This window comes from Mercenaria mercenaria, chromosome 19 (assembly GCF_021730395.1).
Source record: "Mercenaria mercenaria strain notata chromosome 19, MADL_Memer_1, whole genome shotgun sequence".
In the NCBI taxonomy this organism is placed as follows: Eukaryota; Metazoa; Mollusca; class Bivalvia; order Venerida; family Veneridae; genus Mercenaria; species Mercenaria mercenaria.
The window spans coordinates 39758909-39830997 of NC_069379.1; the positions used below are offsets into that span (position 1 = coordinate 39758909).

General features: G+C 34.2%; 2 protein-coding genes and 1 long non-coding RNA gene across 3 annotated transcripts; 2 read left to right on the forward strand and 1 right to left on the reverse strand.

Moving 5' to 3' along the window:
* Positions 1-32916: 32916 nt before the first annotated feature.
* Positions 32917-55191, forward strand: LOC123542429 (neurogenic locus notch homolog protein 1-like). The gene is made up of 14 exons (XM_053532000.1): positions 32917-33049; positions 33210-33254; positions 33914-33993; positions 35096-35164; positions 35970-36099; positions 37206-37328; positions 37498-37668; positions 39808-39978; positions 40742-40906; positions 44932-45042; positions 46861-46994; positions 48069-48165; positions 52509-52670; positions 54843-55191. The coding sequence occupies exons 1-14, from the start codon at positions 33046-33048 to the stop codon at positions 55094-55096; spliced, it is 1716 nt and encodes a 571-aa protein (XP_053387975.1). The 5' UTR covers positions 32917-33045; the 3' UTR covers positions 55097-55191.
* Positions 55192-57909: 2718 nt separating this feature from the next.
* On the reverse strand, positions 57910-60865 carry LOC128551252 (uncharacterized). The gene is made up of 3 exons (XR_008368739.1): positions 59630-60865; positions 59212-59331; positions 57910-58109 (listed from the first exon to the last, which is right to left on the reverse strand). It is a non-coding gene; the product is annotated as an uncharacterized LOC128551252 (long non-coding RNA).
* A 570-nt stretch (positions 60866-61435) lies between these two features.
* Positions 61436-70207, forward strand: LOC123542748 (inositol 2-dehydrogenase-like). Its single transcript, XM_045328734.2, has 9 exons — positions 61436-64180; positions 64734-64905; positions 65497-65656; positions 66161-66231; positions 66608-66716; positions 67463-67590; positions 68292-68515; positions 69260-69425; positions 70058-70207. The coding sequence occupies exons 2-9, from the start codon at positions 64860-64862 to the stop codon at positions 70165-70167; spliced, it is 1014 nt and encodes a 337-aa protein (XP_045184669.2). The 5' UTR covers positions 61436-64180; positions 64734-64859; the 3' UTR covers positions 70168-70207.
* Positions 70208-72089: the final 1882 nt, after the last annotated feature.

Here is a 72089-nt window from a genome sequence, read left to right on the forward strand (position 1 = left end):
ACATTGCTCCTTTTCTGTTCAGTCTGTATCTTAATATAAGCTCATGTGTCATATGAACCCGATTAAAAACAAAGTTGGTGTATTTTCTTCAGAATTATTTCCATTTAATATGATGATATTTTTTACATTTTTATTTCTCATATATCTAGTTCATATTTATTGTCCGATGTGCACATCTTCTGAATCCGACATTGCATAATTTTCTTTTTCCGGTAAGACTCAATAAACACCTACAGACTTTGACTGAAAAGCTTTACCTTTATTTTTTCTATCATTGTAATGCTCGGCACAAGGCAGATAGGCAATCAATTACCATTATTTAACAAGCTGATGTCTTAAAACGTCTCTCATTAGTATCAAGACTCGCCTCTGACAGGACTCTAAGATGCCACCTCGCAATTTCAGGACAAGCGCATTATACTTTATGTCACTGTAGATCGGTGTCGGATATTCTATTACCACTCGTGGGCAGACTCAATCAAACACAGTCTGCAGTCATATTGCTTAGATACGTTTCATCTTGCAAAAGGATTAAACTCGCTTTTACCCTGAGCCATAATAATTTCTTCTTAGTCTAGTGAAAAGATATAAAACTTAAAGATCCACCACAACCTAGTGATCTACTTTTTTTTTTCTCAAACATGAACTTCGTGAAAATTTTCCATTTTCTTACCAAATAAATTTCTCTAAAATTTACTTATGCACTTTGTGTGTTACATAAATTCTTTATCGCACTCTGTCCCTCTGGTCAGATCACCCTGTGTCTGTACTAGCAGAGGATGAATTTCGCGCCCTGTGTACCACAAGAGGTCAAGGAAGTAAAAGCACTTCAGTTTTATTCTGCGGCATGTTCTTTTGTACATTAAACTCTAGTCTCATTGATAGCCAAAATTTCAAAACATAGTTAAACCAAACTGGTAAAAAAATATAGAAAATAGATTTGAAGATTAATTCCCCAACAAGCTTACTAAGGTCAAACAATGTTATTGCCATATCTATGGTAGGCAAGGGATGACACAATAATAAACAAGACCTTTACCTTTACCTTTAAAGTGAGAGTGTGAGGGAAATGGTTGTAATGGAATTCGTCGTATTTCATGAAGATATGCTTATCTATATCCAAATTTAGATGCACACATGTTACACCAACAAGTTCATATGTTGCGATTTGGCTATTAACAATGCTTGTTTGTGTAAAGCTGCAGAAAGTTTATTAAAGTCATATCTTACTATTATACTTAAAGAAATTCAAAACTGCTAATGCTAATTCATGTTGCCTCCTACAACATTATCCAATTTTATGACACTGTCATATTTTTCCTTTGTAGTAGGCTTCTTCTTGTATTAGATTTCGGAAAAGCTGTACTCTTACATGTAAAGAGTGTTCTAGTTACAATGATGATATTTAAATGAAAAGAAAATCAGATAACAACTCTAATTTCATCACCATTATCCATATTTGTGGTTTCTTACACTATAATAGACTATTCATTGCAGCAGGAACTTTTTTTCTACATCCTGTAAATCAAGATTTATAAGTACAATGTCTTTAAAAAATTTATACTGTGTTTAAAATGTCTTAAGAATGAATTTGAATAAATAATATTTCTTTTAAAGAATGAACACATTTTACCATTTAAAAATTAGGTGTATAAAAAAGACAATTTTCTACCTATAATTTTATTTGAAAATTATGTTTTTTCATGTATATAAAATAGTTGATTAAAACTTTAAAGAAACCTTATAAATACAATCATGTACTATTTAGAAATATAAATTTCTATTTAAACAGGTTTATTTTAAGGCTAGATTGAATATATAAGGGCATACTAACTGAAATATAGCCGCCATTTTGAAATTCAAGATGGCTGCCACAATGATGGCCGAAAAAAAATGTTACCAATGTAATTCTTAAAAAAGTATCAAATAAGCTTTCGCAAAAACATAACTTATATAGGAAAAAAATTAACAGGGTTACAATTTGCCACAGACTAATCAAGGAAACACGAAATAAAGCACGTCTTTAAAACTGTCAAAGGGAAAGTATCGCGATGATTTTATTCCGGAAAGATAACTACAATATTTCCCACCCTTGACCTGCATCCTTTTACAAACTGTTTCCTGATATAATTAAGTAGTATTAATAATCTTAAACATATTTGAATATAATGAACTCTATAATGTTTACAGGGGGTGTTCAAAAATACTCGGAAAATTACTTTAATGTCTTTATTTCAGGTTCTGTTTTGATAAAATTTGAAAATATGATTGATAAGAACACCTCAAATATAAATATTTAGAAAAAAGACAGATTTCAGGACATTGGCACTATTATTTTTACGGTCTTAACACTACCATTACAGCGGTTTAACATCATTATGACCTGCCATGTCTTACATAACTCGATCATCAGTGATCAGTACCAGGCCTAGCTGCGCATATCGCCCGCATGTCCCGCTTCATTGCACAAAATGGCTGCCAGAGCTAAAAAAAAGAGAAAAACTCTTTTCCAGCTTTCACAGATTAAATTGCAGGCTGGATTTTGACGAAGCTTCACAGGAGTGATCAGTACCAAACCTAGCTGTGCATATCGCAGACACATTTCGCTTCGCTGCATAAAATGGCTACTAGAGCCAAAACTAGTAAAAATTTATCCAGCTTTCAAAGGTCAAACTGCTGGCCAGATTTTGACGAAACTTCACATAACTCGATCAGAAGTGGTCAGTACCAAGCCTAGTTGTGCATATCGCCGGTATGTTTTGCTTCGCTGCACAAAATGGCCGCTAGAGCTAAAATAGTCTTATCCAGCTTTCACAGGTCAAACTGCGGGCTTAATTTCGACGAAACTTCAAAGGGGTGATCAGTCTGTTTACAGTCTGCGTCCGTTGAAACATAGTACGTTCGAAAATATTAGTTTCTAAAATTATCTAAAAAAAAACAACAACAACAAAAAACAACAGATTACCGATTATAAGTTATGTAGAACATATTTCCTTAATTCTAATTGCAGTAAAATGACAATGGCATTAGTTTTAATGCTACTTTCATATTTGCCCTTATGAACATAAAACATGCAAATGTTCTGATATTCCCTATAACCGTTAAGTGTTATTTCCTACGATTGTTACAGGCCTGAATAGACATAGACGAAGTATTAGTAAATCCATTCTTTTTACCGCTCTTGCTTGCTAAACAGTATTAGAACATAACCAACATTGGTAGTAATGTTTTTTTTTTCCAACAAAATAAATATTCATATTCACAACTTATTTGTTCTTATCATGAATGAAAAGCTTTATAGAATTTTAAGCTTTAGTCCATGTAGAGATTCAGGCTGATAGCTTGCCTAGTGCATATAGACGCGGTGATTAATAAGTGATATTGGTCGATTTATAACTGTGTTGAAAGCAAAACAGTTGCCTTTCGATTCAGTAAAATCCGGAAACTTTATGAAGACCGTTCATCGTTCTTAAGTGTGTTACTAAATGTGAGATTGAGATAATCGTTACTGACACATATGGAACGCCTGAGCAGTCTTACATTAGTTGAATACGAGATATCCTCTTAACTTAGAGTAGTATATTCTCAAGATCCTGTTATGTCATGTTAATCACCGTGTTATCATGTTGACTTGCAATGATATCATCTCTAACGTATTTACTATTTGTTAGGGTGTCGTTTTTTTTTAATGGCCATCCTTTTATCTTAAAGCAATGTGCTATCATGTCTAGAGACCATACTATCTTATCAGAGTAACGGACTATTTTCTTAAACGACAATCATTTTTCTTCGAAGGAACCTGCTATGTTAAGTGTGTATATTATATTGTCAGGCTGACGCACAAGTTGTCTTAAGTATCTTAGTGGTATACCTACTTATGATTTTCCCTCTACTGATGGAGATCTATATTTCATATAAATCTATCATAATGAAGATACATTCTTTATAGATATGAAACTGAAACCGGAAACAATATGCTGGAAGTGAGATATATGTAAAGGTACGAGCGGGTGTGGAGCGAAAGAGGCATTAGAGAAAAACATATATATATAAACACACATTTGGTATAGTGTATGTAATTCTAGTTTATTTCTGACATCCTCTGTATCAAGGTGTAATCATGATTTATTACAACAGAATGTTTATTGCTGGGGATATATTTTGCTCCATTATTCATTAAAATTATTTAATTTCCCAGGAAATTTTTGAAATGTGTCAGTCAGAAATGCTAGAATATATTTTGATATCTCAACTTCTAATGCTTTTTTATGATTCATTTTGTAATAATATGTTTTCTTTCTGATAAAAATGCAAAGTGGAATCACTAACCCATTTGCTATATAAGATTCCCGCTTCCGGACACCGAGCTGTTTCCTTTTTTCCTTGTCATTGCACAAATGGAACATCTTTGAGATTGTAGGTGGTCTAGGTTGTATCCATTTATACAAGACTGCATACATCTCAGAACTTCTGTACAGCCATTTATTGCTTGGAGAAGATCTGTGTGAGGATGCAAATTTTGCACCAATGAAAAACCCCTGTCCACCGTTAAATATAAATCAACCTAATTAGTATGGTTTTATGTTTTATGAGCAAAATGTCTTTTAAAAGGGCGACTAAAAGGTAACAATTATGAAGAAGTAATATGAGCCGTGCCATGGGAAAACCAACATAGTGGGTATGCGACCAGCATGAATCCAGACCAGCCTGCGCATCCGCGCAGTCTGGTCAGGTTCCATGCTGTTCGCTAATAGTTTCTCCAATTCGAATAGGCTTTAAAAGCGAACAGCATGGAGCCTGACCAGACTGCGCGGATGCGCAGGCTGGTCTGGATCCATGCTGGTCGCATACCCACTATGTTGGTTTTCCCATGGCACGGCTCATATCATTTTTATGTCCCTTCAAATACTTTATTTCTAAATGTTAAACATATATTTTACTTCCTGTATTCTGAAAAAAAACAACACCAGCTTATTTGTATTGCTGTTAATTAAAGAAAATCTTACCATATTCATTTGAATTTAAATAATATCTTATTTTAATCATTTAGATTCAAATAAAGACACATTAAATTATGTTTTAAACCCGATCATAATTGCAAATACAAGGTTAACAGATAAAGAGTTTTATAATATGAAAGTAACTGTATTCATATGTTTTGTTCCTGATTTAAAACATGTCCTTTCCTACCCCTATAAGTTTTCTGGTTGGATTTATGGTATGCTTTATTGCATGCTAACGTTATTTAAATGTCAAACGGTCATTTGAAGGGAGGTATACTTTTACCACTTTTCAGTGACCTGAAGTAAGGAATAAATTTAATCAACATTTATTGACTTTTTACCCGAGATTTGTTTTGCAATGAATGTTTACTTTATACTAGTTTTTATGTTTATATTCATTTTATCCTTACACTTACCCGGACCTTCAAATTTGTTTCTTTGTTGGACCTCTGGGCTCTGTGGCGCACTCTTAGTTGCCTATTATCATCAGAATACTACGTAAATATATAAGATATCGTGTACTCAATTGGTAAAGCATAGTGTTACTGTTTAAAATAAAATCCATAAAAGTGTCATTCGTTACAATTGAAAAATGAATGACCTAATTCTGGTATCTGCTTGATGAAAACTATACTTCTGGATATAGAAAAATAATGCCAACTTAATTAATTATAAGTAGAAAATACACGTGAAAATACGAGTAAAGTCAACAGGATCATTTTTTTGTGATTAAATGACAAAGAAACCAAAATATTGTCTAACGCACGTGCATATGCAAACGGATACAATCACAACTAAATAGCACATTCTCTAAAATGCCTTATATTTATATATCACGGTCCATACAAAATTCCATAATCTCTTTATCTATATTTTGTTACTAACTAACACACAAACAGACGACGGAAGAATACACATACAAATGGCCAACAGAAAATTATGTACACATTTTACGATATTTTGTTAAGTCTATGAACAAAGTTTCATGAAATTAAAGTCTTCTGATAAAAATATGGTATAATCCGTCATTTGTGACTGACAGCCAGACATACGAGTTCGTATTGAACCTTCAATGAAAACAAAGAGTGCAATTCCATGAATCTTTTTTGAAGTCAATAAAAATTATGTTCTTTTTTTTATTTAGACAATTCGTTTAAAGTTTGCATAGAGTAAACTGTCAAGCTGTATGTGAGTAAAAATATTTTGGGTAGAAACTTTGGAAATGGGTTTCCTGTTCATAAAACATAAGAATCATGGAAGCATTCAGCATAGCAACGGAAATCATTGTAAAATAGATTGAAAAGGGAATTAAAGTGGAAAAGGGTAACCTCAAGAACATGCAACACACAAACAACAAACATAAAGTGTTGCCGACAAAGAAGAAGAGCACTGCGTTTGGAACGGGCAATAGACAAACTGGCGTTTATATGAGTTTGTGACATGCCAACATCACACTTATCCTTCGGTCAGCTTGCTCGACGGAGGTTTCAGTAACTGTGCAGGTGTTAAGCCTGTACTGAAAGCGTTTCAAGCCAAAGTATTTGTATAAAATAGCACTTTATATTTCTAAACGAAGGCATCTTTATACGCATATATAAGGCATTCTCTAACAGCACATTTAAAAGTCAGGCCCTGATTCTATTTCTAGAATTACAAGAAAGCAGCCAAGGCCAAGATAATTGATTTGGCCAAATCAATTATCTTGGCCTTGGCTGCTTTCTTGTCTTCCAAGACAAAATGAAGGGAATGAAATTTTTAAAATTTGCGTTATGTATGTACATAAAACAAAAATAAATGAGAAAAACAGCATCAATTATTTTATGTACATAAAACAAAAATAAATGAGAAAAATAGCATCCATTATTTTATATAATTGTATCAATATTTGTATTAATTGTATTAACAATAGTGACGATCTCTGACCTGGACAATGGTCTTGTTGACGATCTTTCGACCTGGCCAATAATCTAGGCGACAATCTCTGACATAGGCAATGATCTTGTTGGCGATCTCTGACCTTAGAAATAAATTGGTGACGATCTCTTTACACAAAGTAGATGTACCTTTAACAAGTACCGCTGTCGAATATGAAAGCGGTTTATTAAAAAAAATGGTTTCAGTAGAGAATTAAAGAGTTTCACATAATGCAGATATGTGAGTTATTGCTTAAAGAGATAGATTAACTCAAGCCTTTTTGCTTCAGAAACAACATTCTATAAACAAAGGGGATAAACTTGTAATAATTACGGAGAAATGACATCATTGTTATCTCCCTTTAAGCACATTCTTATTCATTATGCACGAAACTATAATTTAAATCTCGACATGTAAATTGTTTTTGTTTTTTATTTCAAAATATATGAAAAATAAACAGACGCATATATTTTAAATCTATATCTTAAAATAACTTTACTCATATGTTTTCCTGATTTTAAACATCTACTTTTACTTCTGTGCCTAAATATATTCCGGATTTATTTATTTGAAGCTTTATTGTATACTGTTGTTGTTTTTGTCCAACATAATGTTAATGACATGCGTAGGATTAAAAGAGGTAATGCTTATACCTCTTTGTGGTAATTTAATAAAACGTAGAATAATGTGACAAATGCTATCTCTCTTTTTATTTATTTTTAACAAAAGAATAAGTCGTGAATTCAAACAAAGATGTTAAAGTTTTTTATTTCTTTTTCTATTTTAATTTCCAAATAAAGAAGTTGCGAAATGACCAAGACGGTCGTGTCAAAATAAAAAAAAAGATAATGATAATAACAATAATAATAATACAGGTAATAATAAAATATCGCAAAAATTCCAGAGTTTCACAAAACTTTCAAAATATCGTTATGACGCGTTTGCGCAGGTGTCAGGATATACAACCAAATGCGCTTAAAAATCCACGACATAAGCGTGTGTCCTAAATCAGCCACACTAGTTATCTGATTGTAATGGATATATTTACGATTGTTATCGTTCTATTTGAGAGATTATCAAATATTATGTCCATTTGCCACTGTAATAAGTCAATATATGACCGATATGCAAATGTTTCACAAAACAAAATTGTTTTATTAGGATAGTTGTGAAGTTTAAACTAGTAAGTCTTTGTTTTAGGACACACTTTAAACCGCCTTTCATTTTATTGGTTATATCATTACACGGGGGAGGAAGTGTCACACGAAGGATGGAGTTCTTCTGATAACCTGTCATGTTTTCTTCTGTTAACTGTTACGGAGTTCCTGGAAAACGTTACAGAGTTCGTCTGATTTCTGAATGACGTGCCAAGGAATCGTAGGAAAAACTGGTAATTATTTATCTTTAAATAGAGAGAATGGGGTGTAAAACTAAAGTTTGATGATCAAGGTTGCCTGATGTCTTGTGCAATGCGTCAGAAAAAACTGTTTAGTCTAATAATCAGCGCCACTACTTTGAAAAGAAGACATTTTGAGTAAAATATCGAAATCGTTTGCTCATTCATACATATTATTCTCCTTATTCACGTTCTTCATCCGCAGCACTTGCAATAGAATAATTTTAGTGCAAAGTTGCAAACATATACCACTTTCTAACAATTTTATGTCCGATTTTTCAAATGTTACGGAATTCCGGTGATAACTCTGAAGATGTCACAGAGTTCTTATGATAACTTTTATTACTGCCAGGGTGTTTCTTGAGCTATGTTAAGATACATTTTAGCTAATTTTATTATTTAAAAAGGGTATTAACGATGTTCTAACATAATATATATTTATCCAAGGCACAGTATTGTGGTTATGTAATGTACGGTATGTGTGTTTTTGAGTTCCAATGATAAGTTTTTAGTGTTATATTTGTTATTCTGACTAGATGTTACTTTTAAAGGGACTGTGTACGCTAATAATGATGATCTGGCTAACTATGGTTAATTTTTTAAATACAAATTGCACATAAATGATGTACAGTGTTAAACAGTTACAGAAATATGCTCTTATTTTCATTTAATTGGCTTGGAAATTACATTGTGGATTCTATTGTAAGAAAATGCAGAATCCTCTTACTTTATAATATTTCCAGCTAAACTCTAAAATGCCATTCTATTCATCTTATAGCATTTAGATAGCACTTTAAAATTCACATTATTTACTCATTATGATATTCTATATGACAAATAGCATATGCACCTATGAGGATGACAACCCCCTATTTGGTACGCAGTATTCAGCGCATCGAAAATTATATGCATTCTGTAAGATGTAATGACAATACTGCAGTATTAACGCCAGTCACATTACGAACATGTCGGTTATCTGCCTCGAATCTGTGGTAAATATGCTATAGCATCATATGACTCATGTCAATTGATTACACATGAAGCGGTAGCTCGCTCTCTGTGTTGTGTAGTGTCGCATTGTGACTGTACTTTTTCAGTGTCAACTATATGAAGGATTAAAAAAATTATGATGGTAAAGTTATAATTATCATGGTAAATCATACTATATAGCATTATTTTTATCATTATTACATTCTTTATAAAAATTCTATTGATATGAATACAACTGTATGCGAAGGCGTTCGGATTAAAGTTAAATGCTTTTATGAAAATAGTCATGCGATTAACATTAGCAAAGTCGCAAACACAATTATCCTTGATAAATTTTATGTATATTGTACATTTGGGGCTATAATATTGGTGTGTTTTAAAATAATTTCGTGTCGCCGTTTAAGTATTAATTAGTTATTGTACGATTTTTGTTGATTATGGAGTATAATCTATAGTAGACGCAACTTGACCGCGATGGTTGACCTTAGGCTGATTATTCATATCGGTTATTTCATTATAGAAATCAAGGGTGTTTAGGGTAGCCGTGTATATTTATATGGAATTAGTTTGTATACAGTGCAGTATCAAAGTATATATACTTTCATTTGATCAGTTAAAACTTTCCAATATACTAATTTATATTTACACAAAATTATATTTCCTTTTCCTCGTGCAACTCGTGTTTTACGTACACTCCTTTTCAATAATAGGTTGTGCCTTATTATGTATTATAATGCAAAGGTCAACCATCGGGGTCAAGTTGCGTCCACTATACTGTCGTGTGGCAAATTATGGTCCCTAGTCAACAAATATCATACAATAACGATTTTAATTTAGAGTTATTTCCATATTCTCATAGTATGGTCATGCTGTAGTCAAATCACACATGCTACAGTATTATGTTGATGGCTGAGATTGCATGTGGTACTGAACTTTTACTATAGAGAACCATATTTCGTAATTTAACCATTAACAATTTGAAAAAATTCAAAAATTGTTTCATATATCATTCATATTCTGATGAATATTTACAACATGAGCAACTGCTTCAGACGGTGTCGGGAATCTTTTGTGACAGTATTTACATCTGACTGTCGCATCCTGAAACAAAGGACAATTATCTAAAGCTTTACCTAGCATATTGGCCTTTTCAACCTACCACATATTAACTTAACGTAAAGGCCATAGTATGAATATGCATAATTAGACAAGCAATTGAATTGCATGCAATGACAACAGCAGTCATACATATTAATCCGATCAACCATTTCAGAAAAAGACAGCCTCTGCAAATGCAGCAAATAGATGTACCCTAGATTAAAGATAACGGATTTGATTTCAATTCAGTGATCAATCAAAACGGAAACCGATAAATCGTTGTTCACGAACATTAGCACATCCATTGATAGAACGAAAAAATACAATTTACTGCATTTATTATCTACTCGTATTTTACTATATATATGTCATTATACTGCATATAGTTTTAAACTTTACAAAAGACTCCTACCGTACATTATATAACCACAATACTATGCCTTGGATAAATATATTACGTTAGAACATCGTTAACACCCTTTTTAAATAATAAAATTAGCTAAAATGTATCTTAACATAGCTCAAGAAACACCCTGGCAGTAATAAAAGTTATCATAAGAACTCTGTGACATCTTCAGAGTTATCACCGGAATTCCGTAACATTTGAAAAATCGGGCATAAAATTGTTAGAAAGTGGTATATGTTTGCAACTTTGCACTAAAATTATTCTATTGCAAGTGCTGCGGATGAAGAACGTGAATAAGGAGAATAATATGTATGAATGAGCAAACGATTTCGATATTTTACTCAAAATGTCTTCTTTTCAAAGTAGTGGCGCTGATTATTAGACTAAACAGTTTTTTCTGACGCATTACACAAGACATCAGGCAACCTTGATCATCAAACTTTAGTTTTACACCCCATTCTCTCTATTTAAAGATAAATAATTACCAGTTTTTCCTACGATTCCTTGGCACGTCATTCAGAAATCAGACGAACTAGGTAACGTTTTCCAGGAACTCCGTAACAGTTAACAGAAGAAAACATGACAGGTTATCAGAAGAACTCCATCCTTCGTGTGACACTTCCTCCCCCGTGATTATAAATTAGTATTTTGCTGTGTACACAAATGTCAAGTTTCATTATATATCTTTATAACAGACATATTCATTTCGAAGAGGTCGTATATTTGTTTCTACTGTTACGTTTTAAAATATCACCAATTAAGGAATGTAAATGAGCTTTAGATTAATAATGTTATGTATGGACAATTATGGAAAACACTATATGAAAAGAAAAATCATTAGCTTATCTGATTTTACCAAGATTATTTCCACACATTTTGTATGTTTAGGTGATGCTTTTTTTTTTTTAAATAGAATTACCCTGAGCACTCGGGATGGTATGCCATGCGCTTGAATTAAGATAGCATGCGCTGGAGAAAAGACATCGTGCAATCGAAATAAAAAGCTACGTTCCAGATAACATGTCGTGAGCTGGAGATATTTTTTCTTTAAACATGTTAGTTTTAAATCGATCATCTGAGCTCAGACAGACATAAAATTCAAATGTTGAATACTGCAAGTAGCAGCCACTAGCGGTTATGTCAATCCACAATCCAAACATCGTGAGTAGTCTAAGTAAAATGTTTCCATGTAGAACCATTGTTATTAGATCATTTTTGCAATGCATATAGAGACAACGTATCAGGATGGCCTTGATATCTTAGCATATCAACAAACTATTAATAGGTTAGGTAGAGGGACCCACAAAGAACAATAGTGTGTAATTATTCTAAATATATCGATTAATTTAGATAAGAATAAGTTCAAAGTATCTACTATAAACAGAATAAGAAACTATAGCTATACTCGCTTTTGGTAATACAATCATTCTTTAGGCTGCCTTCTACAATAATTTTAGTGAGGCTCATTTCTGTATACAATCATTGTATAAACAGATAAATCATATGACTCCCTTGATGTTTTATAATTGTTTATGGTATCTTTGTTACCTTTTTGATTTATAATTAACATGACCACCAGTGGTTGGTCTTCTTTGCATGTCTTTTGTTATTACATCTTGCTTAGCTTTTAAAGCAACTCGATCAAAGAAGAAATAGCATCACTTATTTGCTTAAGCCTAAATTACCTATAATCTATATTGAACGACATCTTATTTCGAGCGTGCGTCATCTTATTTCGAATGAACGACAACTTATCCCGAGCGTACGGCATCTAAATTTAAGTTAACGACATCTTATCTCGAGTATACCACATCTTACTTCTGGAGCGCGGCATCTTATCTCTAGCGCATGACATCTTACCTCTAACACACGAAATCTTATCTAAAAAGGCACAGCATATACCGAGTTAATCTTAACGAACCACCAAATTATCATACAGTCAAACCTTCTTAACAGACAGCCTATATTAAACAAAAACATGTTTTATAAGACCATCAATTTATGTCCCACTGTAGCACATTTCATTAAATTGTAATTTGATCTCCCTAAAGTGGTCTTTTAAAACAGATTCCACTGTCACTGCGTTAATTACCCGAGTACTACTGTCAATGATGAGAATACAAAAACTGTACTGTATCCTGTTACATTCGCGAGATGTGTTATAGGAATGTCTTTCAAAATACCGTGAATGTGGGCATGATACTGTTTGTATTTCTCAACGAAAGATCTTTAAAAATATTTTGTACGTGTCCTAATGCGTCATAGAAATGTCTATATGACAGTATGGTGTAAGATTTTATTTCGAAATAAAAACTTCTTTCATACGATTTAACCTTGACATGTAATATAAGTAATAACTAGTGATATATCTCGTTTAAAACGGTCATTTGACCAATATTATATATACCTCTTACCGAGAAAATACTTAGGTTATATAAAATTTAGATTCATCACTTCCTATATAATAGTGTATACCACTCAACCGCCCCCTCCCCCCACTCTCCCCCAACCCCACCACTGACCCACCCCAGCCGCTCTGAAGCAAACACACTTTGGGATTTTTTTTTAAATCAATGATCGAGATTAACTCGGAGCTATGTATATACCGACTTATGGTAATATGGTACATGTATATGCCTTTGACTGAGCAAGATTTTATACAGTAACTATATAGTAATACCGCAATACCAATGACCTGGAAAAACATATTACCTTCCATTTACAGTTAAATTGTCCCATTATATAGTGAAAAGGATAGGTACCGTAAGTTGACCTGCCTTGAATTTCACATCACATTCCGCCCGATGTCTTCGACTCTCCTTGATGATAGAGTTGGGTTTGACAAGATTAATATTGATAGTCTTGATCCCTTCAAGAATAGATGTTCCAACTTTACTTAGGTACGCCATATGTACCTACTGGTGCTGTGGTTGTTGCTAAGCTTGTTGCTGTGGCCGATGTTGATACTGTTGATACTGTTGTGTAAAATGCGCCTGTGGTGAGGTATAATATGAATCTACCCCATTCTGCATGGTATTTTGAGGTACCGATGTATACACGGGTTGATAATTCGGTGTATAGGTATTCATCTGTGGTACTGTTTGTGTATACGGTTCAATGATTATTGTTGCCTTCATGACGTCTTCAAGAATAGATTTTGTTTAAGTCAGGACATCATCAGGCAAGACCATAGGCAAGACACGTCCACCACCCATGAGGAAACTCTATGATCGGTTTGTGACGAAAAACTTCACCAAGGCAACACTCGCCTTTCAGACCGCTCAGTAGTATCTCTGATGTGATTGATCAGACAACACCGATGAGATCTTCTCTTTCACCTATTAGTATCATGTCTGGATTTCAAACTACAAGTCCCATGCAGCCGAGATCCAAGAGTACCACCCCATCCTCTGTTCTAAATACTCCTAAGTCAAGACTTGATAACGTGGTGGTGAATCAACATGATGGTTTAACCTTTTTGACTCCAAAAGGTAAATGGACTGTAAGCAAATTAACACCGGGAGAAACTTTGTTCTCGTCTCCTTCCCGAAACTCAACCCCTAAATCGTTTTTGTCCAGTACTTCGTCTGGAATTCCATCTTGGACAAGCTCACCATCTTCTTCATTTGCAGGGTATCCGAGTGGAATGTTAGCCCGATTTTTACCACTGAATCGACAAGTATCTACTCTTAGATCAGGTTCGGTCAGTGATGCCGCAAAAACAGTCTTTGATGCCCAAGTATTCACAGAAACAATATCATTTGTTGTTGGGACAGTAACGAAGATGGCATGCAAAAGAATTGGAAAACGTACAACGCCGTTGATAAAGAAACACGGGGCAATGCTTTTAGCTTTAGGCAAAGCACAGCCTCAGTTTAGGAAAAACCTAATCAAGGAAGCGCCTAAAGATCTGTTCAACTGTGTGGGAGAATGCTGCCAACATATTTTAAAAGGGACTGTTTCTCTATCACAACCTCAGAAGCGCCAGTTGCATCCAAAGCGTCAACAACTTCGAGACATGGCAAACAAAAAGATTCCAATCCAGAAGAAAAAACAAATTTTAAATCAGTCTTAATCAGACAGGAGGAGTTTTACCACTGTTTGCGTTATCGCTAGCACCTATGCTCAGCAACACTGTTGGAAAATTGATAGATAAAATATGAAAAAGTTGGCCATTGTACCGTTTAAAATGCTGGAAGAGATTAATCGCTGGAAAGTAGAGCAACAGCAACGTCCAAGATTACCACCAAATCCTAACATCACAAAAACATCAGAGCTGCAGAAAGACATAGGGTCTGTACTTCATCGAGAGGATTGTCTGAAAGTGAAAAAGCTCAATTATACAGTCAAATGTTACAAAAATTTCAACTGGCTCATAAAAAGGCAGTGTAACCGTCATCAAAATTTCAGCAACAACAGCAAACTGTACAAACAGAGAAAAAGCCTGAGACTTTGCATGATCGTATTATTGATAGTGTGCCAATAACCATGCGTCGTAAAGCCAAACTTCTTCTTCAGATGTTGGAAGACCATCCGAGCATGAGTTGGAATGCTCAGAGAAATTTAGAAGTCAACGGAAAACCTATTCCTGGATCTAACATGATTGATTCAGTCAATGATGTCCTGAGACAACGTAAAGGATCCAACCCAAGAGGATGGCAAGAATTTTCTCGAGGTCTGAGAGAATCTAATGTCCCTGAGGAATATGTTGGCAACAGACAGCGCTGGTTATGTATGCAGAGAGACGGTTCCGAGGATGAAGATGATGGAGATGATTTTATTGAGACCAGTTCCTACTTACCACCTACACCAGCTAAGTCTATAAAACATGAACCCAGAGCTTCAACGTTCCAGTCGTGGAAGGCATCCTGCAGGATTTTCGGGCGTAAAACTGTATCGGTCAGCTCGAAAACAGATCAACTCTTTATCTTTAGATCAAGTCAAATCATGGTTGCAGGAGCAGAAAACCTACAAGTTGCGTAAACCTATTCGTCGAAAATTTAAAAGACGTGAAACAGAGGTAGGAGGCATTGATCTTCAGTAACAGGCGGATTTAGCAGATTTACAGAGGATAATGAAAGACAATGATCAGTTTCGTCAATTGTTGTGTGTCATTGATGTGTTTTTTAAAATACGCTTTGGTTGTTCCAATTTATTATAAAAAAAAATTATACAAGCTTATTTAAAATTTAAAAACTTCAGTTCAATCCCCAAAGTCCTTGCAAACTGACAGAGTCTGAATTCAAATATAAAACTTTCAGAAGTTCTTAAAGTCCAAACATATTCATTTTTTCAACCACAGAAAATCCTGAAACTAAAGCAAGCATTGTTGAAAGATATCAAAGAAGTTTGAAAAGTCGAATGTGGAAGTACTTCACACATGAAAAAAACGCGACGTTACATTGATATTTTAGATGATTTGGTTCATGCCTACAATCACAGTTTTCATCGGAGTATTCAAACAACACCTGCATCGGTCACTGAAAAAAACCAGAACCTGAAGTATCACAACACTTGCATGAATCAAAAACAAAATCAAAACCTATCTCGGTCAATGTGGGTGATTTAGTTCGCATCAACAAAACAAAGTGAACTTTTGACAAAGAATATCTCCCAAACTGGACCAAAGAATTATTCAAGGTCATTCACATTCGCCGTTCTTTGCCACCAACCGTTCAGTTACAAGATTTGGGTGGGGGAAAATCCTTTTATTGGCCCGTAATTCAGACTATAAATGACAAAGACATTTACGAAATTGAATCAGTCTTTGCTGGTCATGGAAAGTGGGTGGAAAAAAGATCAAAGAAATTAAAGTTCATTGGGAAGGTTATCCAAAGAAATTTGACAGTTTGATTCCAGAAATTGGTTACACTCTACATTTTGAGAGGATGTCTCAGTCAGATTCGGCTAGCGTGGAGGAGACAGACAATACAACGACTCTTTGTAAAACTCGTAAGCCAAAAAAATCGTCTCACTTACATGTCACGGATTTTTGCTATTTATTTTGTGTTGTTGGTTTCCATCATTCAACTCTGTCTGAAATCTGAAGATAGGATTTGGTTAATTCTACTCAGTAGCACACTTTGTTACATTTTACCCACCCCAGGTTTAAAGGGGTCTCCATGGCCGAGTGGTTAAGGTCGCTGACTTCAGATCACTTGCCCCTTATCGATGTGAGGTCGAGCCTCACTCGGGGCGTTGAATTCTTGATGTGAGGAAGCCATCCAGCTGGCTTACGGAAGGTCGGTGGTCCGCTCGTGATGAAATAATGCACGAAGGGGCACCTGGGGTCTTCCTCCGCCATTAAAGCTGGAAAGTCGCTATATGACGTAGCATGTGTCGGTGCGACGTTAAATCCAAGAAAAAGAAATCCCAAGTTTAAAATTCATAAAACAGCATACGTTGCAAAATCTAGCTATTGGTCATGTTACATGTTTGCATACGTGTCTTCATCCATCAGTGTTATCTCTTTAGTAGTTGGACTTTCTGTCTCAAATACATTTTCACGTAAACGGTCTTGTTCTGGGGTGCCCGATTTCAAGTCTACCACCAAATAACCGTGCGGTCTAGATAATGCGTTTTCAAAACGTTTCATAAAGATGGTATGGGAGGAAGGATATATTCTTCTTGCCAATGTAGCTACTTGCTGTCTATCAATAGGATTATTAAATAGCACCAGATACTGCGTATTCAAAGCGATATCTCTGCAGGCTTTACCCTGAGGAAATAAATTTTGGGTGAGATATACGACAGATATATTCCTGTGGTGACTGCCCTTGGTAAAGAGATCAGCAATTCTTTGATCGCATTTAGCTTTGGTCACCAAGTCGTCAAAGACCAGCAGGTTCCTTTGATTGACATTTATATATTGGGAATCGTTTAGGTAGTCTGGAATACCGTGTACAAATTCGACCCCGGGAATTTCACGCTGAAGTTCATCATACAAAGGTTGCCATTGTCCAAAACACCATATGATACGCTGAGGCTGAGGTCTAACAAGATTTGATAAGAGTAGTTTTCTTGTCCATTCAGTTTTTCCACTACCACTAGGTCCTGAAACGACCATAGAAAATGGTTGTTGAAATGTCATCTCTCTTGAAGTGTGAAAATGGCGGTGAAAAACTGTCAGTGATTTCGTCATGTCCGTGGACATAACGTTGATGTCTCCGCATGTTGTCAATCCTAGAGAAAGACTGATGGCAAACAGGACACTGATGCATTTGTGAAACCGATGTAAGTTATATATCTTTTATCAAAAAGACACTGCTTTATTCTGTTCTGCTAGCCATTCTTACGCTTACTTGAGGCAGAGGAGAAGGAAGAGGAGGAGGAGTGGAGGAGGAGGAGGAGGAGGAATGGAGGAGAAGGAGGAAAATGAGGAGAAGGAGGAGGAGTGGAGGAGGAGGAGATTGTGGTGGAAGAGGAGGAGTGGAGGAGGAGGAGTGGAGGAGGAGGAGGAGGAGGAGATTGAGGAAGAAGAGGAGAAGGAGTGGAGGAGGAGGAGATTGGGGAGGAGGAGGAGGCGGAGTGAAGGAAGAGGAGGTAGTGGAGGAGGAGGAGTGGAGGAGGTGTTGTTGGTATATACAGTAGCTCGTAACACCTTCAGTCATAGTTAAATTTACTTTTGACTTATACGACTTATATATGACTTTTGCGAGTGATCCCTGTGTGACTATCAGAGCATTGCTATAAGCTTTACTGACTAATCAGATCATTGCTTTGGCTCTATTTATTATATTTCTCCCTGTAAATTCATTCACTGCCATTTTGGATATCAAAGAGTAAGGATCGGGTAAGCTTACTTTGACGTATTTCTCGCATGAGTGATTTGACTTCCGGTTTAAGTTTATTGCCTTATAGTACTTATCGAGACCTTTGAATAGATACCTTACATGCCTAGCTTTTGTTCAATAATGAAGGAGTTAGCCGGGTTTTAACGCTTGAGTGATTTTGGCTCATTATTACTTGTGGAAATACGATTATCAAAGTATGCATTTTACGAATCTTCTTGAAGAGACCTTTCCAACGATACCTCATTTGACCAGTTTCGTGTCTGGGAACGTGCAGAAAATGTGAATTTTACGCATGATTGATTTCACTTCCGGTTTGAGTGTACCAACTTATAGTACTCGTCGAGACCTTCGATTAGATGCCCAACATGCCTAGGTTATCTTTAATAATGAAGGCGTGAAGCCGGGTGTTTCAGGATGAATGATTCCGGTTTTAACCACAATATCTAGAAAACGGATAGAGAGAGACCCATAATAGTACTTATTTTCAGAACCATCTTTCTAACGGTCCCGAGCCTGTAAGATGACGTTGAAATTTAATGACTTCATTTCCGGTTGGCGCCTAGGTTCTGGTAAAGTGCACTCTATAGGCTTTTCAAAAATGTCAGACACGAAAAATGTAAAAATTGACCCTAAAACGTCTTAACTTTGATGACTTATTTAGCAACCTTCTCAAAAAGTACCTTACCGGTTCTAAAACTCTAGATGGTCATTGAAAATGTTGGCATTTTTTAGAGAACTATCAAAATGTTCTTTAACATCATATTATTGATGTTATGTAAGAGACACTAACACCCGAGTTCCAAGTCGGTGAAGATAACGAGTTTTCCATACTTGCTCCGATAGGCATCGAGTGCATTGTCACGCGTGAATTCCAAGTCAGGAAACTTAATGAGTTTTACACGTGTCTTCAAAGAGGCAGAAAGTGCACTTTCACGCTTCAGCGCTATTCAGGAAAATATAATGAGCTTACCACATGGACTCAGAGATGCAGGAAGTGCACTTTCATGCCTGAGTGCCAAATGGAGAAGCAAATGACTTTTTCATCCGGTATAAATTTACGCATGAATACCAAAGCTCAACCATCAAAGACTCGTTTGATTAATGACCATCGCTATGGGTATACAGTACCTAATGATAGTTGCACCGACGTAGAAAGTTCATTCTAAAATTAGACTACGAGTTCATTTGAATGACCTCTTGTTAAAACAGATGCATGGTCATTTTCTTAGCGGACGCCGAGGGGTACATATCGTGGACATAATAGTAATCTTCAGTAAATCTTGCTTCTTTAAACATGTATTTATCTTAAACAATGCCTAATGTTTTAGTTTTAATGTGATAAATATTTCGATTTAGAAAGTAATGTTCTTTGTTTTTTGATATAATCTGTTTTGATTAAAACCATGCATTTGTTCATTTAGGTCTGAGATGAATTTATATGGTTAAGTATAATTCATATTTTATTTGATTTTCTTGTAATAGTTTGTTTTCACGTCATCTCCCCGTCTAGGGCTGAGCATCTGACCCTCAATGTGCGCGACCACGCTCTAGATAGGTATACGAGTCAGCTCCTTTTATTTCTGGGAGACATTTTCTGTTCATAGTACATAAAGTCATTTTCAGTATGACAGTCTTAAAATAGATTTATAATGATCGTTTCTATTTATAACATTGTGAAGTCATTCTTAAAATAAAAAAATGATGTCATTCTAAAAATAGAATTCAAATGGCCGCTGCGCATGACGTCATTCTCACGCATGCACACTCGTGGGGCCAAAGAGGCCCCTATACTACTTATTGTGATAATACTGTGTTTAAACTTACTTAAAGACATATTGAATAAACATTTAAGCCTAAGGAAACTATTCTTCAAAAATTGTTTTGTCCTACTTGTCTGTTTGTTTTACTTGTTTATGTATGTTCGTGTCTGTGTATGTGATTGTTTGTCTTGTGTTCGTCCACGTGTACACTGCGTCTGTTTGCGTTCTTGGGAAAACTGCGTATTTGGAGCGTGACTTCCGTCGTTGAATAATCGTCCTTTCTTATCTCCACTTACCCCTACACCCTAGTCCTATTTCTGCACCATCCAAAGTTTTGTATCTTGAATTTAATCAAAATGTACGTGTGTTTGCATTCTTTAAGCCCCTGTCTTCTATATATATCCACTAGAGTTTCTTTTTGCTGAGGGTTTTGAGATGCATGCCTCGGGTAGTTTACATTGTATTCTGTGCTGTGAAGTTCTGGAAAATCTATCGTTACCTTTTAATTTTTGTATCATCTGTTCACCATAATCATAATGATTTAAACACAATATGTGCATTTTGGTATTTAAAATGTATTCCCTTATTGTTTACAGAGTAAATGTTTATAAATGGCAGACTTAAGTTATATCTAAACTTTGAGTATTTTTATTTTGTTACCTGCTTAAATACATAAATTTAACTTTAAAGTCATCTTCAAATTTGGGTTGTTGTTTTTTGTTTGTTTTTTTTTTTTTTTTTTTTTTTTTTTTTTTTTTTTTGGAACAATGAATCTGATGTACATAATGCTAAATTAACATTACATGGTTTAATAACATGTTGATGTCAAAAACTGAATAGATAGAGTGGCCAAAATTCCAAACTGGAAATTTATTAGTCTCTTAGATAGTCATATTTGCCTTCAATAAAGTATTACTGAAGCATCAATGTCGTTCTCCCGTGTATCTAGAAAGAAAAACTAAGTTTAGACGTCAAGTAAAATAATCTGCGGTTTCAATAAATACAGATCAGAAAAGTGAGTTTGCACAAAAGCACGGGAAACAAGATTTGGGAACGTTTGATAGCATTGAATATTCTTGCCTACCTAGCAGGGAAAGTATACATTTGTCCGAGCACGCGCCAGGGATAGATATTCCTGTCTTTCCCTTTGAAAAAACCCTCGTCTGAAATAGCATGCACTTAGGTGACGTCACATAGTAGTGACAGTATTGTGACGTCACAAAGTATATAAATAATGTCAGGAAAAGCCCAAATCTTTTTGTTTCTACAGTCGTCTTTGAACATGATAAGCAAGAAAAATGATCTAACATGTCTGCCTGTGTAAGACAACTGTTTTCACAACCCTCGGGACAGCTTGGATAAAAAACCTCGCTAAAGCTCGGTTTTCCGTTCCACACTGTCCCTCGAGTAGGGAAAACCCCGTCTTACACAGGCAGGCACGTAAGATCTTTATATTGACGTTAGGTTAAAAGTGTCATCAAAGGTATGTACGTGAAATGATAACACAACGTACAAAGTCAAAGTTAATGCTTAAGGTATCATGTTTTATCTAAAACTAAATTTAGATACATTAACAAAGAAAGGACTGATAATTTGGCGACATTAACGATATTTATTAAGTAATTTCGAGCATAAGACGAAGAGTAAAGAATAACTTAAAGACAAATTCAAGTAATTAATACTTGAATAATGCTATAGTTTAACTGAATATACCGATTTAAGCGATAGAAATGTTTGCATATATAAACTCATAGTTTCAAATACACTACATATGTAAGAAAATGTTGGATTTTATCTAGTTGATTTGTTGCAGTTTTGTACCAGTAACTTAACAGATGGAGGTTTCTGGTAAAATACTTGATATAACTAATGAAGGAACAGCGGAAGATTTAAATAAGTTATGTGAACTTTGTGAAGATGATCATGTTACAGCCACGGCGAATGGAATATGCCGCGAATGTGAAGATTTTATGTGTAGCACGTGCTTTCGGCATCATCTAAAGGCAAAGTCCTGTAGACATCATGTGCTAATTGATAATGACCTGTCTGTGAGTCCGGTGCAGAAAAAAGACGAGAATGTGTCGAAACAGAGAACCGATATCAATAGCGAGAAGTGTAAAAGTCATCCAAACGAAACGATTAAATATTATTGTCGCAAGCACGACGCTGTAGGTTGCGGTGATTGTATGATACCTGGACATAGTGCTTGTCAACCGGAAAGTATTAATGATTTGTCAAAAGAAATCCAACAAAATGAAGACTTCAAACGGCTTCTGAGAAAACATGGAGATTTTCTTTCTGCAAACAACAAAAGTGTTAAGAAGGTTAAAAGACACAGGACAGCAAACAAAACAATGCGGGAAGTGGCTCTGCAAAATATTCAAACTTTCAGAACTGAAATCAATAATCATTTAGATAAGGCAGAAGCAAATATTATGACAGAGGTAGAACAAATCGTATGTGGAAATGACGAACTGTTGGCCAAGATTTAGCAAGATTGTAAGATACTGTCTTCTAAAATTAATGAAGAAAAACAGTTGTTAAACGCAGAACTTTACAAGGAAAGCGTACTGTTTATTCAGACCGTCAAATGCAAGGACCGTATACTTGGATTTGAGCAAGAAATTGCTCGATTACAAAAAGAAAATGACATTAAAACGTTCCGTTTTGTACCTAACAATCAGCTACAACGTATAATTACTTCGACTGAAAGCCTTGGAAGTATTGTTGAAACAGACAGAGAATTACCTACAAAATTAGACACATCACGTCAGACTAAAGAAGAAAGCAGGGTCGACCTTGTAGGCAACAAAAAGCATACAGAATCTGGCAAGAAAAATGTAGAAAAGGGTAAAATATTACATAAATAAACGCCTTTCATTTATTTCCCTAATGACATATTCTACACTTGAAAATGTAACAAGTCATTATTAAATCATTTGTCTCTGTTGCGGTCATTCTTTCCAATGCATTATTACACATAGAAAAATAGGAAATATTTATTTAATAGATTTGTTATCTAATCACCTGGTTGTGACACGTATTGCTCTATAAGCCTTTTATTTATGGTTATTAGCACGTCTAAACATATTTTGCACGTCATGCCCGCCATTGACATTTGATAAGTGTATACTACTGATAATATCTACGGTTACCCAACAAATATGCCACCAAGATTGCAAACGCTAAAGACATGTCATTGAGATCATTGTATTGATATACTAGTATATTTATATTCAACTGAAAACTGGTCATGTTATAATTTTTTGAAGAAACGGCTGCTTTTAAAAGTCATATCATTATTCTTACTTCAATATCAATCAATTAGCTTTATCAATACGTTTCCTTAATGTTTTTGAATTGCACTGTTTGCATGTATAAAGCTCATACATTTGTTTCATTTAACGCAGCAAGTGATTAGGTTCAAGTCATTTCACACTCTATTAAAAATAGTTGTTTTTGTATATTGCACTGATGAACACAACAACATTAGTCAAACATTATGCTTATTATGAAGATACATTATTGCAACCAAGTCGGCGAAGATTTTAAACTTCCACTGAGCTACGCTTTATTCCAAAGAACAGAAACATGTATACGTATTTCACAATTTGTGCATTTATATATTAAATAAAAAACTGGAATTTAGTTGTCTTAAATATTGTTTTAAATGATTTTTAAATAAATAACAGCCGGTGTACTTGTTTTCAGCACCAGGGCAAGCTATACAAATTGCCATTGGTTCACGTGTACGCCCGATAGGGAAATGTTTTATGACTGGATATGGGGTATGTTAGAATTCACTCTGTATTCGAAATACTTTTTTTATATTTTATTCTGTATGTAACTGACATATATGCACATGTAAGTAATCTTGAAAACAAATAATTACAATCAAAATATTAAGATAATACTAAACTAGCCTTCATAAGTTTATTATATCTATCTAAACTAACTTTTGTTGTGTCATGCCTTCTATCACAGCGGGTGTTTATGCCAGACAGACATTTTCTCGTTTTCTTTGTACATTTTGTATATCATTCAGTCAAAAAATTGAACTCTTTGTATTATGACAGATGGTTGCATGTTTAATATGATGAGTATTGCTTTGGTGTCAGTAGGGTTCTGTTCAAGGTAAAGGTCTTCAAAAGCCTCTTAATGGTGTCTTAATGGTGTCTGATCAATTCTGGGAAGTAGCTTAGAACTACGACTGTCAAAACAGTACGATTACCTGTAGTTAGTACATAAACTCTTGTTTTCGATCACAGTAAAACAGAATGATGTTGGCAATTGTGACAGTAGGTCAAAGGTCAAGTTCGAATGAGATGTTCGATTTTTAACTAGAGTAAGCGTTTGCAAATGGCCATTAAATTAATATAATGTAAATTGTCAAGATTACAAATTCTATATTTTACAGTATGATTACTCCTTGACGATAGATAAATAATGTGTGATTAGATGTTAGTAGATCAAAGGTCAAGGAAACATAGCATTTGAAATTCAAACAATTTCGAATTAATAACCGGTCAAGGTTTGAATAAACGACCTTCAGACTTCAAAGGACTGTTTCTATGACCAGAAAATAGTTTATTTGTGTGTTTGTTTGTTTGTTTTGGGTTTAACGCCGTTTGTCAACTGTATTTCAGTTATGTAACGGCGAGCAATTAACCTAACCAGTGTTCCTGGATTCCGTACCAGTACAAACCTGTTCTCCGCAAGTAACTGCCAACTTCCCCACATGAATCGGAGGTGGAGGACGAATGACTTCAGACACAATGTCTTTTATCAAATCGTCACGGAGAACATACGCCTCGCCCAGGGCTCGAACTCACGACACCGAGATCCGTAGATCTGGTCTTCCTACTGAGCTAAGCGGGCGGGCAGAAAATAGTTTATTATCAATAAATTAGAACCGTTGTTTAAGACTAGGATTTTCAGTATTGATAAAATAAATAATGGTTGATAAGAGATGATAACAGTTGTTTTATAATCAGTAAGTCAAACATTTAGCGATCAATAGTTGAAGAACGGTTTCGCAAATCAAGCTTATCAAAGTTTAGAACAATCTAAGTGCATGTAATTGTCGTGATAAAAGGACTATGACTTAATCATTGAGATATCTTCCTAAAATGCGTTTTATTTTTAAGAAACAATGTTTAATTATCAAAACTCTCTGATTTTAGTTAGTTAGTTAAACCCGTAAATAAAGAAATGTCTAATAGTAAGGATAGACACTATTATAGCTGATAGATGAAAAGGTGATCATAAATACCAATTATAATAGTATCGACAAATTTAACAAAATTATTATAGTTTAACCTGCTTGTAACGTTTACCGACGGGACAGCTATAAACAGGTGACACCGTTATCCACACTTTTCTGTTATCAACATTACAGCTTTATTATTCTTACTTAGCACTTTTACGTGTATTGTGTATGAAAATGTACTTGTATCGCGTTACGCATAAAAGCTGTGTGAAAAGTTGCTGCATTATTATCTTGTATTACAATATAAACCTTCGTAAATGATTATGATAACTTTCAATTTTAATACTGATTTACTCTTAAAGTAACCACAATATTGTCATATTGCTATATAAACATTGGGTTTTCTCTACCATTATCGATTCGTTGCAGTTTTGTTCAAATTAGACAAACACACATTAAATCGCTATCTCTCTCGATATTAGACATACAAACTATTTGGGACGTTGTATACAGCGGTTGCAGTCAAACAAATAGTAGCTGGTCATTTTGTCACGCAGGAGATTTAGTGGTTTTCCACCTTTTTTCCATTTTAATGAGCGTCTTCGGCCGCTGACCGTGTTAGACAGGGTAACGCTATATAAAGCTCATTTTATAGGGAATTCCAATGGTCGGACCAGAAGGTGTGCATTTAAAGCAGGACCAGGCAGGCTATACAAGTTACCGCTAATCCAGGTTAGATTAGAATGTATGTGAATCAAAATACCGTCACTGTATGGAATATATTACTTATAAATCCACATTAAACGATCACCAGACGTTTAATTAGCACGTTTTACTTTTAGTTTCATCGAGGCGATCGTGGTACTGTGACAGCTGTACATACAAAAAACCTAGTGGACGTAAAGTGGGACGCTACAGGACAGAAGTTTAATTATTGCAGTATTGGAGAGGATGGAGATGTTATGCTAACCTGAAACTTTCGTTCCTTAGTGTGATACCTTGTATACAATACAGCATAGATAAAATTCTCAGCAGTGTATAGTATACACCTGTTTTTAACTCATCAGCTAAACAAAATATAAGTGGAGGTTATAAGACAGAAAATAGGCTCGAATCATGCGCTTTATAAAATAGTTTAATTCTTACTCGTATGTATTAATTTCATCTATCATGAAACATTTAAGATGTAGAACTCAACTCTACCCACCTATGTTATGATCATTTAGAAAAATCATAATTATTTCCTTTGAAATCATTTATAAAAAGTGTTGGTATTTCAAACCCGTAATATACTTATTTATGTAATACAAATATCCTACATTGTTGTGCAAAATATAACTTGGAAGAAATGTAGCCGAAGTTGGATAGTACTTTTGATAGTACATTTTACTTAAGGTTTTTGAATTGTTTTATTCAGCTACTTTTTCTAAAACGATGTTATAATATTGTAGTAAAGGATTTGCTCATGTGTTTTGAAGCCCTATCTTTCAGTATTTTAGTACATCTTTCAGTCCGTCTCTCTACCTGTCAGTGTCCTCACACATTTAACACATCCATACCTTCCTTATCGTTATGTAAGATTGATTAAAATTTGCGTAAGTATCATTTCATTTGACAGTACATGAATTTCAAATCGCTTTTAAGAAAACTGTATACTTTATTATATGAGTGTGATGTTTTCTAGAATGTCCACACCCACTGTAAAAATTCTTTTACTTTCAGTAACTACTTACAATTATTTTTGTATAATTTTGATTTTGTAGCTACATGTATTTTCTTGTAGTTGCCATTGTTTTGTTAATTTTCTGTGAAAGAATTTTAATAATGTTAATATAACTTGTGCCATTTCTCACTGTATATATTAAGTGAAATAAAATATTATCAAATCAAATTACAAATTTCAAAAATGTTCTTCCATAGCGTCAAAAACACGTTTAAACCTTCAAACCAATGACTAAAAGCTTACAAATTATATAAATGTGATTTTTACCCATTAGATTGTCATACATTCAAACGTTTTAGGATGTTCGCTTTATGTAAGCTTATTGTTTGCAGGACATGATTCTGATAAAATTTCCTGTCTCTATCTCTATCTGTCTACATGCGTATACGTATTGTTATTATGTTTTAAATTGTATATGATTAATATGATTTTAACGTTTCTAAACGACTTCGTAATTTCCATTTGTCGTCAACGTTTGTCACCGAATTAAAAATATCGCACAATAGATATTTTGGTATCAAATAATTTCTATATCGGCTATAATTGATATTCCGTAAACTTTGCAATCACATTGACTGTCTTTCTTTTTGTCAGCGAATAAAGGGCAACGTCGTCTAAGGAGAGTTGCATTTGGATGTTCAAATATTTTTCATCTAATAAATATCTGGCAAATTATTTTGTCTTTTGTTCAATTCTAATGGTAAATTCTTTTACTTTGATTTTTAAAATGTATATGCCTCTTTTGAAAATGAAACATATGTCTTCCCGCCTCAAAATTTTTACATATTTTGTCTCCATACATGTATTGAGCAAAATTTAAGAAGCGTAATATAAAGGCAGAATCACTTGCCGCCAGCAGACTTAAGGTTAAACAGAGATGAATGTGTTATCCTGTTTACTACAAAGTAATGTATGACTTAAAATTGCGAAAAAGAAGAAATTCAACATTCTCTGAAAATGTTTATTTAAAAAACTGAGTTCTGACTCGTACAAATGCCTTAATTTGAACTTTTTAAGTCAAAGTTTTAACAGTTTTGAACTCTAAAGATTTTAAAAGTTAAAAATTTAAGTTACATTATAACTTTTTCAAATTTTATTTATTAGATGGTGGGGGCATTTCTCCTGTGTTATCATATATTGTCGTTTTTGTTTATTTCATTTCTTTAATGGTTCTTGACTGATCAAATTACGGAGGGGAATATATCAAGAGGGTGTGGGATGCTTGGGTTGATGGAGGATGGTCGGGGAGATACGATTTTCGTCAAACAATCCTCTTTATCAACGAAGAGCATAAGCTTCATCAGGCGTCTGCCAAGAGTGAAAGAAATAGTTGCTACTGATGCAAGATACACCGCTAGGCAAATAGAGAGTATGGTTGGCATCTCATTAGGAGCAGCTCATACAATTCTGAAATGTAATTTGAAAATGAAAAAGATCTGTGCTAGATTGATCCCCCATCTGTTGACAAATGAGCAGAAAAAGGCACGCGTGCAATGCGCAAAATTGTTGCTTAAACAGTTTCCAAATTACAATGCACGGTCTTTCGCAAATGTCGTCATTGGTGACGAGACATGGGTTCACTTTTGTTTGAGCTCAAACGAAAGATTCAGAACATAATATGGGCAACAAAGTCTGGCAAAAGACCATGCATTGCAAAGCGGTCCATGAGTGTCAAGAAGATAATGTATGCCATATTCTTCACAACTCAGGGTCCTGCCATTCAGGTTGCTGTATCTAAAGGCAAATCCGTAAATGCGAAGTGTTACAAGACTAAAGTTCTTCGAAAACTGAAGAAATATTTCAAAAATCGAAGACCCGCAACTGGTTTGGCCAATGTCAGATTGCTACATGACAATGAGTCATGGCGTCTATTGTACAAGACTTTCTGAAGCAGGAAAAGGTTGTTATGCTCCCTCACCCTCCTTATTCGCCTGACCTTGCCCCGTGTGACTTCTTTTTGTTCACACGGCTCAAAAAATACCTTTCTGATCGAAAATTTATGCAGCGCAAACACCTCGGTTCTGCAATATTCCAGTGTCTTCATAGTATACCTAGAAAAGACTATGAAAATGCCTTCAAGGATTGGATTAGAAGACTGAAACTTTGCATATCTGTTGGAGGTGCATACTTCGAGGGGACCAAATAACATTTTCATTGAAATCTATCAAGGATACATTTTTATGTGCTTAGATGCATTCATACTTGAACAATCCTCGTAATGTCATTAATTTAAATTGTTGATTTCTTCGCATCGTATTTTTAACAATTATATGAAGATTACATTTGATGGAGATACATTAGGTATTCCAAATATGAAAGTAAGTACTTAATTATGATTTAAGCCTCTGAAACTAACATTATGACAGATGCAGATCGGGATAGATATAGATATGTTTTTCATTGTGAACATAAATTTAAAAAGAGATTTTCATCTTATCTCCTTAATGTTTTTTTTTATTTTGGATTAAAAAATGTCCCGCGGTGTATATTTGTCCGAGTCTGTGCTTAGTTTAAATTGTGCCATCGATGACTGTATAGCAAAAGTCAGTAATTTTAAATTATGATAGCATTTGATTATCATAATTAATAAAATTTATGTACATTAAATACATGAATACACTGCATTAATTAGAACTGAGCCCGTATCCAGTCAAAATCTTTAAATGTCGATAGATAAACTGAACTTCAAATAAGCTTAGCTTTCTACTCAAACTTCGTGCCTTAATAATGTACCTTTTCATATTTTAACTGTATATGCATGAATAAAAAAATAATATTAACTGGATTTCTTTTGTGGAAATAAGTTGTCAGCTTTAACAGCTACTCGTTAACCTGTCAGATCTTTGATTTTAATTTACTTACATACTGTTTTTTTTTCATTTTTAGCTATATGCATTAGAATTTATATCATATTTGATGTAACAACTTCCTGATCCAACAACGGTTTGGTCCATCTTTTCCGTAACAGACCAAGTTTTGTATCCTCCTCGACGGCGAAGGGGTATAGTTGTGTTTTCTTTCATTCCGCCCGTCTTTCCGTCTGTCCGGGAAATGCGACCCGTCAAGTTTAAGTCAGATTGCTCAAGTAACACCAGAGTCATGGCCCTTAAAAGTTTCTAGTTTTAACTACATGTATATAGGGTACTATAAATATCGCAATTTCTGCTCAATAACTTGTGACATATTTTAACTAGAGCTGTGAATCTTAAATTGCATTTAGATCACATAATGTAGTAGTGCAAATACAATTTTGTCAGGATCTCTTTTGTAACTTTATAGTTATCGCCCATAAATTGTTTAAAAGTCTACATATTTGTACATAACAAACCAAGAAATTGGTAGAATTTCATTAAACTTCACTGAACAATTATTAAAAACATGTGAAGTTGTGCACCCACACCCTGTCACCCACATCAACCTGGTCAAACCCCTCCCCCTTCCGTCCACCCCATTCCTCTCTCCTTTTTCATTATTTTTTATTCAAACCTTTCATGAATATTTATCAACATGCAAAGTTTACCTCCCCCCATCCCCCCACCTCGCTCCTCCATTTAGTCATCCCCATCACACCGATCATGCATCCCTCCCCGTTCTCCAACAGTTTTTTATATTTTTATTGTCCATCAATATTTATTATCAAGATGTGAAGTTTTGTACCCTCACCCGGTCAACGCCTATCCGCCACCCCCACCCCATTCCCTCATTTATTATAAATTTTAGATGCTTTTGTACATATGTGAATGTGAACACTTTCATGATACTTTAGTAAGTTTAAAATCAATAATTGAATGCATTTTTATACAAGTTTCAAAACTTGTGTGATTTATTTTGGGAGGGGGGGGGCATATAGATTTGCTCTTGTCCGTCCGTCCGTCCGTCCGTCCGTCCGTCCGTCCTTCCGAGAATGTTGTGTCGCGCCTAGCTCCAAAAGTATTTGACGTAGAGTCACAAAACTTTACAGGAATGTTAGTCAGCATGTGTAGTTGTGCACCTGGGCTTTCGCGTCCGGATTCATTCAGTCATGTAGAAGTTATGGCCCCTGACTTTGTAAAAATTGGTCATTTTAGTGTTGTGTCGCGCCTACCTCCAAAAATATATGACATAGAGTCACAAAACTTTACAGGAATGTTGGTCAGTATGTGCAGTTGTGCACCTGGGGTTTCGTGTCCGGATTCATTCAGTCTTGTAGGATTTATAGACCCTGACTTAGTTAAAAATTGGTCATTTTAATGTTGTGTCGCACGTAGCTCCAAAAGTATTTGACCTAGAGTCACCAAAGTTTACAGGAATGTTGGTCAGCATGTGCAGTTGTGCACCTGGTGTTTCGCGTCCGGATTCATTCAGTATTGTAGGAGTTATGGCCCCTGACCTGGGAAAAAATTGTCATTTTAATGTCATGTAGTGGGGGCATCTGTGTCCCATGGACACATTTCTATTTTTCTTTTGTTTTGATTTTAACTGATATAATCAATGAGGAAAATACATTTTGGTCTTTATCAAAGACAATTGAAGTATTATGAATCTGTATATCCCAGATGCAGACTATTTGCATTATGTGTCAACTCACATTGTAAGTAAATTACAGTTGACGAGTGAATCGAAGCGAAAATATGCCGAAAACATATAGGGACAGCGTTAAAAGGGTGTTACTTACTAGAGTTAAATGGGCAAATTGCGGAAAAGGTGACGGTTGCATTCTCATACATCGGACACCCCCGCCCCCTCCTGGATGTTTGTATGATTATAAAAAAAGCACAGCACGTTTCTATTACCGTGTCACCGATAGGAACAAAATACAGAGGACATCGTGGACTACAAAGGTCAAGACTGTAGATAACAGCGGTATGAAGCCCGTTTGTTGCACAAAGCTTAGTTAACTAGTAATTTTATAAATGATATAAATTGTTCACTTTTCGGTACCGGGTCAAACCTTTTAGATATCATCAATTCATGTTGAAACGTATAACTGCCATCAAGCTCTATTTTAGGTTTCGGGCTTAATGACATTATGCCGTCAATTTCGGCAAAACAACCTGAAAACTAAAACTATATTCCATGTTTCCGAATCATCTAACAGACTTATGCGTTATCTTTTGAACCTGAAACAAATACAACAGAAACACAGGCACGCATTTCTATCTTTATATTTTCTTAATTCTCGTAATGTTGAAAAAAGTAGGATTATAGTTTTTTTTCGCATTGCTATAAATTGAGTTCAGTTTAAAACATTATGCCTGATTTTAAAACGGGAGCAAGTAACTTGCATGATATATATATTACAAAATTGCACCACTGTTTCTAATTCGTGTGTGTCTGTTGACATGTAATTCGATAAATTTTTATTCACATTTATTGCGATCTTGATATGTTTACCACAGTTACATTAAATTATATATATTATATATATGTTTATAAATAGTTAGTTTTCAATAAACATTTCCAAATTAACATCTTTCTCTGCGAGATTTAGACCTTTTTTGTGTTGATTCGCCGTAAAATCCAACTACTTTGCTCACTCATGTAGCACAGTCTACACTCACTGTCTGTACATATCACGCCATGACAATTTAGTCCTTATCTCGTAGACAAATAGGATCATCCCTTGTAACATTGACATTTTGATCCTTATCTCGAAGGTCAAATGTGAACATTTTGTAATCACGTTTACATATTCTAGTGTTTTTTCTTGCAGAAATAAGAGAAGGCGTACAACTTAAATAAAACAAAACGGAGAATGGTGGCATTTCGCTAAAATGGGTAATTTTTCTTTATATAAATTGAACATTATAATTTAATTTAAAAATAATGAAGAGAAAAATTATATATAAGACAGTACAGCTCATAGTGTTAGTATTATAAACATGGACTAAACAATAAATTACATTAGAAAACTAACAAAGCATTCTCTGTATTGCAGATTTGAAAACAGTGTTAATCCTTTTGGCGTCAGTATGTAATACTGGTAAGAGCAACGTTGACTCACCTTCTTTGATTCTAGTGTAACTACGAAATACGCTGTATTACAGTATAGCATTTCAGCATTTTAGCAGAAGCTTGTAGTCTTAGGACACGATGAAATATTTAATAAGTAATATTTAACAAAAAAGCGTGTAATTGAATATTGAGAATATTTACAAACAGTTGTAGCCAATCGGCAACTGTTAAGACCATTCAATGTACTAAATACCGAATTAAATCAAACACAATTATTTCAGACAACAGTTTTTTGTAATGACATGCTACTATTCAAACATCAGTCTGTAACTACAATCTTCATTATATCATCATTGTGTTATTACCTAACAAATACCAATATATAATTATGATGACTGATTAGTGCCATTTCGTTTTCTCGTTTTGTCACAAACGCCGTATTTTCGACTTCTAAAATTACATGCTGGCATTAAATAAATTTGGAGATAAAAATTAGTAACTTTTAATATTCATGGAATATGTGTTAGTCCGTAATAATAAAGTATTGCTAGTGTCTCTCTTATTCCCCGCCCACACCTCTCACATCAGATAATTTGTAGGCAGAATGAAATAACTAAAATGGCACAACTCAGGCGCTATATAGATACAAGTACTATGCTCCACCAACAAACTGTTATTATCATACAGTATCACTAGAGTGTAACACCTGTAAAGATGTTAAAGATGTAGCATTGTGTAACACGACACAGCTTTGCCAACACGGACAGGTAATATTTTATAGGTTTTGCCTATACCCCTTGTTATTGATACATAACTTACGATAGGTAAAAGATCTCATAAAATTAACTACTGAACTAAACATGGATAAATGCAGTCATTAATAAAGATTACAATGTATGCCACCTAAGCAGAAATCTTCTCGCATTTCTTTAAAGAACAGCTACTATTTATTAATTGCTCAACCTCACATACAGTCATCGCAATTATTAATTGCTAGAAAAATGTCTTCCAGTAGTCAGACTTGCGAAAAACAGTGAAATATTTATCAGAGACACAGTCTCAATAATGGAAAGTCTCAAATTCTAACATGCCGTACTTAAAGACGGGCTACAAAATACAGATGTATTCTTTCTAGTGCATCCAGGATAATGATTATACATGTCATTGAATTGTGTTAAGAAAAGTGATTTACAACCATTAAGTTGTAAATTGATAGTGACATATATCCTGAATTCCCGAAAACAAGCCAGTTTTTAAAAAAAGGTGGTCTCAAAAACAGGCCACCAATTCACTACAGGCAAAATGGGCTCATAAATTATCCGCAGTCAAACATAAGCCGGCCGTCCACCTTTTTGTATCAGAAATAGTATTAATGACCTTGTTAGGACACCATATAAGACAGCACAAGGTACCAACTGTACACAAACTTTGGAATAGAAACCGCTTAAAACAATCCTGATTTTAGAAACCTGGACAAATTAAAACTTTAAATTGATAGCACAGTAACAAAAGAGTTATGTCAGAAGTTTAAGTAATTACCGACGTCGATGTGTTTACTTAAAGCAAAAAAATAAATATGACATCCGTATCTGCTGGAAAATACGCCGGTTTTCAAACCGTTACCAGATATATGCACTCAAAAGTTCGCCGGACTCAAATATAAGCCGGTCTCGATAATAAGCCACCAAATCCTTACCAAAATTTAGAATAAGCTGCGGCTTATTTTCGGGATCTCAGGGTATTAAACATTAGCCTACTAATTCTCTAAAATGGACTGTTCTTTTATTCAAATTTTCAAAAAGTTAATGTCGGAGGAAAATAGGTCACTACATTGTGGTTGGTGTTTAATATATATTTTATATCTTTCAGGCTTGCATTCATAACTTGACAACAACTAGCCAAGGACAGCTAATGAACCTAGGATGTGTAGATTATCAGGTAGAATATTGCATATATGTTATTGGCTCTACGATGCACATTTCCTAAAGTGTAAAGACACTGTTTAGTGTACACTTTAAATGAAACAAATCATGCCTAGGTCACAATTTGGTTTAAATAATGTGAGTAAAGTAGTCATTATTAGTCATTATTAAAAAAAGCTAAACAAATTATTAATATAAGGATAACGTATAATTTTGTGTTTCACCACATGCAGAATCCCTAAGGATTGTTAAGATCCCGAGACCTTTTGGGTGAGGGCACCAACGTATATTGAGGTATAACAAGAAATAAGCTGATATTTTCACTATTCTTGCACAAATGTGTTAAAAGCTGCATTAAATGAATATTATACCGATGTGCAACTTCTTTTGGCCCTGTTTTCATTATGCGTAATTGGGTCATTATGCGTTTTTGTTTTTACCATAGAAGGCGTATATACAAAATCCCTCTTAAACGACAGTAAAGGGAGATTTATGTTAGAATAAAGTGTTTTGTATTGCAGCAAGCCATAACACAGAACAATTGTAGACGTTGGCACATATGTTCGACATTTTAAAAGACAAATGTTCTTTCGAATATTTTGCATAAATGAATGAAGATTTAAAAATCAAATTTACAGATGTCCAGAGGAATTGCCAGTCAACCGTTAACAACACAGGAAATTATACATTCAAATACTTGAATGCCGACACACGCAATAAACATCCAAATTGAACTTCAGAAAATTTATGTAATGTGTTGTTAATATTTGATATTTAAATTTTGAATGCTAGCTAATAAAAGTTCAACCATATGATTTCAGCAATGCGGTGTTCATGGAAACATTCCAAATACGATAGTAGGGAGGGACATACATGAAAGACAAACATCTGACTGTCTTGAATGCTGTTCGACTGATCAGTGTAACAGAGTATTATGTGAACATCTATTACGTACGTCGTTACTTTTAACTCCTTAAAAGTGCCGACTTATTTAAATAATTCACCTTCCATTCGTTTGAAAACCTTGTGGTGATATTTAGATATCATTTATGGGAGTGGAATGGCAGGGTGTAAGAAAGCTGGCCTTCGAATTGTCAGTACTTCTACCAGGAATACCCTGCCAGTGCCTGTATTACTGTACGGGACTTTACTCTACCCATAAATATTATCACCTTAATTTTTTCACTTCTAACGTTCTAACTTAAAACTCATTACATGATTCGTAATTAAACAGCAAAACCTTTGCCTTCCCAACAGACACTATCGGCAGAAATTTGTTATAATAATCAAACCTTTCTCGATATATATGCATTATGTTTAGTGTTCCTTCTCTTCATATTTCGGTAAGTCACACTTGACTGAGCTACTGATATCGAAAGCTGTTGACATTAGAAGCTGGCAAGTCAAACTCCGTGACCTTAGAAATAACCTCTGACGTTAAAACTATTCTTTCCTAATTGAGGCGACTCGCTGACTGACTGCGTCCATGGATTACATATTACTAAACCCGAGGATGGTTGATTCTTTAATTTCCTCCATTCTTGAAGAACATAACATTTGTACAAACAGATAGACATATATCAGCAAATTGACATGTAAACAACTAAATATTATCGTTTAATATCTACAAATGCATGGCTAATATGTGAAAACAAACCCCATTGCGACCCTCTAATTATGCGCAACAAATTCACACATCGAATCGTAATGGATTGACCGGGTCAATGTCTTATTGCCGAATTTACGCAACTGAAAGTGGTAACAGATTTAATTTGTTATTGTAACAATTTATGTTAAATAATAACTAGCGTAATTACCTGCTTGACATTTTTGGCAGCATAAAACAGACATTGCAACCAAAATTTTACAAGATGATCAATATATATTTATATAGATGTGCCCTAGAAGGATTTTTTGCTATGCTTTAACTTGTTATATTTGTAGAAGTCAAATGTTGCCACCGTTCTTATAAAAATAATTCCCGAATTTAAATAATACATGTACCTGCGGTGCTTACATTGTTTGTTGTATCCATAGAGATGATGTTGTCATTTTAGCTACAACATGTGTAGACGATGAATCAATTGACTGCGCAAAAATGAACACTTTGTTTAGTATCTGTAGTGACGTCGACCATGCGAAGAAAGTGTGCCCCAAATTTTGTGGTCTTTGCAATGTCGGTAAATATGTTTTAATATCAAATTGTTAAACATTAGAGCAGTATAATTCATTCTAGTAGATCAGGCATTTAAAATTGGCAGGCGGTCACATAAACTTATATCCAAAACATTATTTCAAATAAATATATCGTTCCAAGACCTACAGTCTTTTTATCTTTGAATGGTCAAGTCGATGGTAACTGGTTGGAATGGTCTAGTTGGTCACAGTGTGATGTAACATGCGAAAACGGAACACAAATCCGTTCGAGAAGCTGCACTAATCCTTCACCACAACATGGCGGTTCAAACTGTGCCGGGAACAGTATTGAGGGAAAACCATGCCATCGCGATCTATGCCCGGGTATCTCCTTCTTTAATATTTATGCCCCCCTTCGAAGAAGGAGGGGTATATTGTTTTGCAGATGTCGGTCGGCCGGTCGGTCGGAATGTAGACCAATCCGTTTCCGGATGATAACTCAAGAACGCTTGGACCTAGGATCATGAAAGTTGATAGGGAGGTTGGCCATCAACAGCAGATGACCCCTAATGATTTTGAGGTCTGTATGTCACAGGTCAAGGTCACAGTGACCCTGAATAATACAACAGTTTCCGGATCATAACTCAAGGTTTAGGCTTAGGGTCACGAAAGTTGATAGGGATGTTGGTCATGACCAGCAGATGACCTCTATTGATTTTGAGGTCAGTATGTCAAAGGTCAATGTCACAGTGACCAGGAACAGTAAAATGATTTACAGGCAATAACTCAAGAACACTTGGGCCTAGGATCATGAAAGTTGATAGGGAGGTTGGTAATGACCAGCAGATAGCTGATAACCCGTGTTGATTTTGAGATTAGTATGTTAAAGGTCAAGGTCACAGTGACCAGGAACAGTAAAATGATTTACAGGCAATAACTCAAGAACACTTGGGCCTAGTTTCAGGAAAAAAGATAGTTAGGTTGGCCATGACCAGCAGATGACCCCTATTGATTTTGAGGTCATTAGGTTAAAGGTCAAGGTCACATTGACCAGGAACAGTTAAACGGTTTCTGATCTTCTTGTCCAAAACCATAGGGCTTTGATACTTAGTATGTAGCAAAATCTAGTGGTCCTCTACCAAGATTGTTCAGATTATTCCCCTAGGGTCAAATATGGCCCCGCCCTGGGGGTCACATGGTTTACATAGACTTATATAGGGAAAAAGTTTGAAAATCTTCTTGTCCAAACCACAAAGAGTATGGCTTTGATATTTTGTAATGTAGCATCATTTAGTGGTTCTCTACCAAGTTTGTTCAAATTATCCTTCTAGGGTCAAATATGGCCCCGCCCCAGGGGTCATATAGTTCATATAGACTTACATAGGGAAAAAGTTAGAATCTTCATGTCCATAACTTACAGCATTCAAATATGGACCACATGTATAGTTTTGAGTGGCAAGATGAACCTTGACATGAGTTAACCTTGATCTTGACCTAGTGACCTACTTTCACATTTCTGTAGCTACAGCCTTCAAATTTGGACCACATGCATAGGTTTGTATACCGAAAAAAAACTTTGACCTTGTTATTGACCTAGTAACCTACTTTCACATTTTTAAAGGTACAGGCTTCAAATTTGGACCACATGCATAGTTTTTTGTTCCAAAATTAAATTTGACCTTGATTTTGACCTAGTGACCTACTTTCACATTTCTCAAGCTACAGCCTTCAAATTTGAACCACAAGCATAGTTTTGTGTACTGAAATGAACTTTGATCTTGAGATTGACCTAGTGACCTACTTTCACATTTCTTAAGGTACAGGTTTTAAATTTGGACCGCTTGCGTATTTTTGTGTTCTGAAATCAAATTTGACCTTGATTTTGACCTAGTTACCTACTTTCACATTTCTCAAGCTACAGCCTCAAAATTTGAAGCACATGCAAAGTTCTGTCTACCGAAATGAACTTTGACCTTGAAATTGACCTAGTGACCTGCTTTCACATTTCCCAAGCCACAGCTTTCTAACTTGTACCGAAATAAAATTTGACCTTGATTTTGACCTTGAGCTAGTCTTGAAATTTGGAACATTAAAAATGGCTCAGTGGATGGTACCAAGATTACTCTGTAATCTCTTGTTAAGTTAATAGATTAAAGGTCAAGGTCAGATTAAACCAGAGTGGTAGAACTTTTTTTTACAGTGAGCATATAATTTCTGTTCCTTGTGCAATTACGGAATGCATCAAGGGGGCATTTCGTGTTCGACGAGCTCTTGTTAGAATTACATTTTGAGAAAATTCCCCTCAAATTGGTATAAACTTTAAGGCATTCACTTTTGAGCTTAACATTACGTAAGATTTAAAAGCCTGAGCCATTTGGCTTTTAAATAAATCTTTACAATAGATTACACATACTGCTAAGCAAGAAGCACATCTACATATTTCTTCAAAAGGAAAGTAATAACTTATTTAATAGATGATTAATCCTACTGACATGTAATGGTTTGATACTTTATACGTTTAAGTTCATGGTGGTTGGAGTGGATGGGAGGAGTGGGGATCTTGCTCTGTCACGTGTGATATGGGTTTACAGCGCCGTACAAGAAATTGTTCTAATCCCGTTCCCATCAGAAATGGAAACCCATGTTTTGGTCACAATTTAGATGTGATGCAGTGTATGCCTGGACCATGTGCAAGTACGTTTGTTCTAAATAAGACATGATTTGCAAGTTGTTTAAAGGTTGATTAGTGACATTCCACTTCCTCCTGAACAAATACAGAGGATATTCAAGTTAGTGATATCATATAAATAAATACATCTTGCTTCATTGTTATTTAAATCGACAAATGTTATCAATCTAAGTAAACAATCTGAAATAACTGCATAATAATAATAACTGCTTTGTTCCATAAAACAAAGAAAACAAATAATGATACTGAATACAAAATCAATGCTTGAATACTCATCTGAAATACTGTGTTTGGCAGCTATGGCTTTAGCTCGTGAAGTTTTGAACGATGAGAGATGGTATATCAAACGATTAAGCACAAGAAAGTCTTGATTATTTTTAAATAATTTTCTTACGAAATATCACAATAGAATATGTACTATTGTCATGAAATATAATGATCATATATCTTCATCGCTCAGCACATGAAACCCGTTGATATTCTTAGGATAGGAATCCTTGATTACCGTTTTCGATTAATTCATATTCTAACTTTATCAAAATAGCCGACTGATATCTTTCTCTGAGTATCAGTTTCCCATATTATCTTCTAGAAAATTATTCATTTAGGAGTTGACGTCATTTCTTACAATCATCAATGTAGCAAAACTCAAAACCTTTAAATATAGTACCAGTGAAATTTTTCAATTATATTTCACCTACATTTTCTGTATGTATTGATAGGTTTTACATTTAAAGAAAATGAATCTCTTTTTCAATACTTTCACAGATGGAGGCTGGAGTGACTGGAGTGATTGGAGCACTTGTAGCGTGACATGTGGGGGAGGTATTCAAACAAAGACGAGATCGTGTACAAATCCTCGCCCATCGCCTTTTGGAAAAGACTGCATTGGAAAAAGCATGGATGTTGAGTCTTGTGCTATGTCTGGCTGTGGTATACGTTTGTTTTCTATCTGCATGTGCTCTTTATTAGTTATTGGTCTGTTCACAGGTTCAATTGCGATATCTTTGTACTTTTAAAGCGGATATAACTGACGACTAAGGCTATTTTACTGTAAATATTTACAGAAGTAAATGTGAACGCAATTATTTAAACTTTCAATGGGCTTTTAATTTAATCTAAAAAAGATAAACCAACTTTTTGATTAGAGACTAAGCAAACATGTAATCAAATGGCTAGAAAAATAAATACTTTCACCTTTACACATTTACTTTTACAGCCAGATACATAAAGCGACTCGCATCGTATTGTTTTATTCAACGTGTTTAATAAATTCAATTTGAAGAAAAAAAACTTATGTAATATCCTCTGTTAATAATATTTCTTGCTTCTAAACTACGTTGAACGAAAAGGTCTCATTTCATTCCCAGGACGTCACACATCTGATAATACTTTTTTCAGTTAAGGAAATATCCAAATCTATTACATGTATGTTTGAAAACAGTAACTGAAAAATTTGATTTAACACGAAACAACGTGACAACTACATTATATTTTAAGATATTACGATCTAATTGGAATATAAGAACAAACAAAATGAAGAATGTGTTAGGTACGCCCGATTACAAAATATAAACCAGTCAGTGTTTGTTTTATTGCATTCCCTTCTTTATCTAAACCATTTTACGAAAATATATGGAGCAATAGTAAAATAATTGTAGTCAAAGTGTACGTTTGATGGTTAGCAGTCTAACTTTCAATGTGAGTACTTTTCTTAAGTTGATGATTAATGTTATAACATATAATATAAAATTAGGCGTGGAAAACCTTGTCATACGGGTTATTTCTGCATAAATTGTTCTTTCGGTCTTTTTTCAATATTGACAGCACATGTGCTAGACACATAATCAAATATTTTTCTTAATAGGTCTATATGTGTATAAAAAGATAGCATCTGTGATTCACAGTAAGCCTGACGATTTTGTTCTTGTTATGAGAATTAGGAACAAAGGCAAACGTTTTAAAATGTGCGGTATAAATTAATGTAGGTCTAATCATTTCTTCAAATGTGCAAAGACTAGACTGACGGCCTTATGGTGATATTCGAGTGCCCAGAATCTAGTCAGGCCACAAATTACATACTAATATCTAAAACTGTCCAGTATACAACCTTCGGTACATACTTATACTCTATGCTATGTGCCTCTTGCCTTTCTTGTAATTTGTTTCTCTAATAAAAATTTCTGAATCGGGGAATGCAAAGTTCCTTTTCATTTCATGTGTTACCAATAGTTAAGAAAATAAAAACCAGCAATTTGCACATTAAGTATGCGTAACGTCAGGCTCAGCCTCATGGTATCAGAGCATGTTGATGATGTCGGTGCACGGCAAGTCGTGACAGTATCCATGCTTAACAGCAAACTTAGAATTTTCTTTTAAAACTTATCTTTTTGAAAAGAAAATGGAAGCCATAATTAAAAGGAAACCAGTATGAAATTAAGTGCTATCTAAATCGCAGAGCTCTCTTGGTAGTTCAACAATTTAAAGAGGCGGTGTTATCGCAAATAAACGGCAGTACCTGGTACCGGTATTATGAACTCTTTTTATAGAGTTCTATTAAATTATTAACACAATTATTTGAATGAATGATAATCCATAATTCCTGAATGCAATGTCAGTTTGTTATGAATCTTAGAATGCATTTATATTAAAACTCAACAATTCAAAATTTGTCAATATTTATATTCTAAAGAAAAAGTAGTGCGCATATCATAGCACAAAAGTGAGAAGAATTAATAATAATAATAACTAAAATATGTCCGTTATTCATATTAATCATGATCAAAAGAACCACTTTAAAAGTAATTTGTCTGAATATTTGAAAATAGTGATTTTGTAGGGATAATACACGTTTTTTTTGTGTATTAACGTCTGCAGAAGCCCGCGGGATTGTTTGTGACCGAGACCGAAATATTTCACGACGATTTAAGTATTGTTTTCATATGTGATGACTTGACGATTCCGGTACATTTTTTATTTACCATTCCTGTTGTTCTTGGAAACGGTAAACATGTTTTAAATATCCGTATCCAGGGCCCGGAAATAAACAACACTATCAAAAGCACATCCTGATGATTTTTAAGCGATATTTTTTTATCTCTCATTATTACAAACAAAATTACCAAAAATTGTTCATATCATTTCACAATTTGGTAGACTCGATCACAATTTCAAGAATAATTACTTTACATTCGAGTTATATTGAGTACGGACACGCAGTTGGAGTACGGATGAGTACGAACGTAGTGTCAAGTTTCCAAGCTGTTTATATAAATTCTTCGAGAAATTAGATAAAAACATACCGACTGATACTTACCAAAATCATAAATATAATACCTAAAAAAAGAATAATAGCACAAGTTACACGCGATACTTATTTATTCACAGTTATTTACAATAACTGAACAGACGCTTTGTAAAGGGAGTGAACTCTAAGAGAAGCTAGTGCGTACATTGATGGGGGCAGTACGTTTGGGGTTGGAAACAGATACAGCTAAACATACTATGGATTACATTGTATCTATAATGCTACAAGAAGAGGTTGTTATGGAAGAAACAAGACGCAGATGCCAAATATCAGTGTGCGCAAAAATACATACATATATACCTGGCAAAGCATTTCAAAAATAAAAATCATGTATTAACAGCACGTGAATTGCCTTGTTTGCACATGATTTTTCTCCCGTTTATACATGGGCGGATCCAGTGAAAAAAGTAGTTTTTATGCAAGAATAATTTTTTAATGTAGATTTTTCCTGTTCTTCTAATAAGCGTTTGTAATGTAGATATCTTAACTTACATAATACTGTTAAAAACTAAATGCAGATTATTGCAGTTCTTTGAAATTTCATTATTGTTGTCAAATGAAGTTGTTTAAGGTAGGGAGAATGGGGCCAATTCTTTGCCCACTATAAGACTTATAGTATGGTAGAATGACAAACAACCATTTACGTGTATTTTTTTTTTATTTCAAATTCATTCTGAACAGTTCTTGACCAGAATTTTATCCAGAGACAAACACTGCTGGTCGAAATTCAAGAAATACAATTTAATTTATCAAACTCCTAACAGTCTGGGGCCTTTTTAATATGATTTAGGTAAATTTCTTAGCTCTATAGGGATCGTAGTTGGAGCCTGTTGAATTTTAATTCTCAAGTTTATAGCCAACATTTTTTAAGTTATAAAGTTCTAGTCAATGACTTTTTGAGAATGTAGTTGCAATGTATATGAAAGACTGTGGAAGAAAGAAGAGAAAAGCAACATATGCTTTCCCATGCCTTTCAATTTTAACCTCAAAAGTTTTCTTCAACAGATACAGGCATGATACTGGTTTAAGATACACATTAACGATTATTTTTGTTCCAATATTTGCACAAAATTAATGATAAATGATTATAAAATAATGAAACGTTGCAAACAAACAAAAAAAACAAAACAAAAGAAAACAAAAACAACAATTTGAGGGTTCGAACACCGGACTTCCTGCATGTGAAGCATGTACGCTATCCAGTGGACCACGTGAAATAATGACGTGATGACGTCAAAATTATATATACTGTTATTATTGTAAAAAGTCATGTTTTACGCGGTATGCATGTCACTTGGTAGACTTTAATCTCATCATCTTTGGGAGAAGATGAATCTTTTCAAACTTTAGGCATTTCTTCTTTTTGCACTATTACAGTTCTTAGCAGCTCAGGGAAATGCAACGTCGTCCATTGTCGTGTTCTTTGTTCATATATTTTTTGTTATCGATAAATTATTTCCAATTTTCATGAACGATGTTTCAGCTGATCTTCCAGTCCCTAAATTATTTCTAGAGAAAATTCTTATAGAAGTAAATTTAGCTGAGTTTTCATTGCTTATTACTGTTTCTCATATTTGTATATTGTAAATGTTTTAGTAGATATAACACATAAATAATAACAATTTTACCTAAATATAACTGTATATTTCAGAACAAAACCATTGCAAGTCAAATCCGTGTGTCAATGGTCATTGTTATGAAGTAGTATCAGACTACATATGCATGTGTAACCACGGTTTCGAAGGAAAGGACTGTGATATTTGTAAGATGATTGAAACTGAGATGTTTACCTCATTATATTCTGTATTTGAATGTTTAGCCCCATGACTTATACTGTCATAGAATTAGAGAGGTAAAAATAGAAATGGTAAAGAAAAACTGATGCAATAGAACATGATGTGCTGATTATTTATCATTTATAAAATACATCATATTTGTCTCTCGTCAACTGAACAAACGTTTTCTATTTTTATTTTCAAAAAAAAACAAAAAAACATTAAGCAGATTTGCCCAATTCCACTCCTCCTCCTCCATTTGAAATAATACAAACGCAAGTGTGAAAGATCCGGGCAAAAATTAAACAGCGATACACGTGATATTAACGCAAATAACCACTTAATGTGGAATAGCACTTTGTATTTTTTTACAACCCGCATATGATTTTGATAGCAGTATAAAGTAGAAGCAATCCCCGGCATGAATGTGTAATTTTTTTCTTGGTTATCAGTGAAACTTTTAAGCTATAACGTCGCAGAAATTATCATGCACGTCCGTTTTGGTGCCACGTTAAAAAGCGATTAAAATCGGTTTATTTTCACTCATTTGTTCAGTTTTCAATTTACGGCAATGAAACATACATATTTATGTGTGTTATACAAAGGTGCTATGGCGCTCGACAGTATTTGTCACTTTTGTTTTAAAAACGATGGAAAAAATGAAGAAAAACGACATTTTCAAACTTTTAGTTTTATTAAAAAAATCGCACACTCGTTTAATTAACGGGAAAACGGCTCGAAAAAGTTTGACCAAAATTTTGTATATTCAAAATAAAATTATGTTTGATAAAATTTTTAAAAATGAGAACGTTTACCATCTAGTATTCTTTTTAATCACTGACAATTTCGATGAACAAAATGTGACGTCAAAGTCCGTTCTTGGTTACACCGCGGGTATGGTTTCGTACGAATATTCTATATTTACTTAAAAAGGCATGTATGCACAATGTCATATAGATGCAAGAAAATATTCATGCATGAGTGCGTGCGTATGTGCGTGCGTGCGTGCGTGCGTGCGTGCGTCCATAACTTCGTAGTATATGTTTTACTCAGTCAGATCGATTCTCGCGAGCAAACCTAGGATCTCTATCTGTAAGGTAAATGTCACACTTGACTGAGGGGGATAGATAAAGTTTGTGCTCACAAAAAAAATCATTACACTGAGGCAAGCATGTAGCATTTTCCCAATGTGGAGCAACAAAAATCAAACTGACGAATGGTGAGGATGACGTCACACTGACACACTGACACAATTTTAGTCTTATAGAGGCTTACAAGCTTTTGATGATGGAGGAGACCCCTTCCCGTTTGTGCATTATTCAAGGGAAGAGATAAAATGTCATACGTAGGAGATTATATGCGCGCACGAGATAATATGTCGAACACACAAGGTCAGATGTCATGCGCTCGAGATAAGATGTCGTGCGCCATATATACATGTAAGCGGTCGTGGGTTTCGGGATAAGATGATTTAATCTAAAATAAATGTATTTTCCTAAACACAACATGATACAGTGCTGGTATCATCAAAATATTAACACTGTAAAGTTCGATCTTGTTTGTAGACGTGATTTTCCTATAAAGAATAAAGTCATTAAAAGCATGCCAACATTCAAATTATTTGCAACTGTATTTTTGTGTTTATGTTTAACGTTTGGATATTTCATTGTATGTAATTCCTTAATTCTTTTAATAAAACATGCGTTTCATTGGTCGATACTTAAAGTGTTATGTTCCTGTTTTCTTCTTAACGTTAGTCTTGTTTAACTACTCGACAAGGCTAAAAACAAGACTTGAATTTTCAGTTGCATCTGACTGCTACGATATCAAGCATTTGAATATGGGACAAACAACGGCCGTGTATGGAATACATCTATGGAAATCTCATAAGCCTTTGAACGTTTTGTGCGATATGGATACTGCAGGCGGTGGCTGGACCGTAATTATTTCACTTTACTAAATTTAGAATTTGCTGATTACTTTTTAAGATTATACTGTAATAAAAACAAGCTTTAAGAATACATTTGCAAAAAAAAAGAAAAAACGTATTTGATCTTTTTTACATCTTAAAAGAGAGTAACAGGTTCTGGAAAATCATTTAATTTCGCGAGTTTCTAATAAAATGTACATTTCTTTGATATCAAATTTTATAGATAGAACAAATGCAACATTTACTTATTCGTTGCTACCTTCTTTCGTTGATTGACGCAATCACGAAGTTCTCGAACATTTGTCCTTACAAGGGTATTTATCATTTTAAAGCATCTACAATTATTGTGTTTACTTACTTCGGTAAACCTTTTTTATAAACACTTAAAAACATATTTCGATCTATTAGGAAGCTCTAAGTGACATAAACAAGCATGCGATGTGGCGTTCTGCTTTAATCGTTTTCTAGTTTTTCACAGTGAGGCCTAGTAAATTTTGCATATTCGATATTGTTCAATTTGGTTTTGAGTTTCTAATAAAATAAAACGTCGTTTAATTTTGAAATATTTACTTTCGCAAATGGGTTTGTTCAGTAAAAATGTCAAAGAGCATTTTAAAATGATTTCGTAGTGTGACATTATGTGCCATAAAATACGGATATGCGATTTAGTTCAGACTAAGTACTGTTTCTGCCAAGTCAGAATGTTTGCTAAGAATATATTAGACGTTCAATAAAGACAGTAAAGGCGTATGATACCTGAATTTCAAAACATGGTCTTAAGTTGCCCATCTGTTACCTCCAGTTCGTAGAAAACGTATAGCTATACAAAACTCTTTTACATTTTCAAGGAGCATGGCATCATGAACAAGATAGAATTACAATTCACTTTGACTATAATCAACTGCCTTTAATTTTATTCATTCCAGTATTTCTGGATATAAAGTCCCTTCATTACCCTTTTACTCGTTACCTTTGTGCGTATAAACCATATACCATTACAAAGTACGCAGCGCACTCATATTGTTTAAACGTTAACATTTTTAAATCTGCCTTTGCAGTTTCTTTACTGGTTACACTTTACAGGTATTCCAAAACAGATACGATGGTTCAGTGGACTTTTACAGAAATTTTGCAAACTACACAGCAGGTTTCGGCAGTATGAACGGAGAATTCTGGTTAGGTACCTATACTTCATATTTTGTTCAGTAAATAAGCCCTAGAAAAACTTTAATGACTACTCTAGTCAATGTTTAAGGTGATGGACTAAGTGTTTCCTAAGTGTATTAAAAAAGCTCAATAATTCTGTAGACCATATCAGCAAGCTACAAAGTGTAATTTGTCAAGTTTGCAAGATTTGTTAGAGTTCTTGCTTTTTGGATGATATATTTTAGTCATTAAATAGGGCAAAATTGAGGTTTAATTAGAATATTAATACGATTTCAGCAAAAGCTATTTTTAGTTTTTAACGTTTAGTAATATGATCCTTACATGGCATGACGCTTATTAAAGCCAGTAAGAACAAGCGAAAGGCAAATTGACAGTTTTGCACTACTTTTGAGAAAATATCGTATAAATTGAAAGGTAAGGATAATTACCGGAAACACAGAACACAGCACAAACGACTGGAGAAATGTATCTCAAAGTAGGCAAAAATTTTTTTTACTGGGAATATATAGCAAACGCGTGCCAATAACCATTACAGTCAAATACAAATAACACCATATAGCGCAGAATATGCCTAGAATAAGTTTCGAATGCGCCTTACAAAGTCTGATCATATGCATATCAATGTAAGCGATAATTTATATGTAATAAAACTTTGAGAATAAATGTGTCTCAATCATTTAAATTATATTCAATATCCAAGTATGGATATGGGGTAGACAGATGGGAGGGGCTGTTAAGGAATGTTGAAAAAAGCGCGGTTGAGTTTTCAACAGGGAAAGCCACCCTCCAAAATACACAGTCTCTTAAACCGTAAACTATAGATCCGCAAACACTTACACACACACCCGCACACTCATAGACAAAGGCAAAGCAGACACTTTTGGCAAAACAAAACAGTGGAACGCCGCTCAACGGCTGCCAGTTGCCTAAAAAGTACGCCGGAGGCTCCAGCTATTACATTGTAGGTTCCTAGACAATTGTGAGTTAGAAAAGCTTGTATCACACACTATTAGAGATATTAGATATAATAATGAAGTGATATGTATATACTGCATGTAATACGTAGTGAACTGTTGCAATTGTTTATGTACAACAAATAGTAACATGAAATTTTACCAAACCTCTTTGCGGGTAAAATCTGTTATGCAAGTGCCAAATTGTATCTGCCATTATGTCAACTAGATCTACTATTTCCACAGACATCCTGAGAAAAACATTTAAACTAGTTGAGGTTCAAATTGTAGTAGCGGATCCTGGTTTGTTCTTGTGACATAGCCTTTCTCGGAAATATCCGTCGCAAATATACTCCAAATTGTTCAAGTTGACTTAACATGGGACCTACGTATGTGACACAATGTCTTCTTTTGAATTTGTACGTTAAAAAGTGATTTGATTAAATTCTAAATTCTTCTGTAATCCCGCCCATTCTCTCGAGCGGTTATAAATAATATAGATTTAATATAATGCAAATAAAGAGAGCCCTAAATTTCATCGCTGAATGAAATATGTATCCCCACGAGTTTAAAAAAAATGCGTAATATTTGTGTGCTCGTTTTGTCTTCGCGACTGATTTAAATAAACTGCACATTTCGCTATTTTTGATTTGCTGCTTTAACGAAAAACGGTATGAAAGTATTAATGACGTTGAGCCGATTTAGATGAGACACAATAATTTTATTTCATTTTGTTTTGTTCTGTTCTAACAGTGATTACACGTTTATGATTAAATCTTTTACAATTGATATAAACATAAGATAGCTCTCATTGGTATGACCATTCTCATTATCATAATATTGGCTGGTATTGTCAGAATAGCCACAGTATCGACTCCTTCCTTAAGAAATAATATATCTCATTTTTAGTAACTGAACTTTGAATAAATTCATTATTTGTCGTTCTGATCAGATTTGTTTTTTTTTTTTTTTTTTTTTTTTTTTTTTTTGTTTTGTTTTTTTTTGGTAGACAATTTTTTTTTCACTTTCGGGCTCCCTATCGGGATAACCCCATTTATTTTTATAAGGTAAGAACATTTACAAGACAATAACATAGAAGAAGACATTAAATTACCAATTCATACAAACATTTGAATAATAAATTCAGTAATTAAAGATAATAGTTACTTCGCCAGTGAAATAGAACTTGTTCGAAACGAAATGACAAATAAAATTTGACGAAGTTTCTTTTGTCTAAATGTTTTCAGGCTTACAAATATCTTATCATACATGATTCAGAATTAAGTTTCATTTCAACAATTAACTAGCTGATATTTCAGAGAAAAAAAATCACAGTTCAATGACTCTAAAGTAATAACATAAAACATGTCATTAATATAAGTATCAATAAATACAAAACGAAAAGAAAGAAAATACATTAAAAATCAAGATTTGTGGCATGCAATCCAAGATCTTCGTTGTACTTGAAAATCGTTATTTTTCAATAACGATACACTCTGACATATATACAAAAAAGTTTTTATAATGGTATTTGTATACCACACATATGGTATATGAATGTTGACTTATTTCTTATAATCTTGTGAATTAGAAGAAAAGTTGAAATATTAGAAACATTAAAATTCAACATTATTTTCAGATCAGATTTGTTAGATATATATCACTTGCACCGTGATATAATTCATTCGCATATGAACTCCTAACAATGCGCTTTGACGTAATAATTGTGACGACAGAGCTAGAATAATGTATTTTTTTCAACATTTTCAATATCATTATTTTCAGATCAGATTTGTTAGATATATATCACTTGCACCGTGATATAATTCATTCGCATATGAACTCCTAACAATGCGCTTTGACGTAATAATTGTGACGTCAGAGCTAGAATAATGTATTTTTTTTCAACATTTTCAATATCACACCACTTTCAGCATTGATTGTTTGACAGGAAAGTGAATCAATCGTATTAGAATTAATAGGAGAATTAGACCCCGTGGTGTCTATGTCTACGGAATGAAATATATTTTCATCTTCTTACGGAAGTTACACACTCACATTCATGCCATAAAGCTGATACAGTGACGCCTAAATTATTTCTATTTCTGGCAGAACAGAACAGAACAATAACAGCAAATCACTGAATGAGATATATGGCTTTGATTCAAACAAGTTAAAAAGAATGTTTAAGTATTTCCTTAACGACATCCATCAATTTGCCTGTTTTCTGATGGCATTTTTTCCAGCGCCCTCTGGGCCGTTTAACGCTTTGACGCAATAGTTGTGACGTCCATAGTGTATTTTTTTATAATAACTCATGGTCTTCCGCTTTCTTAGTTTAAAAAATAATATATCAAATTTTGTGATGTGTCAAAAAATAAAATCATTGTTAGGGTTCTGATACGAAAGAAATATATCACGAGGATGCAGCCGAGTGGTAATAATCCGCATCTGAACGACAATAATTTTATTCAAGAGTAAAATGAGATCTTACACCTTACAATTGATTTCTTGGTACATCCTTACGACATCCATCAAATACTTGCCTGTTTTCTGTTGGTTTCTCTTCCAGTGACCGCTATGCAATTAGGTGCTACGGCGTAATAATTATAACTTCAGAATAATGTATATTTATCCAATAATTACGAAAGCCCGACGGTGACTTCATATTTCAGCATTCCCATTTGCTTTTTCCTATTTCTCATTTCTCAATTTACACAATAAAACATATATAAACTATGAAATGAGATGTGTGAAGTATTAAATTCATATTTCGCATTTCACATTTCTCAACTTTGGTTTCGAAGTCGTGAATTGGAAATGTAAAATTCACATCTCTCAATTCTCACTTTACACCTATTAACTTTGGTATTGAAGTTGTGAAATGAGAAGATAGAAGTGTGAAATGTGAAATTCACATTTCTAATATCACGATTTCGTTTAAAAATCAAGAAATGTGAAGTCAGAATTATGAAATGTGAATTTCACATTTCACACTTCTCATTTCTTATTTCATGGATTTTTTTTATTTCTTCACGATGAAATTGTATATGACACCTTGAACGACAAGGAGTATTAGGCATTCCTGCTGACATATACATGTACACATAAAACATTGCTAGTATTCTAATATTTGAGGCCATTTAAGAAACGAACACGCACATGCCACAGCCGCAGCAAGATTAGTTTCGATGCTGCTTTATTTACGAGCCCGAACTGTACACATTCGTACTGGTTCAACATTTGCATATATACTCAAATCTCTGTTTTCATGTCTCACAAATCAGTAGTGACATTTAAGTCTTTTTAACTGATTGGAACCAGAGAAGCTACATTTCTCTTTCTGAAAGTTAACTGGATCTCGAGGATACATTGAACCAATTGAAAGCATTATTTCTTTCAGGATTAGAAAGTCTACGTGAACTAGTTTCTCAAGGAAAGTCTGAACTTCGCATTGATGTAACAACTGCAGATGGTATCTCTCTTCACGGAACATTTGCCAATTTCAATATATCGGCTGGTCCATATTATACGCTTCATGTCTCACCAGAAACAGGGACGTTAGGTACGTAGCACCGTATAATGAACGCAAATTTGATTTCTAAATGTTCGGAACCTAAAACCAAGTAAACTTTGTACCATATCCTGTTCATCTTAGTTTACATTTGTCTGGAGTGTACTAGATGACTGAAGCTTCTAGCATTTTCGTATGCAAATAATAGCATACCACTTTAAGTTTTGGGGCTGACCTTATTATTTATTATTTTGTGTGTGTGTTAAACAAGTAGTATTAAAGGGAATGAAACACAAAAATGTCCTCAAAAATATCATTGTACATTTTTGAGTATCGGGAATTCTAAAGGAACGTCTTATACGTATTGTGGTCATTACGGATCATACGCTGTATTCACGGTTCTACTACTGGTTTACTATGGCATAGATGTTTGCTTTGAATATCAGAAAAAAAAAGATATTTTAAGATTTCCAGCAAGAACTGAATACTTTGTTTAGTTAAGAAATAATACTTAGTGATTTGCTCTTGAATAAATCATTGTTTGGAGTTCAGATCTAGATGCAAAGGAATTATATCTCGAGGGCAATGAATCAGACCGTGATAGAATATTTATTCTAACACGATCCGATTCATTTTCCTATTAAACAAAGAAGGCTGCAAACAGTGAATTATTAATCAACAATTCACTGTTCTGACGTCACAATTATTACGTCATAGCGTCAAGCGGCGTAGCGGCGCGCTGGAAAAGAACCCGATTGAAAACGGGCAAATATTTAATGCATGCCGACAAGGGTGTACTTTAAAGTCCTTCATAACGTGTTAGAATCGAAATAATATATCTCATTTAGTGATTTGCTCTTGAATAAATCACTGTATGTCGTTCAGATGCGTAACATTATATCACTCCCTCGTGATATAAGTCTAATTCCTTCGCGTCTGAACTCCAAACAGTGATTTATCCAGCGACAAATCACCGTTGAGATATATTATTTCTTAATTGTAAACCATTTTTGTCGAAACGTAGATGTCACAATTCAGAACATAAAATTTATAACCAAATCTATACATATGTATCTAAAACGCATTGGCATTGAATTTATAAAGGGTTAAAAACCAAGTATTTCGTAGTCACAAACAAGAAAATCATGCATAGGGGATTCGTTAAACAAAGATATCTTCACAATGTTACTGCAGATGGGTGGGGTACTTGATAACATCAATATTTGATCGAAATTAATAAACAGTTATTGCAATAGGAGAGATCGTGTTTGTATACAAATCCAGTGTATTTTCTATTTTTAGAAATGATAAGACAGTGATCGGGTGGGCAGAAGCCGATTGTCCATGTTTTTTTGTAAACAGTGATGTTTTTCTAACGGTCTAAACTTTCTAAAAACACAAATTACATAAATAACTTTTTGATCACAGGAGAGGTTATAAAACAAGCAATTTATTGATTACTTTTAATTGTTATTTCGAAATAAAATGGATTAATTATGGACGCTTAACTTACACTGTTTTTCTAAAGGTTGTGAACATCACTACGCCGCTTTTTAAAATTATATGTCATTTAAAACGGTTATTCATTGAAAAAAGATATTTGGATATAAAAATATGAAAATTGTTAGTATTTCAAGTCCTTTTGAACTTTGAAAATCCATAAATGAGCAAAAAAGTTATTAAAAATTAAAAATTCTGATTCAATACGCAAACGGTGTGAAAACATTTGTTTTGCCAACCACCAGATAAACAGATGTTTACGCGTGACGTCACGGCGATCTCTCCTATTATTTATAAAATTATTCTTTAAAGACCCACCACGACCTAGTGACCTAGTGGACTTTATTCACCTACAAAAACTTCATGAAATCCATTCTTATAATATACAGCTATTAAACACATTGTCTTGGCCTAATATTATGTCACTGTCAATTTGTAACCAAATACTTGTACATCATTTTTTCATGCATATTATATATAATTACTATCACGGAAATACAAAAGAATACAGTTATTCTGTGGTGCGTCTTTAACTGCTGTACAATGTATTGCATGCATGTGAAGAAATAAATCATACTGAATTGTTGTTTAATTGGTTTTACTTAAATTTGCAGTACTCTTTAAAAATTAAAATATGATGGAAACTGCCATTCAATATCACTTAATGATCAGAGTTTAGTTTGGATTTCTTTTGGTAACTTTTTTCCTATATTGCATTAATAGGTAGCGGCATATCATCTAGCAACAACAACATGCATTTCAGTACGTTTGACCATGATAAGGACACGAATAGCGGCAACTGTGCAGAAATGTACCATGGTGCCTGGTGGTATTACTCCTGCCGGGGTACCGATCTTAATGGAATATATTTCAGTCCTGGGACATTTAATTATACCTCAATGAGCATTTACGGACCTAACAATGGCATGGCTTACCAATCTCTGAAAACGTCAAAAATGATGTTTAGAAGGGTGTAGATACTACGAAAGACCCGTGGTGACATTTCAGCTTCATTATTTCACGATTTCTGCTTCCTGATTTCACGATTTCTGCTTCCTGATTTCACGATTTCCACTTCATGAATTCACGATTTCACGAATTCACGACTTCACGAAAAAAAACTTCACGATTTCATGATTTCACGATTTCCACTTCATGAATTCACGATTTCACGATTTCTGCTTCCTGAATTCTCGATTTCCACTTCATGAATTCACGATTTCCACTTCATGAATTCACGATTTCACGGTTTCACGATTTCACGATTTCCACTTCACGATTTCCACTTCATGAATTCACGATTTCACGATTTCCACTTCATGAATTCACGATTTCACGAATTTACGATTTCCACTTCACGAATTCACGATTTCACAATTTCCACTTCATGAATTCATGATTTCACCATTAAACTTCACGATTTCTTGATTTCACGAATTCACGATTTCACCATTAAATTTCACGATTTCTACTTCAAGAATTAACGATTTCTCGATTTCACGATTTCATAATTATAGTACAATTTCAACTTTTCGCGATTTTATTAGTCTCATGACTGATGTATGACGTAGAAAACCGCGGGTGATATTCGCTACATGTCAGATGGCGTGTTATATAATTGTACAACCAGGTTTAGGTACTGAAAGTGAAAACTGGCCGAAAATGCCTCAACTGATGAGGAAATAGACTTACAAACAATACTTTAAGAATGCATTATTGCTTAAAATGTGAAATTGTTCCAGTCCCTTTTTTCGGTTTTAGTAAGCTCCTCATCTTTGTGCTAATAAATGAAAAGCGATGCATCTTATTCACATGTAAGCTATTGCCACCTGCTGTGTAAATGGTATGCAAATTGAGTTGATCAAGAGTAAGGCCGTTTAAAATGTAAAAAAGCGGCTTAGACGTTACAGGCGTGGAAAGGATATACATGCAAAATATAAATTCAATCCATGCAAGCATTCTCTTTTAAATGAACAGAAACCAATGTGTCTATAGACGGAAAGACGGATTCAAAGAAAACGGACTGACGGACGGACAACTGCAAGGCTTTATGCTCCGTCGCCATACATGGCGTGAGCATAATAAACATACTTATATATTTTGGAATTGTCTGAAACAGTAAAGGTACTTGGGCATCTTATTTTGTTCATACATGTTTCACTGTTGAAAGTACCCAATACTGTGTTGGTACAGGCACCAATATCCCTCCCCAACCTCCACACAGACGTATGCTGGAGTATAAACTCATCCTCTTTAACCCAGACAATTCATTATGTTTACACTTCATTGAATGGAGAGTAACGGAATGGATAGGCCAAATAGAACAAGTGAAATCAAGAAATCATGAAATCGCGAAGTTTAATTGTGGAATCATGAATTCAAGAAGTGGAAATCGTTAAATCAAGAAATCGTGAAATCAAGAAATCGTGAAATCATGAAATCGTGAAATCAAGAAATCGTGAAGTTTTTTTTCGTGAAATCGTGAATTCGTAGAATCGTGAATTCGTAAAGTGGAAATCGTGAATTCAGGAAGCAGAAATCGTGAAATCGTGAATTCATGAAGTGGAAATTGTGAAATCAAGAAATCGTGAAGTTTTTTCGTGAAATCATGAATTCGTGAAATCGTGAATTCATGAAATGAAAATCGTGAAATCGTGAATTCATGAAGTGGAAATCGTGAATTCAGGAAGCAGAAATCGTGAAATCGTGAATTCATGGAGTGGAAATCGGAAATCGTGAAATCAAGAAATCATGAAATCGTGAAATCATGAAATCATGAAATCGTGAAATCAAGAAATCGTGAAGTTTTTTCATGAAATCGTGAAAAATCGTGAATTCATGAAGTGGAAATGGTGAAATCGTGAATTCATGAAGTGGAAATCGTGAAATCAGGAAGCAGAAATCGTGAATTCGTGAATTCATGAAGTGCAAATCGTGAAATCAAGAAGCAGAAATCGTGAAATAATGAAGTTGAAATGTCACCACGGGTCTTTCGTAAGATACGGCGCTGTTTTGCTATCTTCTATAAGTGAAAATAAAGTGAAAATAAATTGTGATCGTTTTCAAGTTTTTATAGTATAGTGATTTGCCAAGCGAAGAACAAGAAATACAAAAGTACGGCGGTCTAAATTTTATTTTCACAAGTACATTTAATCATAGTTTTCTACATTTGAGTATGTTTTACACTTCCGTATTATCAACAGTATTGTCAGATTATTCTGTTCACTTTTAGGGTTAACACTGTACCCGTCCCTAGATTTGCCACTATAATGCCACCCTTTTCAATGGTGGAGTATTTAGACAATTTTCCACCAAAATGCCACCTAAAATGACACCAAAATGGTGAAAAAATGAACAGGACAGTGGCAAACCTGTTTTACACTAAATTCCACCTCTTTCCACTTGTGTACACCTTTAGGTGGCAATAAGTGGAGTATTTAGACAGTTTTACACCAATATGCCACCATTATGGTGGAAAATTTGTTTGCCACTTAATTCCACCAATAGCCACCTTCATGGTGGCAGTAAGTGGAGTATTTAGACAAATTACCACTAAAATGCCACCATTATGGTGTAAAAATATTTTCCACTAATAGCCACTTACTTCCACCTATCGCCACCTAACAGGTGGCAGTAAGCAGACAAAATTTCACCAAAACGCCACTATGGTGGCAGTCCTATTTTCCACTAAATGCCACCAAATAGCTGGCAATATTAGGAAAATACGTCGCAACTAGTGGAAATCGGCTGCACCTGCTGAATCTGAAAAAAACTCAGTAGTAAGCAAAAATCAAATTATATTAATATATTTTTTATTTTTATGAAAAATCAAAGACTCTTCACAAGAAATCACAAAAGATCTGAACACGAGGATCAGGATGTTGTCAATGCAGTCTTATTTTTTCATATTCCAGGATGGCTTAAGTAGATGGCGAATGACTCTCCAAATTTCACTCCTTTGGATGTAAGGCCATTTTTCCAGCACACAATCTGTAACAGCAAACCATACAATGTCATCTATTAATAGATATATTTTTCTAACATTCTGAATAATTTTGCAGAAAATTGTAAATTTCCTCTAGAAAATATATGAAATCGAAAGACTAAACTGTAACTCACTGACATAACAAAGAACTCTACAAACTTAATCTATGCCAAAAACTGTGAAATCATTTAAATTCGCTGGCATCAAATTTCAAGCAAACGTAAAAAGGACTGTTTCGCGCGGGCTTTAATTCGCACATTTTCAATTTATAAATGAAAAAATAAATAACAGCATGGTCTTAAATTCACCCATTGGTTCTAGCCCGAAATACACGAAAATTCGTTCTACGCAAATAAAAATGATTTCACAGTAATATGCAACATCTTTATTATAACTATGAGAAGTTTCATCAAAATCTACATTGTAGAAAAAATTCTATTCACTCAAACGGTTACATTGTTTTGTGGAAATATATGCATCTTGAATCAATAACAAGAACTTGAGAATTGATGAAAGATGTGGAAGCACAATTGCTCTAAGGTGATTTACACTTGTGTCAAATTTCATGAATATTTATCAATGGATTACTTATGTAGGAATTTATGGATTGAAAAACAATTAAAGGGCAATAACTTTGGTTACTGAAGTGATCCTGATGGAAATTGCACATGCACATGTCCTGTAGTGATCTACATTTTTGTAAAGTTTCATGAAGATCCATCAATAGATGCAGGAAAAATCCCTATTTTTAACCAAATCAAGGGGAAATTTTTCTTTTATTAGGTAAATAATTGAGCAGTGTTAAGCAGTGTTAATGAGCTTATAATAATTACATGACGTTTAGTGATTCTATAGACAAAGCTATAAAAATATTATTCCAATTACAAGCATTTTCAGTTAATCCGACGGACAGATAAAAAAGAAAGGACAACGCCAAAAATAATATCCCTCCGCCTTTGGCAAAAGGTAGTAATAGCACTTGGGTTTTTCATCACATTTATAATTATTTATCATATAATATGCCAGGAATTTCTATTAATTGGTGTATTTCTTTAAAAAATAAGGGTTATTTAAACATTAGCTTTTATAAAAACATATAATATTTACCTGATTCAAAATTATCTTGATATGTTTCTTTTATGCAGTAATAAGCTGTGTGCTGCTCAGGTATATACAGTCAGGCAGGCATATCATGTCACAAAGTTGCACTTTTTTCACAGAAGGTACCTGGTATGAACAGTTTAAAGTACATATTGTATCCTAAGTGCTAATCAATAATGTAAATAATTACAAAATGAAACAATTTTACAAACAGTGTTATAAACATGATTGAGCTATATTCCAGAAAATATATCTGGGATTATCCATCTGCCAAACTTCCTAAGACATAGAAGGAGATTTTTTTACTTTAATTCAAAGCAGTTTGGTAAATGTTGTTTCAAATTCAAGTATTTGTTAAGAGTAATTAAGACAATGTTAAAGACAGTAACAATTAAAAAAAAAATAAACAGTATAATATTGTTACCTCTCACAATGTGTTTCCAGTTTCTCCCAGACTGACTCATCAAATGCCAGATTTCAAAATTTGGTATTACTACACAGATAAATTGATTCCACACATACACTTTCTTGGTCAGCTAAAGAAGGTGTCAAATCCTTAAGTTGAAAAGCTATTGTAAAAACATCCTTTTTATAAACACTTCTTTTTTTTCAATTAATGAAGAGAATAGGCAAGAACTATTTCTTTGCATCTGACCTGATGTTTGCCTGCATATATAAATCTTAACTGACCCAAATTCCACCTGGGGTTGTTTCTATACATTTGTGAGGGAGCTTGTAACTTGATCTATCATTAATCTTATCTTTAACCAACTTTCTCTCATGCAGAAATAATACACTGCAGACACATTTAAAAATGATCTTTTCAGATTCAGCTAGTACAGCCAATTTCCACTAGTTGCCACCTATTTTCCACCTTTTCTGTCTTGCATTGAATATAATGCAAAGCTATAATAAGCAATAAATATTCTGTCTCACAAAAGAACGAAAATTCAAATTTTCTGTATACCATTCTGAATATTATTTTTGTCCAGCTAGAGTCAGCATAGACTTATTCTGATTTTAATGAAACCCTTTGAAGAAGGAGCCTGGGTATACTGTTTTGCAGATGTTGGTCAGTCTGTCGGTCATTTGGTATGATGACCAATTGGTTTCCGGATGATAACACAAGAATGCTTGGGCCTAAGATCATGAAACTTTATATGTAGGTTGGTCATGACCAGCAGTGACTCATATTGACTTGGAGGCCAGTAGGTCAAAGGTCAAAATCACAGCGACCTGGAACAGTTAAACAGTTTCCAGATGATAACTCTAATACTCTTAAGCCTAGGATCATGAAAGTGAATGGGAAGGTTGAACATAGCTAGCAGATAACTCCTATAGATTTTTAGTTCAGTAGGTCAAAGGTCAAGGTCACAGTGAGCTGGAACAGTTAAGCTGTTTCCGGATGTTAGTTTGAGAACTCTTTGACCTAGGATCATGAAACTACATAGGGAGGTTGATCATGACCGGCAGAGGACCCCTACTGATTTTGAGGTCAGTCAATGGTCAAAGGTCTAGGTCACATTGACCCAGAACACTAGAACTTTTTTTGCCCAATAACTAGAGAATGCTTTGGTCTAAGATCACATTTCATACAGAAGTCACTTATGACTGGTAAATGGCACATAATTATTGATTTAAAGGTAGTACATCAAACGTCCAGTGCACAGTCGTTTCTTGTACAGTTACTGAACGCATCAAATGGGGGCGGGGAGCATTTTGTGTTCTACGAGCTGTTGTCAATGTGCAGTTTTAGCAAAGTCAGGTTCCGTGTCAATTAGGCCTGAAGTCCATTATACCTTGATTCCAACCTGAGTCCATGTGAAGATTTTTGTACAGGGTAATCCAATGTCTTACAGTTCTCTTTTAAATCAAACATCACAAACATTTCTAAGTTTTTTTTCCACCTATTCGCCACCAAGAAAATTTGCTAAGTCCCTAATTTCCACCATGAAAAAAAAACTATGTTCTACTTTCCACCAATTTTACACCTTTCTACCACCATAAAGAAAAACTATGTTCAAATTTACACCTAATGCCACCTAAATGCCACCAAAATAAAGTGGCTTTTGGTGGCAAATTTACCACTTAGGTGAAAAAAGAGCTGAATTACACCAAACGCCAACTAATGCCACCTATTTCCACCAACTGCCACCCTTTTTCCATGGAAATAAGTGGCAAAGAGTGGCATTAGGTGGCAAATCTAGGGACGGGTAATAACAATAAACGATTTATGTTACATTTCGTCGCCGATCATGTATAATGACCAAGGTATTCGGTCTAAGCCGGTCATATTTCAAAAAAGGATATTGAAAACTGAAGGAAACATTTGCACAAACCATTTTTCCGAATTTCATATCATTCAATACATTCAATGAAGTTCCTAAACGCTTGGAATGAAAAGGCATTTGAACTAAGTCAATCGATAGCGTCTCAAGCATCATAGACGTACATGGGCTAAGAAGTCTAATTTTAGATAGATCTACGACGAATGAAGTAACCACTCAAATTCCTTTATTTAAAACCGCGTATAGGAAAATAAGACCCTGAGTTTTCGAACGAGTAATTTTAAATGTAGACTGAAATTTAGCTGAGTCAATATTTGAATTTCGATATTCGAGCTAGTTGGACATTCAGTGATAGCTTGAAATTCGATTGCATTGAACACTTGAAATTCGATCATCTAGTAGGACTGACGCATAATACTAGCAGCAATATATATCCGTGGATTAGAACCATGAGTAATAATCTGCCATTTCCTTTATCAATTGAGAAAACGAGGGTTAAAGTTTTGAGGACTGTTTAATATCAAATTAGCATTTATATTGATTGTAATGGAATTATTATAATTAGATAGTTTATTAAGTTTATTTGTTTATTTCAGTTTCTTCCATTTACATGTTTACAGTATAAAAACATGACATACAAACTGTATACATAATAGAACACAAGTAAATGTCTATAAGTAAAAGACTATATATATATATAATTTCTACATATCACATATTTCACATTATTCAATATATGTTTCTAATGATAATCTAATGAGCATGAGTGACAGCCAATGCAAGTGGTCCAACAAGCGATACGACCTAGATCATCCAGCAGATCCAAGCCACCAGGAACAGAACCACAGCATCCTCCCATCCACCACACCGCAATTGTTGTAGTTGATGAAAGAACACTGCAGTCCCCTTACTGGCCATACAGAGGCACCAGAGGACCAAATCCACATCACCCACCACACGGCATTACTCTTAAGTTTATCACCATATTTATCAATTTAATCAAATCTCATATATTTCAGTTAAAAAGCAAGACATGTCTGCTAAGCATAACACAAAGATGTTTCCTAAAATTTAATTAAAAAAAGGTTATAAGACAGTGAACTAAATGTGCGCTAGTAAAAAAAATGGCTTACATAATCAAGTATCCCGTCCAATCAGATTGGTAGAGAACAGATTAGCAGATATCTCTTACTTAACAATAAAATAATGTAATTATTTAAAAGAAACTGCGCGCAATTGAGTAAAATATTTATAGCTAAATAAAGCGTATCTATACAGGTGCATTACTGTATTGATACTATATAAACTATTACTTCTTTTTTAAGTATAGGACTGATTATACCAAACCGGAAGTGACTACATAGTGTTACATGTGAAGTAGTCCAAGAAATAGTTCCATGCTGTTGATAAAATATAACAGAAACAAGTGAAATATGATGTGACAGTTACATTTTTGGTTTAGTTTGATTGCAGATTATATTGAGAAAAGATCTAAGCAACTGTCACAGTGCATTTCCATGTTTTAGTATATTTTTTTGATTAAAGTGTCTACCTACGCGTACTTGTTCGATTAGCATTTTCATGGAAGCATTTTCAGACGGTGTTGTTTTTCTGAACAAATTATTTTTCTTATATTCAACATAACATGTCAATATTTTTTTATTTCTGGTAAGTAGACATGTTATACTAAAACGCTATATATGGTTTCCATACCTTTGAAATGCTCTAAAGTACAGAAAATGGTGTCTGAAAATTTAATTCCCTATATGAAATAAAGAAGGAATCGAATTGGTAGAGTGTAACCTATATCGTAATGTTATGCTTATCTGAGTTAAGTTTGCTCTACTCATTGTTTTCACAAGGTGCTGTAATTTTTGAATATTTTTACATGTACATGAATCGTACTTCACCTACAATTTGTGAAAATTGGATGAAATTGTATAACATTACATCGTATCTATAACAAATATTCTGTACAACAATTCTATTACAAAATGGTGACATGAATAAAAAGCTTTTATCTTTTACATGTAAATGGCGCTTTTTTTCTTCCTCCAGTTGCAACTTTTGTTATAAGAACTATGTTTAAACAGTCGAGCATATTGCTATTTTTATGAATGTATATTTTTTCAAACATGGTGTCTTTTTAACAGATTGTGTTTGATAAAGGCATATTATTTGCTCTGATACCAAAGTACCAAAATTTTATAACAAATATCTCTGCATAATTATTATTATCATTTTTTGCTTCCCACTAAGGAAGTATAATATCTGACATCCAATGCACATCACACACAAACTACTGTATAAATGAAAAAGTTCGCGACGCAAACATGTTTATGGAATTGGAGAAATTACCAGCCAGCTTAAAATTTGACGTAATTACGGTCAAGTAAAGAAAAAACAAACTTAGTCTTAGCAATTTAGTTTTCTGCGATTCACAAATTTACTTCTTGAATCGGCAGTTCGCGAACTTTTTAACTCGCGAATATATCAATTTATACAATACGCTGTGTGTTTTGAAGTGTTTAAACTTTTAAATTTGTTAAGGATGTCACGCTCGTTGGCGCTGATAACCCTCAAAACTAGGCTCTGTGTATTGACTTTACATCTTAATGCCTTGATAAGAATAAGATCGGCGTATGATTTTACTAAAATATTTCACATAGGAATAATTTAACGTTAAGGTAAGTGACCACTTAATTCGTTCTTTAAAATGAAACGTATACTGTCATAAAATACCGTTAATGTGCTTTAGGGTATTTTTTTTTTTTTCAGGTAAATACATTTTGTATATTAATGTGTTATATAGGACTGTTTTTAAGTTTTTAATGTTATGAAATATGAAACTCAAAAGTGTACACATGCTGACGCTCTTAACATGATTTTCAGCGTTTTATTTCTCTTATGGATAATTTCGAAATCTCATGATTAGCATTATTCTCATCATGCTGCTGCTGGTGGTGATAATGATGATGATAATAATGATGAAGACGACTGTGACAACTATTAATGATATTATAATAATGGACATACCAGCAATAGCAATGCAGTAGTTGGAATCATACAAATTATGTTGATAATAATAATGATGACAACAATAATAATGATGGTGGCGATGATGATGATGATGTTGATAATGATGATGATGTTCATGCGCTGTAACTTAACAGAATGATAATCTAGACAGATAATCACAAACGATTTTGCAAAGTAACACCATGCTAATTGTTTTTTCAGACAAAACTGTCCACAGTCAGTGTTGGATGGATACTCGAAACTTCTATAATTATATATACATAAAGAGACTTTCGTCCTACACCTCATTCCTATAGCTGTACGCGTTACTATAAATAGCTGTCATCAATGGTTTCTAAAGTTGGACTCGCAGTGTTTGGGCTGGGACGCATGGGTGAGTAAATATTGAAGCGGTTTCGAAAAAAACTAAGCATTAGCGTTAACTGTTGATATTTCAATTTTGTAATAATAATAATGCTACGTACAGCCACTTTTCTACATATTGAATAAAATATTTCAATCAGCAGAACATGCTAATGAAGCAGTTAGTGAAGAAATGTGATTTCACTAGAGGCTTTTATTTCATTTCATTAAGTAGCATTCATAACTGGATTCTGAAGGACGTTTTATTACTTACAGTTCTACATTGGGATCTGATACAGACAGACATAAACACTGTGTGTTAAGGTCCGTAATGCCTTTATTATGTTTATTTATATTCTATGTTTAATTTAACGTCACACAGACACAACTTAGATCATATGGTGACTATCTGATTTTTGATGTAGGTGAGGACCCCAGGTGCAGTCACAAAAGAAGAGTTGGGGTTTTTTTTTCTATCCGTGTTCTTTCTAACATTTTAATTATAAATTACATCTATTTTGATTGTGGTTTCATCTTTTTTATAGACATAAGATTTAAAGCTTTATGAAGCCATAAAGATAAAGAAATAAAACGTTCTATGAAAAAATCTTTATAATTCTAGGTTTACACCATGTAAAGAATATCATCATGTCACCCCGGGCCTCTCTAAGGTGGATCGTTTGTGAAAACATCCAAGACGCTAACGCTGTTAAAGAAGAATACAACCTAAACACACAGTGTGTAACGCCAGATAAAGTCGAACAAGCCCTAGAGGACTCCAGGTTATAATTTATATGCTTTCGTACTTTTAAAAAACTAATTTGTTTCGTCTTAATTTTCAATTCTGAACATAGCAGGTGAGTATTTTTCTGTGAACTGAAATATTGTTGTTCGTTTGCATTTTACTATGCTTCACGTATTCAAACGATTTTCACATACTTTTTGTACAACATATATGAGAAGTTTGTACGACGAAAAAGGAATGTAAATGAATATTAGAACGACCTTTTATCTCATTTAAACGCTGATCCTTAATGCCCTCCCTTACCCAAATTAAGTTCATTTCTCTATATTGACTATGCGATACTTAAAAATATTATCTTTCTCGTTAACTCGTTTTATGGCCCCGGTTAGTTTTCTTGCTCTTATCCGCTTTTTGAGACTGAGTTATGTGTTAAGAAAGACACTTTGTCGATAAACGAAATTTCATTTTGTTATAACGAGATCTTGCAAGACTTCACTCTATGCTCATTTCTGTTTAGTTTTTGCTTTTTTCTGCATTTCAGTGTGGATGGAGTAATGATTGTATCGCCCACAGGAACACACGAAGATCTCATTCAAAAATCTCTTGATAAAGGTCTGTACAAAGTACAGATGTTTGAAAATTTCTATTGAAATTTGAATGTTGTAAATTAAAAACTATGGAAAGTCGTATTTAGCCTCTTTATGATCGTAGTCTACAGGCTATTTAGCCACATTCTTCTTCATGAATGAGGCCTCGTTTAAATGCACATGACTACAGGCCTAATACATTATTTTAAATGTGTACACCAGGCAGACTGGGATCCTTTGAAGAACAGCTTACCTTCATAGAAGCTGCTAATTTATTTTCTGTGATATTAATATTAGTAAGTCATATATTTTTTCTTTTATTTTAGTCTGTTTCACATTACAGACCAAATATTAGTCAAATGTTTGAATTAATTGAACAAAATGTATTTTATTATTTCTAGCTAAATCCGTTTTCTGTGAGAAACCGCTCACGCCGTCAGTACCCTCTACACGTGCATGTTATGATCTTGCAGAAAGTAAGGGAAAACCACTGTTATGTGCTTTTCAGAGGTAAAATAAACACTTTTAGACAATAATAATAACTATCTATCTAGGTTACATTTTAAACCAATACTTTTCCGGATTTTCATGAATAAGACTCGGTGCGGGAGTATTAAAATATTGGAAATCCTCATTATTTCCTTACTTGTAATCAAGTTTAATTTTGTGCTCTACTTTATAAGTCAAGTCAAGTAAAGTCAAACATGGCCCTCTATATAACAATATTAAATTAAGTGAACAATTTTCGTGAAAAACAGGAATAGATTTGGAAACGAAAATGCGGCTGACAAGTTCAGCATTTATTTGTAATGATATGTTCCATAATGACAATCAGCAATTCCCGTTTGATTACGTATTTACCCTATGCGATTTCGGCAATTCCCGTCCGATTTCGGCATTTCCCAGTCAGAACGAAAAAAACAAAACACAACCATTTTCCTGTGAGTACCGAAGAGTATCCAAGTAGGATAAGTACGATACGTACTTTAACGGATATTTCATAGTGCCATTACATGGTTCCACTGTAAAAGTTCTCGTGTTCGTAAAAATATATTGACTTCATCTTCAAATAAACCATCTTCATGAAAACGAATAGAATTATAACCATTTAGATTGTTTCCAACTGTTCCTTATATACAGTTATGATATCTATGTTGTACATCATACATGTTTTATAATTTGTTTATGTTTGTTGTTTTTTGTTGTTTTTTTCTCAGAAATGTGCAGCGTCGTTTATCATTTACATATTATTTCAGGCGATTTGATCCGTCCTTCTACTCTCTTTATAAACAAGTAAGATCTGGTTCTACAGGACCGGTGCGCATCGTAAAAGCAACTAGTCGTGATTTTCCATACCCACCCGTAGATTACCTTAGGACATCAGGTAAGTTTTAAGGAAGTTGTCCCATAATGACATGACAATCGATATATTCCGTATGCTATTTCGGCATTATCCGGTTATTTACGGAAAGTAATATGCGTATTGATCTGTAGTTACGTCCGAAGAATGCCGAATAATTGCAGAACGGGTATACGGAAATTGCCGAAAGACATTACTACCTACTGTTGGTCAGCGTATAGTGTGGTATGGGAAAAACACAGAGACGTTCAAATAACAGAAATTATTTCAAATTCCTTTTATCTTTTACAACAATGACTGAAAACTATTTTTAAAATACCTCGGGATACGATAAAAGCTCATTTAACCATTATGTTGGAAATTACACTGTGACCGTAAAGCCTGCTTCTAGGGATGATCCTCTTCCTGTTTAAAATTATTGTTATTATGAACAGTCTCAGTCAAACTGAGTCTGCTATTATTCTTTTTGGTTGCATTTTTTGCTTGCAGATTTTACAGATTTTATTTGCTATAAATGTCTTGGCAAATGATTGCTAAAAAGGGTTTACCGATAATGACAAATATTTACTACACCATTGCATGGTGTTGTCTGTTTCGCTAGACAGAAAGGATGAGTGTCTTTGCATCGGACAAGTTACTTCATTTAGACTTTGAACTTGAAATTTTAACTGGAGCTTTGTTTACATCATATCTCATTATATCATATCTCATTGATTATGCAACAGGTGGTATATTCAAGGATTCAACAATTCACGATCTTGACATGGTGTCATGGATAGCCGGAAGTAAGCCAGTTAGCGTCTTTGCTTACGGGCATGCGCACAACCCTGAATTGAGAGAGTTCAAAGACAATGATCAAGTTGTTGTTGTGATATCATACGAAAATGGTTCTGTTGCTGTTGTTGATAATGGACGATGGTGTCCGTATGGATACGACCAAAGGCTTGAGGTAGAAACAGTCACTTGTCATGCGTATCGTTTTATCAATTTTTCATTGTTTTTGTATGTATTTAAAACGCCATCTCTTAGCCCAAAGCTAGAAATCGAACATGGAAGATAGGGGAAATCAGTAGATATCATTTCCAATGAAAACAAAAATAAATTTTGCAATTAATTAGCTGATAAATGTACATTCTGCAATATGTTATCGGAGAAATGGTATAGAATGTAAATTGTGCAATATATTAGCTAAAAATGGTATAGAATGTAACTTCTGCAATTTTTTAGCGGTCAACTATATATTATGTTAAATGATATAGCATTGCACTAACATGGAACATTTACTTAAAAACTGAAATGTGTAAGCATAGAATATTCTCAGGAAGTATAGCATTCAAATCAATAAAGCGTTCCTTTTATTTGTCACGGGTTATATATACATGACATTTAAGGTTAAATAGAAATCTAAATCTGAGAAGATCTGTGAAAATTATTGGAATGAAGCTTTGTGAAGATAAACATCTCAGTCCAAACCAAGATTTTTGTCAAAAATTGGTGCCATTGTTGTTTGTTTTTGTTGTTGTTTTTTCATTAATTTGCCCAGGAGTTAATTTACTTTAAGAGTACCACATACTGTTCAAAATAAGGTCATTGTCACAGATCTTTCATCCTGGCTATGTTAAACAGTAGCATAATGAACGGACCCCTGACTAGCTGAATTTACGAAAGCTAACCTCTTCTCCATTTTCAACAGGTGCTCTGTGATAAAATGCAACTATCAATAGACAATAAAGGCGTTAATCATCTAATTACTTCCGGTGACCAGGGAACGTTACTCCCGAGACCTGAAGACAATTTCATGAACCGGTACCCGGATGCTTACAGAAACGAACTTGAACATTTCTTAAATGTTGTACAAGGTAATAAAGCTGCATCTTTCTTCAATTTAGCGGGAAAACAGTATTCGTTCAGTTCTGACACTGAACTACCATTTTATTCATATTCCATAGTATATTTATCTCACAATTAGTAACAATCTCAACAAGGACACAGACTTTAAAAGCGTATCTGTCAACACTACCTTTTTTCAACATGGGCGACGTCTCAATTTTATTAACAAATTTAACAAAAGTACGGACAGTGAGAATGCGATCCTCAGAAATATTCGATTTATTTTTCTCGTACAATTATTCCGGCAGTGTGTCCAATACATAGAAGAGGCTCGCCTATGTATTTTATAATGCGAAATCCTGTTGGGGTCATTTATAATGTCGCCGTCGCGTTTGTGGGGTCGACACACGACATCGCGAAGTGACATAGCGACATTGCGAAGTGACATCGCGATATATCGTGCTTTTGAAAGGCAACATTTCAAAGTGGATATCGCGACATTGTCGTTTGGGATTGTCGCCGTCGTTTGTGATTGTCGGGTGTCACTTCGTAATGTCGCTATGTCACTTCCCGTTGTCTTGTGTCGGCCCCACAAACGCGACGGTGACATTATAAATGACCCTAACAGGATGTTAGTTAACACAACTTTTTTCTCTTTTAGGTAAAGAGGAAATCCGAGTTTCGAAAGAGGAAACTATCCAAGCAATGCGACTTGCAGAACTGTGTTTCGAATCCATTGAAAAACAAAAGACTGTGCCATACACGGAGTAGAAAAAAATAATTATTTCTATTAAAACAGTTTCATCTGTTGCACATATCTGTTTGCGGGTTATGGGTTTTAAGCTCACATGAGTACAACTTGCTCAAGGTGAGCTATAGTGAAACCCTCAAGGTGAGCTATAGTGAACACCCTGAGGATGTCGCCGTGAGTCCTTTCGTGTGCCGTCACATTTGACTGTTAACACTCCAGCGGCCCAATATTATTGAAAATTTGTGAGAATATTACCGCCAACAATATCTCGGACACATGTTTTGATTAAGATACTAAGTCAATAGGTCAGTTATTAGGAAAATCTTGTTAACACTCTAGGGGCCAAAGTTTTTTCCCAGTCTTTATTAAACTTAGTAAGAATGTTGTTTTTTATAATATCTAGGATAAATTCAAAACTAGGCTAACTGAGGTTAAAAAAAAAGACAGAAAAACTTATTTACACCCTAGAGACCACATTTTTGCTTGATATTCTTAAAATTTGTCAGAAGTTTTGTCTGAATGAAATCTAGGTCACCTTCAAAATTGGGATAAGACCTGTCTTTCGTTTTACATCTTGGCATCAACTGTACATGAAAGTAAGTTTGTAAGTATAATTATGTAAATTGTTTGGGAAAAAATATGTTTAAACCAACTTCGAAAGCTAGGGCAGTAATTCAAATAAACTCTGAGTCAGTGAAGTTAAAAATCAATAAAGATTTCCTATTACAGCAAACGCAACTAAAAATATAGAATGATTGACAAGTTCGGGTCTCCAGTAGTAAGAATGACACCATTGTCGGTCTTAGCTTAATTAATTTGAAGGACAGAGGTACACTGTTGCTCGTTGTGAAACAGTTTGAGATTGTCAAAAACTATAATTCGACTGTACTGTAAATAAAAGCATGTCAATAGTGAAAAACAAGAATGTTTTGAAGCTTTTTTTACGACTGAATTAGTTTTCCCTGCATTCTCAGCTAGCACTCACTGTGATTTCTTAGCTTAAATGTTTATGTTTCCATAGTAACGAAGCATTAAAAGTAGTATAACAAATTAAATAAAGACATTTGGATAGAAATGAAATGAATTATTCATGACATTGTCTGTACGGGTTTCAAAAATTTTCTTTTCCTTAATGATGACGTAAGCTCTATCACATCAATCAATTTCTTTTATCCACTGTACGCACCGGTGTCATTGCCTGCAAAATTAAAGATATCAATTAACATTTTGTCATAACGGTAAGTTATATAGTATCAGAAGAGTGGAAAATTGATAAAATACTCTCAAAAGTAGGCTAGAAGAACCTTTCACGGGTTGAAGCTGCGGATGAGAATATTTGGCTCGAGGGTAACGAGGCACTGCCGAGAGCCAGATATTTCATTCTTCACCTTCAACTGGAGACATGTTCTTTTTCGTTCATGCCCTATACATCCGTTTGTAGAAGATATAAAATAAAACGGAGCCTTTTCTTTTAAGCACTACTCTACTACAGTAGCATATGAATTTACGCATTCATTCATAAATTACAGCATATAAGTCATCATTCTCCTGGATGTAAGGTGAGTTTTTCTAGCACTAGAAATCCATGGTAAAATCGTTTCTCTCCGTGCAAGAAAGACTTTGTCTTTTAATTAAAACCGCATGTAATAAGATATTGTTTTTTTCCTTAAATGAACGGATTTAATTTCACCAGGTAACATTTGAAATGTATTAAGTATCTTAAGGAGTAGTCTTAAACAGATGTCATCTCATGCATTTGCGAGATTTGGTTTTACATGGAAATATCTCGTGACTATTTGAAAGGGTCTCGACAGATCTGCAACCTAAAAGTAACCACTCTCTGAATACGAAAGAAGGGGTCGTGATTACGAGCCTCAGCTCCTCCAACTGAAAATTGCAAGCAATGGGATAGGAGTCTCGTGAATAGGTGCTTCACGCCCGG

Bases quoted from the DNA above. Each gene is read 5' to 3' on its own strand.
- LOC123542429 (XM_053532000.1), top strand. The intron at 37,669-39,807 runs GTATCTCCTTCT...TATACGTTTAAG, and splicing joins CCATCGCGATCTATGCCCGG to TTCATGGTGGTTGGAGTGGA. The intron at 40,907-44,931 runs GTATACGTTTGT...TGTATATTTCAG, and splicing joins TTGTGCTATGTCTGGCTGTG to AACAAAACCATTGCAAGTCA.
- LOC123542748 (XM_045328734.2), top strand. From the start codon at position 64,860: ATGGTTTCTAAAGTTGGACTCGCAGTGTTTGGGCTGGGACGCATGG. The intron at 64,906-65,496 runs GTGAGTAAATAT...TTATAATTCTAG, and splicing joins GTTTGGGCTGGGACGCATGG to GTTTACACCATGTAAAGAAT. The intron at 68,516-69,259 runs GTAGAAACAGTC...CATTTTCAACAG, and splicing joins GATACGACCAAAGGCTTGAG to GTGCTCTGTGATAAAATGCA.